This window comes from Nesoenas mayeri, assembly GCF_963082525.1.
Source record: "Nesoenas mayeri genome assembly, chromosome: 23".
Classification (NCBI taxonomy): Eukaryota; Metazoa; Chordata; class Aves; order Columbiformes; family Columbidae; genus Nesoenas; species Nesoenas mayeri.
The window spans coordinates 6,795,595-6,866,291 of NC_137574.1; the positions used below are offsets into that span (position 1 = coordinate 6,795,595).

Genomic DNA, 70,697 nt, shown 5'->3' on the forward strand with positions numbered 1-70,697 from the left:
GCAAACATGAAGTAGACATGGCCAAGGGCTCTGGTGAGGCTGAAAGGCCAGACAGGACCAAGGTCTTTGTCCCCCTGGCTATGGCAGTTGTATCTGTCTCTGAGAGCTACCAGGATAAACTCTGTTTTGAGGCCCTGGACTTTGATTCTCGTTGCCCCTTTTTGGGGAAGCCAGGAGGGGTTGTACAGTTTCCTACACTTGGCCTTGCTCAATCTCACACCCCACTGCTCCAGGAAGAGCCCTGAGCCACGCATGAGGGATCTGCCTTCCCAGGGCCTGGGGTCAGGGTTTGGCCTTTAGCTGGTAAAACAGACCAAGGATTTTCTCCATAGCAGACCAACCTGTACAGTGCCTTTTCCTACCTGCAATCACAACCTTCAATTATCTTCTCTAACGAGTCCATGGAGAGGCTTTGTCAATAATGACCCTCAGTGGGGTCAATCAATGTTTCAAGGTACTTTGAGTTGTGCTTCTGACTTCCACCTCCTGAGCGATTTGTTCGGTCTCCTCTCAGTATCTGTAGTTCATGGACTAAGGGCCAAATACACCATGGGGCTCATTAAAATACAGAAAGTATTAATGAACTCTTTTCCTTCCTGTAATTTTCTTCAAGTCTTCAAGACTAATTTGAGCTGTTTCATAATGTAGCAAAGAAGGAAGATTTCAAAATGCACCTAGCAGAAATTATTCTGTATTTTGAAGGGCATATTACGTTCCTTTTCAGTTCAGTGAACAGGTGATAGTAGCGTTCTCTGGTTGATAACGATCCAGAATGTCTCCTCAGTAGGTCTGGACAGGTAGGAAAAGCAGTCCCTTGACATCCAACATGGTATGGACAACGCTCCTTCTCACCTGCCCAACCTTACCCTTTCTGCCATTGCCCCCTGGGACTTGTTCTCACTTTTCTTTACATCAGATTTGTCCACATTTCTCTGCAGCTGGATGTTACAACTCCTTTGTACCATCTCCCAAATGCTCTTCTTAGAAAGCTGGCTGCACAGAGGCACCGAATGATTTTTCCTAATTACTAACAAAGAAAGGTGAAGCAGAAGTAAGCTTCAAAAATAATAAAACACACTCCTCCACCGTAAGTTAAGTACAAGCTGCCTTTCATGAGGTTGTCTTTCAACAAGGGATAATCTTATGAGAAATGTTTTAGGTAAGCAGATAAAAGAATAAAGATACAAACATAATTAAAGAGTTGACTAAGGAGACAATTAAACTGCTGCAAAACAGGCAAACATTTAGCTACCTGAAGTTCGAAACAGCATCTGGCAAGTTGAGAGCAATCTGAATGAATAAAGAATAAGAGAAAGAGAAAACTGGAGAATAATGAAAAGGGTCTTTGTCTCGAGAGTCTGCAACTGAAAATGGGACTTTAGAAACAGCCATTATATCAGGACAGGTGAAAACAGGTGAAAGATCACGGAAATTAAATACACCATATAACAGGTGCAATAGTGACAAGGATGTTGCAGGAGATCAACACATCTTCGGAATATCCCTTTTGAAAGGTCACAGGATTTGTAGAGGTCTCTTGTGAGTGAGAAAAACCCAATGTTGCAGCCAAAAGTGCCTGCCAGGGAAGCACAAGCTGTACAAGAACACTTTGGTGAGGAGTGACCTGTCCAATGAGTCCTCTTGGGTGACATTTCTGGGCACCTACTAGAGAAAAATGTGTCCGAAAGCCATCAGGACTTAGCAAGGGTAATTAATGTCTCACAAACTTGATTGGCTTCATGATGAAGTAACTGCATTTCTGCGTGAGGGGAGAACAGTGGCTGTCATTTACCTCAGCTTCATCAAGGCTCTTGGCATGGTGTCCCTCAATGTTCTTGTACCCGAGGTAGGCCGTTACAGTCGGATGAGTTGACAAACAGATGGTTGAAAACAGCTGGATACCAGCCTGACAGTCCAGTGTCTTCATTTGGATCCGAACTTTGCTTTGTTTCTCAGACTTTCTTTTTGTCTCTCCATCTGTACATCCCCCTCCCTGTCTTTCTCTACCTGCTTCCTGCTTCTCCTCCTCCCCCCTCCCCATCCCTCTGTCCTGCTCATCAGCCCAGCTGTTTCTTCCTCCCTGTTTCTTCACAGCTCCTTGTCCCTTTCTGCCTTGATCTCTCCATCTCTCCATCCTTTTCCCTGTGTGTTTCTTTCTCTCTCAGCTCCTCTGTCTTCTCTCTTGTCTCATTTGTCTCTCTCTAGTCCTCTGTCCTTCTCCCCAGCAGCTTCAACTGAATGACCAGGTGTCCGTGCACTCTGGTGTTTCCTCATCCCTGCCCTGGGGAAGATCTGTGTCTGTAGGGCTGGGCATCATTTAGGAGCTGGTCTCCTTCTGGGGACAGCAGAGCTGGGTGCAGCTGCAGCAGAGGTTGTTCTCAGCTGCTGCTTATGCAGCTTGTTGGAAGAGCGGCTGTGGGCCTTCTTTGGAAGGGAGGTTTCTTGTTCTGTGCTTCCTGCTCCTCAGGACCCTGCGCAGGAGCGGTGCTGGGGTCTGCAGGGACGGGTGGGACCTGCTGTGACTCCTGGTGAACGTGAACTCAACTTGTCCTGATGTCCTCGAATGAAACCTGACTGACCGTAGATAGTTTTCTTGCCTGTTTCAGTTCTAAACTACATGTTTGGCACTGAAGAACATGAGAGTTTGTGCTGTTTTCCAGATGTCAGTGGCTGTGAATCAGCTGAGAACATCACTGCCTTAGGTACCAGGGCAGGTGGTCTGTGATCAGGGGTGTGGACTTGCATGGCAGTGCTTTTATGAACATTTTAGGGTCTTGCCACTTGAAAGCCCTTCATTTTCCTAGAAATTTGAAGATGATATTTCTTATTTGGAGGTTCAGACTCTGGTTGGACTTGATGTTGAATGGTCCATATAATGGGGTCCATAAAATAAGAATCTCGCTTCCTTGTTGTTTTCTTACACTGTCTGAATTTGGTAAGCGAGAGCAAGAGTGGTTGACAGTGTCTGTTTGTTGAGAGTAACGTATTCCTGACTCTCCCTCTTTGTATGGTGAAGGTTTCTGCCTGCACTATGATTTTGCTGGGCTGTGAGGCTGTGTTGGAGCAGCAGAGGTAAGAAGTGGTGGCTTTAAAGGCATTGAAGCTGTGGTAAAACTAGCAGGTAAAGCTCGTTTCTTCCTAGAGAGCTGCCTGACACAAATAGTTACAAGGAAAGACCCTTGAAGTTGGCTTTTTTTTTTTTTTTTAAATTTACTCTTAATATGGAGCTTTTGGTATTGATTGATTGATTGATTGATTGATTTCTGGGAAGCAAGAAGTGAGAGCCTGTGCACTCCCATAGGCAGCGCTGCCTCCCCAAATAGGTTCACCCTTCTCCACTTCTGTTCCTTCCATGCTCGTGTAGAACAAGGCCATGCAGTCGTGTGCAGATGTGGTGATTCCAATGTGACTATGAGGTCACAGCCCCACGGTGACGTGCTGTGCTGTGTCTCGGCAGCAGCAGCATCACGGTGCGAGCGTGGGGGCCATGGTCCTCACCCTCCTCCTCCTGCTGGTGTCCCTGCCAGCCCGGGAGGCCCGGGCTGCTCCAGCCGAGCGCAGGGAGCAGGTGGGCGGGCAGGGGCAGCACCCAGCCCCGAGCAGCTCAGCAGGGCAGCAGTGGGGCCAGGGCTGGGGCTGGGGCCGGGAGAGCAGCCGGGCTGGGCCGGGCAGGGCGAGCCAGGCAGCACCAGGGTGTGGGCAGGGGGCAGACGCCCCGCAGGGAGGGGAGAGGGGCTGCGGCTGCTTCAGGGGCAAGTTGTGGGCAAGCGGGGGCTGGGAGTGGTGGCACAGGGGCAGAAACCAGCACTGAGTCCCTGTGGGGCCCTCCCTGCCCCCCAGCCTCGTGCCACACGGCCCCATCTCAGGGCACGCTTTGAGCCTTTGGGCCTGTTTCAAATCAAAGCTGGGATTGCTTTGGCCCTTTGGGCCAGTTTTGAGCTAAATCTGGGCACATTTGTGAACTTTGGGGTCGTTTCTGCCTAGATCTGGGAGCTCTTTGGCTTTGCAGTCCAGTTTATACCCAAATCTGGGGGTGTTTGGGCCACTTTTTTACCCAAATCTGGGCATACTTTGACTTTTTGGTCCAATTTCACCCCAAATCTGGAGATGTTATATCCCTTTTTAGCCCGTTTTGATCCAAATCTAGTGGTGCTTTGGTTTTTCTGGCTCTTTTTACCTGATATACTCAGGTGCTTTTGCCCATTTTTTCTCCTAATGGAGGTGCTGTGTTCCCAAATATGGGATATTTTCACCTTTGCCAGCAGTTTTGCTCCCAAATGTGAATGGTTTTGCCGCTTTTGGCCACTTTTTGCCGAAATACTCAGAATCTTTTGCCTGTATTGGCCAATTGAGCCCCCAAATATTTGGAATACTTAGTCACTTTTCCAGTTTTCTCCCTAAATAGGGCTAATTCTCTGCAATATATGGGCATTGTTGTCCTAAATATGTTGTGCTGTGTTTTGTTTTGTTTCTTCTCTCTTCTTTATATCCTCTTTTACCCGAAATGCAGGAGTATTGCTCTGTGAGCCTGGAAACCTCTCTGATCTGTGATGACTCCAGCGCATGGCATTGACAGAGTTGATTGAGCTCCTCAGCTGGATCCTGGTTATGAGCCTTTTGGTGTCCCAGAGGTAAGTTGTCACTGTCTGTCTGCTTGAAGGAATACACACTCACGTTTTAATAGGTTATTCGCATGTGATTGTACCCAAGATCATCTCAGAGGCTTTTCAAAAGCTTTTTGTGCCTTGGTGGTGTTACACAAACAAGAAAACCTGCTAGGTCTCAGCAAAAAGGTCACCCATGTTCCATTTCTAGCTGTGGGAACGTACACCTTTGTATGTGTCCTGTGTCATTACCTCACCCCCTCCCATCACTGCAGGTGACTGAGGAAGAAGGAGATCACAACATGCCATGGAAGCTCCTCCCCTGTGTTTGACTCCCTGTTTGGTTCCTGCAGTCCATGGTGATCAAGCCTCTTGGTGTAATCCTGTTCATGAGCCTGTGGGCAATCCCAGGGGTAAGTGTTCAGTCTTCATTGGTCACTGGCCTTTTGCATTTGTTAATATTTGGTTTATTATTTGTTAACATTTTCCTGCAATAGCTGAGCCTTGCAGTAGCCAGCAGGCTCTTTGCTAGAAGAAACATGGATGATCATTTTTTGCCCTGGTGCTCCATGCTCCCACCTTAGTGTGGGTTTTCTTTTGTGTGTGTGAGAGGTGTCCTGGTCAGAAGGCCCTGACAGCCCCCATGTTTGTCCATCTGGTCCTTGAGGGGTGTTGCATGTGGCCTGGACACAGTGGTTTGGAAGCTGCCAGGTCCCAGCCAAGGGCTCTGCAGCCCCTCTGCAGCTTTGGCAATTTCAGCATGCGTCTGGGTCCCGTGTTGTTGCCTGACCCCCGTCCAGGCACTGCAGGTCGCTAAGGACAAGGTAGATCACAACGTGAAATGGAAACGCTTTTCCTTTCTCCTTGATTCCAGCCGTCCCTGTAGGCAGCGGCTACTTGACTCCTTGACTTGAGTCTGTCCGTGAGCCTCGGGGCGATCCCACAGGTACGACCTTGGAACAAACGAGCGTTTCCATGTTAATTTTCTGTTCCTGTGAAATTTAGCTTGCTACTTTCTTGGCTGACGCTCGGTCACGCAGAGGGGAAGTGGGTCCGCCTCAGTGCTGTGCCCCAGAGGGCTCTGCCTTGCAAAGCTCTTTGCCAACCGCTCCATCTCTGCGCTGCTCGCAGTGCCGGCTGCCGAGCCAGCGGCAGGTTGGGTCTGAGTTTAGAGCTGGGTGAGCTCCAGGGAGTCCTTTCTCCTGACAGCTCCAGGCCTGGTCAGTGGCCACTGCAAGGGCTTGATAAATGTTGGCAAGATGCTCCTGACGGGAAGGGAGAGAGGAGCTGCCACTGGGATGGGTTTGGATCCTGAGGACACAGCGGTGGGTGACAGGGGTGGCCATTGCGGAGGAGCAGTGTGAGCTCTGGTGCTGCTGTCTCCAGGTTGGATCACCAGACCCAGGCCACCATGCTGGTTCACCAGATCTTTGGCGGATCCCTGTGGTTCCGTGGTGAGCGCTGGCTGCCAGGTCCTGGGCCTGTGACTCTCAGGGCAGCAGTTTCCCTGAGAGCCTTGCAGTAAAAATCTTTTGGGAAAACAGCTGAGTGTGTGTAACTTATCCAGAGGTGCAGCTGGTCAGTCTTGTGGTTCCTGTGGGTTGTGGCGTGTGTTGTAGTGATGAAAAAAGCTGTTGGCTGGGGGCCCCCAGCTCTTTGCCACCAGCTGAGGAACCCATGTTGGCAGTTATGTACCAGCACTTGCTGTCCCAGCGCACAGTGGAATTGCACGCTGTGAATCCTGGTGCCGACATCCCAGAGCCCAAAGCTGGAGAGGGGGCACACGGCAGCTGCCTGTGCTGTGCTGGGGTGGTGTTGGGTGCAGGTGTTGTGCCAGGGTGTGCTTCCTGCTCTTGCTTTTGCAGTGAAGTTCTGAGTGTGCAAGAGCATCTGGGAGAGCTCTGACCCTTTCCTGGAGCTGGTGCTGGAGATCAGGTAGTGGGGCAGGGTGTGGTTGGGGGAGCTCTGCTCTCACAGGGGATGTTCCTGCAGCTGCACCGTTACTGCTCTGGAGGCTGCTTAACTGCCAGTGTCAGGCAGGGTGCAGGCAAGAGGGAAGCAGCTTCTGTTGTTGTGCTGCCTCTGTCTGGCAGAGCAGAGCCTGTTGCCTGAGCATGAGCCACGACTCCTCCATTGAGGCTCCATGGGACTGGGGACAGTACAGCCGTCCCTCATGGCATGCTGGCCAGTGCCTGGCTGGGGGCAGGCTCAGGGGTTTGGTGCAGTCTGTGGCCCTGTGCTCATGCTCTGTTTTATCTCTTGGGGCCAGCATCTCTGATCAGGTGAAAAAAGCTGTGACCAACAGACCCAGGTCTTCACCAGCGACAGGCCAGGTGAGTCCTGAAGGCTGTTCTGGGCCAGAGCTGCAGGAGCTGCTGCCCCTCTGTCTGCTCTGCGAGGGCAGGTGGGCTGCAGCTTGGCAGGGAGGCAGGCACTGCACCCAATGGACAGGGGTGAGGGAGGATGACTTGCAGGAAGGATCCTCCTCAGTTTAGAGCTGCTGTGTGAGCTTGGAGGGGATGGGATTGTAGTATCCCCCTGTGTCCTTGGCACAGTGATTCAGCCTGGAGGCCCAAAAAGCTGCTCGCCCTCCTGCAGCTGCCTCCTGTGCCCAGAACAGTTCAGAGCTCCTGCAACACCAGCAGCACAAGTGGGGCCAAAGCAGAGCTGTCCTGGCAGAGCTCCTGGGAGAGCAAGCAGCCACCTACCTCAGCCAAGCTGCTGCTGGAGCCCATCCCCAGCCAGGAGCCCAGGGGCAGTGGGGAGAATGCTGAGACCCTGGAGAGGGACTCCTGCAGCAGCGGTGCTGCCAGCCCAGTGCACGGCACAGCGGGGATCTGCCCAAAGCGTCCCAGAAGGCCCAGGGTGGAACCAGCAGCTTCTGTACATCTCAGGAATCAGGCTGTGGCATGGACCTCTGTACTGGCTCCAGCACCAAGATGGCTGCACCCAAAGACTCCAAACTGGCAACATTGAAATCCTCCCTGTTGGCCAGTGCTGCTCTGGAGCTGAACATCACCATGTCACCACCACCAGCCATGAAGCTGGTGCATTCTGCCAAAAAGTGAGCCTGAGCTTCTGCCTGGACTCTTCAACAGGTGCCTTGTGTCTTCTGAGCTGGAGATTGTGTTGGGGAGAGTGTAGACCGGGTGCTGAGTGTATTGCTAAGCTGGAGGCAGACAGGGAGAGCCCCTCAGCCCCAGGGCTGCAGTAGTTGCTCTGGTTTGGGGTACAGGGCCAGGTCCCCACTGTTGTTCCCATCCCTGATTAAGGCTGGAGAAACGCCTCCTGTTTCTTGCTCAGGACAGAGGGGCGGCTGTGCCAGTCCCTGGAGCGGGGTGGCCTCACCAATCTTCTCTGAGTGTCTTGTCCCCTGGAGCCATGGGAGCAGGTGACTCCCCAGCTGGAGGCTGCAGAGTCTCCTCCTCCCCAGGCAGGGGCTGGGACCGGCCCTCTGGGCGCCGCTGTGCAACCAGGGCTCAGGACAGTGCGCTGAGGTTTCTGTTGTTTAAATTTCCTTCCTTCCTTTTTTCATTTCTGCTTCTAACAGAAAGCACTTCTAATTTGTTGACCACCCCCCTCTTTCCTCTCCCCTTCTGTGTCTTTACCCTTCCTTTTTCTCTGGGCTCACCTTCTTATTTTCTTCTCTTGGCTCATGGAAACCTCTTTTCTTTAGATCACCAAGTTTGTTGTTTTTTTTTTTCATGTCAATAACTGCAGCGCAGCATCCTGTGGAAGGCGAGCAGAAGTGACCATTGCACACCACCTCATTCACAATTTGCCAACCACACCTACCCCATGGACACCACCCACCCCAACTCCTTGGCCTTTTGGCAAGTCGAGGTAAGTGGTGCCAGTCGCTCCCAGGCTCCTGCACGGCAGCAAGGCCAGTAGTCCACGAGGCAACTGTCTGACATGGCAGGTGGCCCAGGGGAGTGATTTCAGCAGCCACCTCTCCTGTTCTCTTGGTCTGGCTAAGATGGGAGCAGTTGGGTGCTGTGCTTGTGCACTGTGGAGTGTGGAGGAAGAGGGGGTCTCCTGCTCCTGACCTGGCCTTCAGATCATGTCAGCCTCTTTTCCTGCTCTGCAGGCTGTCCTCGTCTGCTCTCCGTTGGCCAAATCCTGAAAAGCCGACCTTCAGCTTCATCCTCAGCTCAGCCATTTGGCTCCCAGCCTCCCCGTGACCACCTGTTCCACTGCCCACCCTTCGCACCACCTTCCTCCCTGCAGCAGCGAGAAGGAGCCCAGCCAGGTCACCCCTGGTTCCTCCAGAAAGTGTCAGTGTAAGCAGCACCGTGGAGCAGACAGCAGCCCCTGTGCTCTGGCTGTGAAGGACAAGGATCAAGTCTCCAGCCCCCAAGGAAGAAGAAGAAGAATCTCACAGGAGGGCTCAGTGTCCCCTGCGGGGAAGGAGGTGGCAGGCAAGGGTCCCAGTGGTGGCAGGGAGGCACCCAGCTGTCAGCACTGAAAGATCAGGCCCGTGGTGCAAGTGTCAGGCCCCAGGACCTGTCTGGACACAGAGCCCATCTGCCCCCTCAAGAGGAAGAAAAAGAGGAGAATGGAGGAGACAGAAGAGTGCTGCTCAGAGTTAGAAGTAGGTTTAGCATTAGGGTTACAGATTGTGGGTAAGGGTTAGAATGAAGGCTTGGGTTTAGGTTTACTGTTTAGGATTTGAGTTAGTGATAGGGTTAAAGTTAGGTTTAGGGGTTAGGATTGGGATTACAGTTTGCTGTTAGGTGCTAGGGTTAGACTTGGGGTTGATGAAGAGTATTATGGTAAGTAGTTAGGGTTAGGGGTAGGGACAGAGTTATGGTTGGGTTTTGGTTAGAGGTAGGTTTATGGTTCAGGTTTAGTTTTAGTGGTTAGGATTAGGGTAGGGTTAGGGATGAAGAATTGTCATTGTAGTTAGTGGTAAGGTTTGTGGGTAAGGGAAATGGTTAGATTTTGGGTTTAGGATTAGGATTAGGGGTCTGGTAGTGCTTGGAATAGTGGTTAGGGTTAAGAGTTAGTGTTAGAGCGATGGGTAGAGTAAGGGTTGTAATTTGGGGTAGAGGTGGGGTTAGCGGTTAGGACCAGGATCAGAGTTTTGCTTAGGGTTATCATTTGTTGGTTATGGTTTCTTGGCTAGTGTGTATTAGTTAGGTTTAGAGTTAGGATTAGTGTTTAGGGTTAGGTTTCAGTGTTAGGGTTAGGGGCTAGGGTTAGAGGATATGTTAGGTTGAGAATTAGTGCTACAGGTTAGAGTTAGGACTATGTTTGCATTAGTGTCAGAAGGGGCTAGTGTTTTGTCAGATTTAGGGATAAGGCTTTGGGTAAAGCACAGGGTCAGGATTAGAGTTACCAGTTAGGGATTAGGAGTAGTGTTAGGTCGAGATAAGGTGTATGGTGAGGCTTAGATATGGCTAAGGGGTTTGGGTGTAGAGTTAGAGTTAGCATTAGCTAAGGTTTCAGGTTAGGTTTAGATTACAGGTTGGTTTAGGGGTTAGGGTTATAGTTAGGATTAGGCTTTGTGATTATGGTTAGTGGTTAGTTTTTGAGTCCTAATTAGAGGCAGGGTTAGACTTAGCCTTAGGGAAAAGTATTAATTTTAGTTGTAGGGATAGGATTTGGGTTAGTGTTAAGGTGTAGGGGTTATTGTTAAAGTAAGTATGAGGTTTAGAATGAGGCTTGCAGGCTAGGGTTGGGGTTAAGGTTTAGGAGTTAGGTTTAGAATAAGTGTTAGGGGTTTGTTTTTGTGGTTAGAGTTAGAAGTAGAGTTAAGGACAGGGTTATAGTAAGCAGTTAGGACTTAGGGTTATGGTTATAGTTAGGCTTAGGGTTAGATTAGGGTTATTGTTAGGGTTTGATGTTAGGGCTTTGGTTAGGGCTAGAGTTAGCATTAGGTTTCAGGTTAAGACTTAGGGTTAGGATTTACAGTAAAGGTTAGAGTTAGGGTAAAAATTAGGGCTTAATTTAAGGGTTAAGTTAGGGTTAGATTGAGAGTTAGGGTTAGAATTTGGTTTAGGTTTAGCATTTAGATGAGGGTTAGGTTTTAGACAAGGTTGAGGGTTAGTGTTAGATAAGGTTTTGGGCTAGGGGATAGAGTTAGGGTTAGAGTTTGGGATAGGCTTATGGAGCATGGTTAGGGTTAGTGTTTGGGGTCAGGGTTTTGAGTGAGGGTTATGGGTCAGGTTTTGGGTTAGAGTTAGTCTTAGAGCTGGGATTAAACTTTGGGCAAGAGGTTAAAGTATAGCATTAAGGGTTAGGGTTAGGAGTTTGTGTTTGTGTTTTATGAGGTTTAGGTTAGGGTTACGTGGTAGGGTTAAGGTCTAGGTTTAGATTTAGGGTAAAGGTAAGTGTTAGGAGTTACAGGTAGGGTTAGGCTTAGGAATTAGGGGATTGGGTTAGATTTTGGGGTTAGGGGTTTGAGCTAGGGCTAGGGGGAAGAGTTACATTTAGGGTTAGAAATAGGATTAAAGGTAGGGCAAGGGGTCAAAGTTACGGTTAGAATTTCTGTGTTTGAGTTAGATGAGGTTTAGGATTAGGGTTATGTGTTAGAGTTAGGCTTTAGGGTTAGGAGTTATGGTTAGTGCTAGAGTTAGGAGCTAGGGATTAGTCTGAGAGGTAGGGTTTGAGGTTCGGGTATGTATTTGCATTGGGGTTTGGGTTAGGTGTTCAAGTATTAGGGGTAGGATTTGATTAGTGTTGGAGTTCGAGAGTAGTGTCAGTGGAAGTGGTTAGGGTTAGGGGTTAGTTTTAGGAGGTAGGGCTAGGGTTATGTTTAGAGTCAGGTTTAGGGTTAGAGTTAGGGGTAGGGTCAGGGTTTGATTAGGATTAGGGTTAGAATTAAGGTTAGGGCTTTTGGGTTTGGGTTAGGGGTAGAGTTTGGGTTTAGGTTTAGGCTTAGATTTGTGATTACAGTAAGAAGGCTAAGCATTAGGTTTAGAGTTGGAGTTTGAGTTAGGGGTTGCATTAGTGTTCCATTAGAGTGAAGAGAACTGGGTAGAATTTAGGATTAGGCTTAGGGTTGAGGGAGTAGCATTAGTGGACATAGTTAGGAGTAGCTCAGGTGTAGGAGTTGGGACTTGGGGTAAGATTTAGGGGTTGGGGTTAGAGTTAGGGATAGGAAATATAATTAGGATTAGAGTAAGGGTTAGATTAAAGTTTAGGGGTTAGGCAGTAGTGTTAGAAAAGGTGGTTAGGCTTAGGTTTTAGAATTCTGTTGGAGATAGGGGTTCGAGTTCATGGTTAGGGAGTAATGTTATTGTAAATGGTTAAGATTAGCATAGGAGCTTAGGTTTAGGGGTGAGGCTAGAGTTAGGGTTAGAGTTAGGGTTAGGATTCTGTTTAGAGGTCAGGTTAGGGTGAGATTCCATGTTAGGGTTAGTGTTGGGTTAGGTTGGTTTAAGGGTTGTGGTTAAAGTTAGGTTAGTGATAGGGTTATGGTCAGGTTAAGGTTAGAGTTTACGTTTAGTGTTAGGACTAGGTTTCAAGTTAGGGTTAGAGTTAGTATTAGGGTTTAGGCTTACCATGAAGGTTATAGTTAGTGTTAGGGGTCAGTATTAGGTTTATCATGTTTGTGTTAGGGAGTAGTGTTACGGTTAGTAGAACTGGTTAGGGTTAGGTAGGGTTAGTTTCAGGGTTTAGGGGTTATTGCTCGAGTAAGGGTGAGGTTTAGATTGATGGTTACTGGCTAGGGTTAGAGTTAAGGTTTAGGGCTGAGCTTTGGAGTCAGTTTTAGGGGGTTGGTGTTAGGCTTAGGTATTAGGGAGAAGAATTAGGGTTAGATTGAAGGATAAGATTATGGCTAGGATAAGTGATTAGGACTTAGGTTTGGGTTTATAGTTCCTTTTTGGGTTAGATTGGACTCAGTTATTGGGTAGCGTTACCAGTTAGGGAAAAAGGTTAGAGCTAGGGTTTGATGTTAGCGTTAGATTTTGGTTTGCGGGTATTGTTAGGTTAGGGTTTGGATTTCTATTTATGTGATGTTGGTCTTAGGGTTAGAGTTAAGGGTTTGTCTTAAATTTTAGGATTAGATTTAGGATTAGTATTTAGGTTTACATTTAGTCTTAAGTTTTAGGATTTGGTTTAGGGTAATGGTTGGATTAGGGTTAGTGTTAGGGGTTCCAGAGTTGTCTTAGGGACAGAGTTAAGTTTTGGGGTTAGATTTAGGGGTAGGGTTACATTAAGGTTTAGGGTTAGCATCAGGGTTAGGGCATTGAATTAGTTTTAGTGTTAGGGTTAGAGGTTGGTCTTAGATTTAGCCTTTGCTTTAGGATTACAGTAAGTGATTGGACTAACATTAGAGGTTTAGATTTAGGGATAGGTGTTAGGGGTAGTGTTAGGGTTATTATTAGGGTTTGATTAGGATTAGGTTTAGGGTTTATTGGTAGGCATGTGGTTAGTGGTAAAGGTTAGTATTAGGATTAGTGTTAGAGGTAAGGATTAAGGTTAGGGATTAGGGAATAGTGTTAGTATAAGCAGTTAGACTTCATGTTTAGGGGGAAAGGGTAGGAATATGGTTAGGGTTAGCACTATGTGTAAGTATTACAGTTATAGTTAGGTTTAGGTTAGGGGTGAGTGTTAGGGGTTAGAGTTAGAATTAGGGTTAGGGTTAAGGGTTAGAGGTCAGCTTAAAGGTCACCATTATAAATTTGATTAGAATTAGGGTTAGAATTAGGCCTAGACTTTAGACTTAGAGTTAAGATTTGAGTTAAAGATAGGGATTAAGATTAGGGTTGGGGTAAGGGGGTTGGATTAGAGTTAGATGTTGGGGTTAGGAGTTTTGTTATTTGGATGGTCAGTTTTAGGTTTTAGATTTATTTTGAAGGGTTAGGGCTAGGACACTGGGTTAGGGATAGAGGTAATGTTAATGTTATTTTTGTGATAGCGGTTTAGGGTTAAAGTTTATCTTAGAATGATGGGTTAGGATTTAGTGTTAGATTAGAGATAGGTTTAGGTTAGGCTTTAGTGTTAGGCTTAGAGGTTGAGTTAATGGTTAGGGTTAGATATTAGGGTTGGGTTAGTGTTAATTTTAGTCTAAGTGCTTACGGTTGGTGGCTGGGTTCATGGGCTAGGGATATGAATGGGACTAGGATTAGATTAGGGTTGTGTTTAGATTAAAGATTGGTTTAGAGGTGAATTTAGGTGTTAGGTGTAGATTTCAGTTTAGAATTAGGGTTAGTGTTGGATCTGGGTTAGGGTTAGGTTAGGTTGGTTACGGCTTACCATTAAATTTAGGTTAGTTATAGGGTTAGTGTTAGTTTAGGGTTAGAGTTTAGTATTGGGGTTAGGGTTTAGGGTTTCTGTTAGGGTTAGAGTCAATGTTAGGGCTCAGTTTTAGATTTATGGTTAGAGTTAGTGGCAGAGGTTAGGGGTAAGGTTAGGGTATGGGTTGGAATAGTGTCATGTTTCGTGGTTAGGATGTAGTTTGGATTTACATTTAGGGTTTGGTTAGTGTTCAGGTTAGAGTTAGGGTTAGTTGTTAGTTCTAGATTTACACTTAGGGTTAGTTACAGTTAGGATTAGATTAGTGTTAGGATATAGTTAGTGTTAGGGCTAAGGATTAGCTTTCAGAGTTAGGGAATAGTGTTAGTGTAAGCAGTTAGGGTTAGTTTTTAGTATTAAGGTTGAAGGGTAGGACTAGGCTTAGGGTTAGAGTTAGGATTATGGGTAAGTATTGAAGTTAAATTAGGTTTAAAAGAGGGTTAGAATGTAGGGTTGGAGTTAGCGTTAGGGGTTAGTTTGGTGTTTTGGGTTAGAATTAGGATTACGTTTTAGCTTCAGATTTAGGTTAGAGGGTTAGGGATGGGGTTAGCACTAGGGTTAGGGTTAGTGTTTGGCAGTAGTATTAGTGGAATGGTCAGAGTGAGGTTTTAGATTTATATTGGAGATGGAGGTTGGGGTTGGCATTAAGGGTTGCAATTCTGGTTAGTGGTTAGGGCGTAGTGTTAGTGTAAGTCGTTAGGATTAGTGTAAGGGGTTAGGTTTAGGGGTTAGTTGTCGAGATAGCTTTAGGGTTAGGATAATGGGTTAGGGTTTGAATTAGGGTTAGTTTAGGGTTAGAGTCAGTCGAAAGAGTTGCAGATTAGGATTTTGGGTTAGGGCTTGGTTTAGTGTAGTGTTTGGTTTAAGGCTGGTGTTAGTATGATGGGTTAGGGTTAGTTTTAGGGTTAGGCTAGGGTTATGGGTAAGGGTTAGAGGTCGCATTAGGGTAAGCTTTCAGTGATTTGAATTAGGGTAAGGGTAGAGTTAGGGTTAGTTTTAGTGTAAGTGGTTAAGGTTAGGGGTAGGGATAGGCTTAGGTTTAGAGTTATACTAGGGTTAGTTTTTGGGTTGAGGGGGTTTGGTTTAGGTTAGATTTTTTGCAAGAGGTAGGGTTAGGATGGTGTTTGGGTGAATGTTATGGTTAGGGGAATGATAGGTGTAGGGTAAGTTTTAGGTTTAGTGGTTAGGATTATGGTTAGGGTAAGGGATGGATAGGGATGGATAGTGTTAGGGTTACGGCTTAGGGAGTTTTGTTATTTGAATGGTCAGTTTTAGGTTTTTGATTTATATTGAAGGGTTAGGGCTAGGACACTGGGTTAGGTTTAGAGGTAGTGTTAGTGTTATTTTTGGGATAGCGGTTTAGGGTTATAGTTAGAATGATGGGTTAGGATTTAGCATTAGATTAGGGATAGGTTTAGTTTAGGGTTTAGGGTTAGGCTTAGAGGTTGAGTTAATGGTTAGGGTTAGATATTGGGGTTGGGTTAGTGTTAATTTTAGTCTAAGTGCTTACGGTTGGTGTCTGGGTTCATGGGCTAGGGATATGAATGGGGCTAGGATTAGATTAGGGTTATGTTTAGGTTTAAGGTTTGGTTTAGAGGTGAATTTAGGGGTTAAGTGGAGATTTCAGGTTAGAATTAGCATTAGGTTAGGTTAGTTACGGCTTACCATTAAGGTTACGTTAGTGATAGAGTTAATGTTAGGTTAGGGTTCAAGTTTAGTATTGGGGTTAGAGTTTAGGGTTACTGTTAGAGTCAAGGTTAGGACTCAGTTTTAGATTTATGGTTAGAATTAGTGGTAGGGGTTACGATTAAGGTTATGGTATGGGTTGGAATACTGTTCGCTGTCGGGGTTAGGGTGTAGTTTTAGGGTCACTTGAAGTGGTTAGGTTTAGAGGTTAGGTTTATGGGTTAGGGACAGGGATAGGGTTAGGGTGAAGTTGAGATTTAGATTTAGGTTTATGATTAAAGTTAGAGGTAGGGTTAGGGTTTGAGTTTAGGCTTAGACTCAGGCTTTGATTTAGGATTAGAGTGAAGGTATGGTGTAAGCATTGTGGTTAGATTTTTTTAGGGATAGGTGTTAGGGGGTAGGCTTACAGTTAGGATTAGGTTGTGAATAGGGTTAGGGTTTGGGGATGGGGTAGAGATTAGGTTACGGTTAGAGTTATGTTTTAGAGGTTAGGATCAGGGTTGAGGTTTAGCAATGAATGTTCATATATGTGGTTATGGTTAAGGGTTAGTTTTATGGATTAGGGGAAGGGTTAGTGATTAGGGAGATGAGTTAGTATTATAGTTAAGGATAGGGCTAGGGTTAGCAGTTATGACTTAGGGTTAGGGTTTCAGCTAGGGTTAGATGATGGTTAGGGTTAGAGTTGGCATTAGCAGTTGGGGAAGGGTTAGAGTTAAGGTCTGGTGTTACGTTTTTGGTTAGGGGTAGAGTTAGCGTTAGATGTTTAGGGTTAGACTTGGAGTTAGGGTTAGGAATTACAGTTAAGGTTAGTGTTAGGGTACAAGTTAGGGCTTAGTTTTAGGGTTAAGATAAGTTTAAGAGTTAGGATTGCATTTAGAGTTAGGGTTAGCACTAGGGTTATCATTTAGATAAGGGTTAGTGTTGGATAAGGTTTAGGGTTAGGTTTAGATTAGGGATAGGGAGTAGAGGTAGAGTCAGGGTCAGGGCTAGAGTACAGGTTAGGTTTAGGGGTAAGGGCCTATGGTGAGTGCTTGGGGTTAGGCATTTGAGATAGGGTTAGGGATAGTTTTCAGGATAGGGTTAGGCTTACTGTTAGGGTTAGGCTTAGGAGTTAGGGTTAGAATTGGGGTAAGGTCTTGGGGTGACAGATTAGTTTTAGGATAGTGTTAGGTTTGGTGGTAGGGGTTTATTAGTTTTAGGTTAGTGTTAGGGTTGGTGGTAGGGGTTTATTTAGGGTTAGGGAGTAGTGTTATTATAAGTGGTTAGGATTACTGTAAGGGGGTAGGGTTAGGGGTTGGGATAGGGTTAAGGTTAGAATGACGGGTTAGGGTTGCAATTAGGGTTTGGGATTAAGGGGTAGAGTTAGGTTTCAGGACAGGGGTTTGGGGTTCAGATTAGAGTCAGGGTTAGGGTTTAGGATAAGGATTAGGCTTTTGGTAAGTATTGGGTTAGTGTTATGGGTTGGGGTTACAGAGTAGCGGAAGTGGTTAGGAGTAGGTTTAGGTACTAGGATTAGATTTTGGGTAAGAGTTAGGGTTTGGATTTACATTTTGGATTTAGTTAGTGTTCAGGTTAGAGTTCAGGTTAGTGGTTAGTTTTAGATTTATAGTTAGGATTAGATTTAGGGGCCAGGGAGTTGTGTCAGTGGAAGTGGTTAAGGTTTGGGGTTAGTTTTAGGATTCAGTGTTTGAATTAGGGTTAAGTTTCAGATTAGATTTAGGGTTAGGGTTAGATTAGGGTTAGGGGATGGTGTTTACAGTTAGACTTATGGTTAGGGCTTTGGATGAGGTTTATAGTTAGGATTAGATTATTGTTAGGATATAGTTAGTCTTAGGGCTAAGCATAAGGTTTCAGAGTTAGGGAATAGTGTTAGTGTAAGCAGTTAGGGTTAGGTTTTAATATTAGGGTTGAAGGGTAGGACTAGGGTTAGGGTTAGAGTTAGGATTATGGGTAAGTATGAGAGTTAGGTTTAGAAGAGGGTTAGAATGTAGGGTCGGAGTTAGCATTAGGGGTTAGTTTGGTGTTTTGGGTTAGAGTTAGGATTATGTTTTAGCTTTAGATTTAGGTTAGAGTTAGGGATGGGGTTAGCACTAGGGTTAGGGTTAGTGTTAGGCAGTAGTGTTAGTGGAATGGTCAGAGTGAGGTTTTAGATTTATACTGGAGATGGAGGTTGGGGTTGGCATTAAGGGTTGCAATTCTGGTTAGTGGTTAGGGGGTAGTGTTAGTGTAAGTCATTAGGATTAGTGTTAAGGGGTTAGGTTTAAGGGTTAGGGATCGGGATAGCTTTAGGGTTAGGATAATGGATTAGGGTTTGAATTAGGGTTAGTTTAGGGTTAGAGTCAGTCGTAAGAGTTGCAGGTTAGGATTTGGGTTAGGGCTTGGTTTAGTGTAGTGTTTGGTTTAAGGCTGGTGTTAGTATGATGGGTTAGGGTTAGTTTTAGGGTTAGGCTAGGGTTATGGGTTAGAGTTAGAGGTCATATTAGGGTGATATTTCAGGTAAGAGTTAGGGTAAGGCTAGGGTTAGTGTTAGTTTTAGGGTTGGGGGGGGTTGGTTTAGGTTAGATTTTGTGCAAGAGGTAGGGTTAGGGTGGTTGGGTTAATATTATGGTTAGTTTATGTGAATGATAGGTTTAGGGTAAGTTTTAAGTGCAGGGGTTAGGATTAGGGTTAGGGTAAGGGATGGATAAGTGTTAGGGTTAGGTCTTAGGCAGTGGTGTCAGTGGAAGTGGTTAGGGTTGGGGTCTGGCTCAGGGTCCCAGGGGGATTTGTGAGGTACCAAGGCCTGGATGAAGAGCTCCCTTCTTGGTCGCACACGTCCAAAAGACAGGGACACGTCTGTGACTGATCTGCCTGGCGCTGTCCCACCAGCAGTGGCAGATGCATCCTGGAGAGGAGTGGAGCTGCCAGGCACTGTCAGAGGATCTCCCTGAGGTGCCACTCGCTGCCCACCCAGACTCACGCACTGTCCCTGGCTGGGACAGATACACCACCTACGAGCTCTGGACACAGGACACAACAGTCCAACCGCAAAGACCGTCTCTCCTATCCTGAAAGACTCTTATGACCCCTGGAGCCCAAAGCCATGGACCACATGAACTCATTGGACATTTTAGAGGCGTGGCCTATAGACTGAGAAATGAGATCTGTGTGTATATCCAGAGATAGGAAAAGTGCTGTTGATTAACTGGAATGTATTGGAGAGTGTGGGACCCGGGCACAACACAGATGGTACAGAATAAGGGGGGGGCACTGTCCTGGTTTCAGCTGGGAGAGAGTTAATTTTCTTCCTAGTAGCTGGTAGAGTGCTGTGTGTTGGATTTAATCTGAGAAGAATGTTGATAGCACAGGGATGTTTTGGTTGTTGCTAAGCCATGTTTATCCCAAACCAAGGACTTTTCATCAAGGAGGCTGGAGATGCACAAGAAGGTGGGAGGGGCACAGGCAGGACAGCTGGTCCAAGTGGCCAAAGGGATATTCCACACCATATGATGTCATGCTTGGTATGTAAACTAGAAAAAGTTATCTGGGGGACCACTGTTTTGGATCTGGCTGGGTGTCACTCAGTGGGTTGTGAGCAATTGCATTGTGCGTGACGTGGTTTATATCTCCTGTTATTATTATTACCATTTTTGCAATTACTACTATTACTACTGCCATCATTATTATTATAATTACTATTACTATTACTATAATTATTTTATTTATTATCATTATTATATTATATGTATTGTAGCTATTGTTGCTATTGTTGCTGTTGTTGCTATTGTTGCTGCTGTTATTGTTTTGCCTTTCTGTCTCATTAAACTGTCTTCATTTTAACCCAAGATGTTCATTTCTTTCCTGAGTCCCTCTCCTGTCCCACTGGGCTAGAGGGAGTAAGAGAAGGGCTGCTCTGTTGCTGGAGCAGGACTCTTGTTCTGGTCTGAGGAGAGGGGCTGGCGCTGATGGACACAGGTCATCTGTGGTGGGGACCTGCTGGAGTTGAATCTGCTTTTCCTGTCTGTCCACACCTCCTCAGGAGACACTCTGCATCGGTATCCATGGGGGAATTCTTCTATCACAGTTTCAAAGTGCTCACTGCCAAAACAGTGTCATCCTGACCAAGTTCTCTGTCATCCTCACTCACACAAGATAAATCAACCCGTTGCCCATGTCATTGAGGAGCTCCATATATCCGAGCTGATCCTTCACACAGGGGGATCCCTCTGTCCTCATCCTCCCTGAGACTCTCTCCAGCAGACCCTGTATCCTTCAGCTGAAACACCACAGCTCAGCAAGCTGTCCCACCTCACCTCATATAATCCAAAAATGTCACAGTGCTTTGACAAGACATGGGGCTCCTCCTGGTAGTGGATGTTCGGAAGTTTGTTCACTGCTACACCACCTGGGTTTCCACCATCTAGAGTGACACAGATTGCCTCTGTGATACCCCTCTTGTAGAGCCAGACCTAATGAACAGCATTTTAAACAGTACCTCAGAGTCTGAGTGCATTTCTTTCTGGGTTCATACCAGACCAGCATCAACTGGGAAATAACACTCTCCCAGCACTCTTGGATGCAAACCCTCTGGTCCCAAGGGCTGGTAAGGCTGCAGTTTGCTCATGAAACCCCTGGTTTGATCCCCATCCACCACAGCTGTTGCCCTCCAGAGTCCTGCCTGGAAGCACAAAGGCCTGGAAGACTTTGCTGCTGACAACTGAGGCAAAGACACGGAGACATCTTAGGTCTACCTACACCTTGTCTTACTAAATTCAGTAGTAGTCTCACAGTATTTAGGATTCTTCTTTAGCTGTTTCTGGAATAGCAACAGCTTATCTTGATGACCTTCAGTTCCTTTTGGAGTTTTAATTATGTTTTGATATGAACCATTGCTGTGCCTGGAGGACGCTGTTCTTGAAAACAAGATGTATCCAGGCATATTGTGAAAGTATTTGGTCTTTTCATTGATTGTATCATCAAGAGACTGAGTGAAGATCCCTGTGTGATGTGCTGCTTGTCCATGCAATGCCTGCAGCTGTTGGGTAGAGAAGAGACCAACCTTGCTTTTCTGATGACATCTGATGACTGATACCTTGGACTGATTGTATCAGTCAAAGATACACAGGCAATAAATCACATTCTGCAATGCTGTCTGGGGCAGCTGTGATGCACCTCCCTGAATGGGAATGGATTTTCTGTAGGTCCTGTGTGGTCCGTGTCAGCCTTGGCATCTTATGTGGGCCTGAATTGGAACATGAAATGGAACACCTACCCTGTGTTCTGTCAGGCAATGTGGGGATGACCATGGGACAACTGCCAATGTAGTCACTGGAGAGCTTGGAAATTCAGCTGATGGACATGAGAGAGAAGGAGCTGGCCCTATGGTACAGGACTGCAACCATTCCTATGCATAACAACATAAACTGCCATAACAATAGTGAGCAGGAAAAGGGCCTTTTGGCCTTTATTTGGACATGACCTGTCATTTGACTTGGCCAAAGGACTTTCCCACCAGGCTCATGTATGATCCCCAAGATGTGACCCTGTCTCTATGAACTTGTCCATAGGACCTTTTAGTTACCTGCAGTGTATCTGGTACCACCTCTGGAAACACAAATGTCACCAGTTACTTGCAGCTGAACATCTCACTCCTGCCTCTGTCTCCCTTAATTAGCACAGGAGTGGAGAAAAGAGGCTGACATGCTTCTTTGTGTGTCTCTTTTGTGAGCTCCTAAACAAAGGCAAGAGGAATCCCACCTCCTGTAGGTGTGTGGCAGGGATGGCAGAGCTGAGTGTCCTTCAAGTGCTGGGAATAGAAATGCAGGAGGAAAAGCCTCCACTGACTCAGCTGAATCCCTTCCTTCAGCATGGGTAACGAAGATCCCTCCCTGTCACTTTCTGGGTGTCCTGACTAATAATAAGTCAAAACAAAAGAAAAAAAAAAATAGACGATAATTAGAGGTAACTTTGAGAGGGAAAATACACTGCTGGAAATAAGTGTTTCTGCCCAGCATAAGGAGGGAACATCAGTGATGACTTGAGGCTGTTTCACAGCAGGTGCCCCAGAGACACCTGGAGGATCCCAGAGGGGACAGAGAAAGGGACATCGTGGGCTGCTTCTGTGCTGTGAGCTGGGCTGGGCTCCTGGGACACAGGGAGCTCATGGCAGCGGCAGCGCTGCAGAGAGACAGCTCTGCCCAGGAGCAGCTCCTCTGCACACGCAGCAGGGCTGAGGGCTCTGCCTGCAGCACCGAGGGCACAGAGACAGGCACAGAGAGGTTAAAGACAACATGGGGTGGAGGATGCTGAGACATCACTGGGAGAGAAATCTTCACAGCCCTGAAAAGAGTAAGTCTCTGGCTACAGCCCAGTTCAGCTGCAGTTCCTGGAGAGATGTTAAAGCTGGAACATTCCACAAGCTGTGGCATCTGTCAGGAGGGACGTTGCAGTTTCTCCAGTGTAGAGAAAACATATTATATAGAGAGGAGTTTCTCTGCTGCACCTTCAGAGGGACATTTCTAATGGGCTTTTTCAAGGAGAAGGTAAAGGAAGGAATTACAGTAAAGATAGGGAACTTTCTCAAGTCCTTATTTTCAATTTGTTTCTCTTGGGGAATTTGAGAGGAGAAACGGAAAAGGAGCTCTCATACTTGAACAAGTCATGGAGACCACTCAGCTGTAACTTCGTCAGTAGGTCTGATAGGAGCCTCCTGATGAGCCCTCATCCACTCCTCTGCCCATGGACAGATGCAGTATCGCCTTTGCTGGACCCAGCAGGATCACCCACCTGTCTTTGTTTTCAACAGGAAGATGCTCCCAGGCGGTGCCCTGCAAACAGGCAGGTGTCTGTAGGGCCAGGGTGAGCGCACAGAGTTTGGGATGGGGTCTGTGAGCACTGACAGGGAAAAGACATGGGACAGGGAATCACCTCCCAGGAGGAAAATCTCCTGGCAGCAGGGACATGATCTGGGAAGGAGGAGACAAACCAGAGCTCTTGTGGGAGGGAGGATGTAGAAATCTCTGACTGACCCCCTGCAGTGCAGATCCCTCCTCTGAGCAGCCCCCTCGCCTGCTCTCCCACCCAGCAAAGCCTCTGCCCTCAGGGCCGGGGGCTCCAAGGCATGAAGCAGCTCCTGTGCAGCCAGAGCTGCAGTTCCTCTGCAGAGCACAGGGGCTGAGAGCAGCTGCCCGGCACTGTTGGTGTCTGGGAGGTGGCTGCACAGCTGGGGAAGGGTGACGCTGTCTGAGGGCCCGGCTGCCCCTGCCCTGGCCTCTCTCACACCCACCCTCACCAGATTTTTCCTTCTTGCTCCCCTGCTCTGGGTCACTGCTGTTGGGATCTTGTTCTTGCTGCCAGGCTCTCTGGGGATGGCAGTTTCAGCTGCAGAGTCACAGCCCGATCTTGTGGGTCCTTTCCTGCAGCTGTGTCCATGGGCACACGTGTCCCAGCTTTGCTCTGACCTGTGGGGTGTGGGCAATGAGGTCTGTGGGGCTGGACAACAAACTGAGACTCCCTGAATCAAATGCTATCAGGACACTCTGCTATCTCCCTGAGGTTTCCTTCCAAGCTGTGAGTTTCCCTCCAGGATACAAAACTGTCCTACAACATCTTCGTATTATCTCAATACCCAGTGGAGAACCACAGAGATCCTAAAGAAAGAAAATATTGCTGGGTTTGTGAAATGAGCCATGTGTGTCCTGGGCTAATTTTGGGGTGCTGAGACCTTAGAAAACAGTGAGATGTGTAGTGGTCTGAGGTGGATCCCTCTGCTCTCAGCAGTGTCTGGTGGCTTTTCAGGGTAACATGGGAGTGTGATCACCCTCCATCTCAGAAAGGTGCCAGCCCAGGGCAGCTGGAGCAAGACAGAGGGACAGACCAGCTCCCCTCACTCTGCACTAAGCCACAGGCAGCCTCTTGCCTTGCAGGACTCGCTCTGTTCTCCCTGAGTGCAGCAGAAATGCTGATGGTTTCTGACATCCAAGAACATTCCCCAGGGTGAGAGGGGAGAAGGAGCTGTAAAAAACCCCAAACCTCTCAAAACGCCTTCTGCCACCTCATTTCCTTATCCCTGGGAGTGCAGATGCTGACAGGTATTTCTGCACCAGGAGCAGCTTCATGTGACAAAGCTGAACCCCAGGACTGTCCCCTGCCCCCGTTCCCATGACCCCACTGCTGCAGAGCAGGGCTGACTCCTCAGCAGCCAGCGGGCACAGGCCCTGCTCCTCACGGCACCTCCAGCCAGCACCACCCAGGGCTCAGACACGGAGCTGAGGGAAGGTCTGGAAAAGGACAAGGGGGTGTGGAGCAGGGGGGGTGTGTGAGAAATGGCTTAGACTTTGCTCAGAGAAATCTCCCCAAAACTCTCACTGTCTTTTTCTTCTGTGATAGCCCCTATAGCCAAAATCAGCAGATGTCCAACAGCAGCTCCATCACCCAGTTCCTCCTCCTGGCGTTCACAGACACACGGGAGCTGCAGCTCTTGCACTTCTGGCTCTTCCTGGGCATCTACCTGGCTGCCCTCCTGGGCAACGGCCTCATCATCATCACCATAGCCTGTGACCAGCACCTGCACACCCCCATGTACTTCTTCCTGCTCAACCTCTCCGTCATTGACCTGGGCTACATCTCAACCACTGTCCCCAAGTCCATGGCCAATTTCCTCTGGAACACCAGGGCCATCTCCTACACAGGATGTGCTGCCCAAGTGTTTCTCTTTGTCTTTTTAGCTTCAGCAGAGTATTGGCTCCTCACCATCATGGCCTATGACCGCTATGCTGCCATCTGCAAACCCCTGCACTACGGGACCCTCCTGGGCAGCAGAGCTTGTGTCCACATGGCAGCAGCTGCCTGGGCCACTGGGTTCCTCTATTCTCTGCTGCACACAGCAAATACGTTTTCACTACCACTCTGCAAGGGCAATGCCCTGGGCCAGTTCCTCTGTGAAATCCCCCAGATCCTCAAGCTCTTCTGCTCAGACACCTACCTCAGGGAAGTCTGGGTTCTCGTGATTTCTTTCTCAGTGGCATTCGGCTGTTTTGTGTTCATTGTGCTGTCCTATGTGCAGATCTTCAGGGCTGTGCTGAGGATCCCCTCTGAGCAGGGTCGGCACAAAGCCTTTTCCACCTGCCTCCCTCACCTTGCCGTGGTCTCCCTGTTTATCAGCACTGTCATATTTTCCTACCTGAAGCCCCCCTCCATCTCCTCCCCATCCCTGGATCTGGTGGTGTCTGTTCTGTACTCAGTGGTGCCTCCAGCAGTGAACCCCTTCATCTACAGTATGAGGAACAAGGAGATCAAGGATTCAGTGTGGCAACTAATGAATGGCTGTTTTATGAAGCAATAAACTGCCCATAATCTTCTGCATGGCATATATAATATAAATAATTTTCTCACTGAGTGGTTGTGCCCATGTCCACTGGACACTCTAGAGAACCTGCTGCAGGTCAGTCGTCACGGACCGGCCTCTCACAACCACCATTTCCAGCACTGGCTTCTCACTTCAGCTTGAAGAGTTTCTTTGTCCCTCCCTGGCAGCACAACTAATGAGTAGGTCAGATGTCCATGTTTGCATTGTATAGACAAGATGTAAACAAATGTACAAAGTGCTTCTGAGGTCATGAACCCAAGTGAGCAGAAACACCATCAGCTATTCCTTGGGGTTCCATGAAGGTCAGTGGGACAGACAGTGTCTTGATGCGATTTCATATTGAGAGTAACATCCTTTGGGGAACCACCTGAATGTAGCACTGGGATGTGCTTCCTGGAACAGAAGATCCCGTGTCCATTCTTTATGCCATGAAGCATCTCATGTAAGTGCAGAGAAGGGTGACAAATGGCAGGGCTGAGGTGCCTCCCAGCCCCCTGGAGTGGCAGCAGGAGGTCAGAGAGACACAGTGACTCCTGCATCTGTGTGTACAAGGGAAACACTCTGTCTCTCAACATCCATGGATGCATAAGGAGTCCATGGTAGGTTACTTCTCTCTGGTCAGGCTAAAGACCACAAGAAGTCTGTCGGTTTGGGTCCCTGCCTGCAGAGCAGTTTCTGAGATAGTTGAGCTTTCCATGGTAGTGGGAAGAGGCCAGAGAGGGGAAAAAAAATAATAACTGAAAAGGACAACTTGGGAGGTGCATTCTGGATATCAGGAGGAAGAAATGTCAGTGGAAGGGCAGTGCTGCGGTGCAGGAGGTCACCCAGAGGCAGTCGGGATCAGCCCATGGCTTTGTGTTTCAACAAACAGCCAGTGAGGGTGCAGTGAATGAGGCACGGACTCTCGGGAAGGTGCAATGAGAGACATTTATTACAAACTCAGGCTTCCATTTATACTTGCTGTGATTCTTGCTCAAGCATTTGCTGATTTGCTGAGCGAGTCATTACATAAACGATATATTTTGTGTTCCCACCAAAGTTACTGCCATAAACACAGGTTTTGTCTGTCATAAGCTATCCCTCTGTCCTTGATGTATCAATCCTGTATCAGTCCCTCTCTCCTTGATGTCTCACATAGCATACAGTACTTGCTTCTTGTATTTTTCCACTAGCGCTTGTTCTCACACTGTCGACTCTCGCAGTTTCTCACAGGTCTAATCTTATCACACTGCCACATCTCCCCTTCGTGTTTAATAAGTGCGTAGCCATAGCAGTATGTAATTGCATAGCTATTACCTGATTAAACCTTTTTTTGATCATTTGTTGTAACTAGATGTCTCTTTAAGACGGTTTAAAAACCCAGTTGGAGATTCCTTACAATCCTGTTTAATCTCAAAAAGTTTTGGCATATTTATAGCTGTAGGTATAGTGTGTCTAATCCTGTATAAAATCCGCTGTCAATAGCAATTCAGCCTGACACTAGATTTAAGAACGTTATGATCCCACCCTGGATCGAACAAGGGACAATTTTGATCTAATGTTCCCTGTAGATTCCCTGCCAATATCTGCCCTATACAACAGTGTTTCAACCTCTTTCCCTGATTATCCTGTTCAAGGGTCAAAACAAATGGATCTGAAGGGGATAAATATAATGCCTATGTATCCTTATTTATTGTGTAATATGCATTATGCAATAGGCAATATATGATTTAAAATACACTTCTTATGATGTATTACATATAAGGCATTACTATACTACACATCACAAAGTATACCCACCTAGATCTGTGCAGCATATTCATATTATTTACAGTGGCCTCCATTGATTACAATGTTCAAATAGATTCCCCTCGGTTGCTGTTCCCCAGGGAGTCAAACAATCTCTTTCCAACGTCACAAAATACAACCCGGGGCGGGGAGGGGATTCCTTCCGAATCCCTCCTGTCGATTATCCACTTACCTGTTTCACAATCACAATAACAGACAGTTGCTATACCGTAAGTATTGGACTCGAAAATCACCGAAGACACAACCAACAACAGCAACAAATCACTAAAGACGCAAACAACGATACAATTACTAATGCATGAACAACAAAGTCACTAAAGGTACCTTTATCAAATTACTATTTTCTTGTTTTTCTCTTTTATTTAGTGTTTCCTCATTTTTCTCTAATTTCCTTACTTTTCTTTTTTCTTTTTATTTTTTTTCTTTTCTTTTATTTTATTTTCCCCTTTTTTAAAGTTACCCAAGTTACCAAAGCTTCCAAAATGCAAAGGCCCAATGCGCTGGTATCCCCCCGAAAGGCAGACAAGTTCCACATGTGTCACTTGGGTCACCAAAGTATCAATAACCAAAATGCAAAGACTCAATGCGCTGGCAATAAAACCACGTTAGACACTCACTCACTCCCTTCCCTCGAAAGGGAAAGGAGAAACTTGGATTGAGATAAACAGCGTTTAATAAAATAACAAAATACTAATACACTGCTAGTAAGTATCTATATAATACAGAGATAAAAGCTACGCAATGCAGTTCCTCACAAACTCTGTCTGCACACAGCCAGTCCCAGGAAGCAGCACCCTGGTCCCAACAGCCGATCCCAAAGAGAGAAACAACGCAGAAAAGCGCAGAGGCCTCTCCAAAATGGCAAAAGGCCAAATCAAACGTCCCGAACTGAACTCCCCTGGCTCCCATAAAAAAAATAAGAAAGAACTCACAAGAGAAATAAAAGTGCCCAAAGGCCGAGAGAGAGAGGCCAGAAGATCCCAACTCTCCTAAAGATGAAGCGTGAGGCTAATGGGATGGAACACTCTCATTGGTCAGCCTGGATGTCAGTCAAGCTCTGCCCCGTCCCTCCCCCCTTCCTCGCTGCCTCACACCTGTGGGCAGAGCACTCAGAGTGTCCTTGGCTCTCAGACCAGAGCAATTGCCAACACCAACTGTGCTGGGCTGTTCTCTCTTGTTCTCAAACTAGATCCAAATAATGACCGTGCTAGCTATGAAAAAGTAAGGTTTCTAACTGCATGAGGAAAATTAACTCCTTTTCAGTCAAACCAGCACAGACCAGCTCTCCCATGCCAGACCAACAAAGCTAGAGAAGTAGTAAAGAAATTATTGAAGGGAAACAGTCTCAGCACAGCAGCTCTGCCACGGAGCACCAGCCTTGTCCTTTCCAGAGCTGTTCTCCTTCCACTTCCCCGCTCTCCTGTGAGCCCTTGTGTTGGTGTAAGATCTGAGCACTCCTGACCCTTGGTTACAGTCCCGCTGCGTGTCAGTCCTGTGACCACAGGCAGGGACAGGCAATGGGCACTTCTGTGACAGAGCTGCCTCCAGAACAGCATCTCCATCAGCAAGGGGATCTCCTTAGCACAGTGCTCGAAGGCTTAGGTCTTCTTCCAGAGTTGCTCTCCAGAATAGGTGTAAGGAATAGACCCTCGAAACGCTTTGTTTTCTGTGTTTTCTGTGGGCTCAGTGGGATGAGATCAGGGTCCCAGTTTGGCTTTTGAGGGACTTAGAGCTGGTGGCTCAGGTTTGGGTTGTTGGTGTCCAGCACCCAGGCAGGTGGTGGATAAGGCAGAGCAGCTCTGAGCACCCTCCATGGCCACCTCAGAGCTCGTGTGGGAGGTGGTCACAGTGACAGTGACCAACATCAGCTGGGTCTGTCTCTCAACCTGACCAGTATGTCCCTGCAGAGCCACCACAGCCTGGGCATCACAGCTCACTCACTGCACAGAGCAAAAGCCCCAGCTCGGGGGCTGTGGGGAGTGTGGGAACAGGGTGCAGGAACATCTGGCCAGGCCCGTGCAGATGTGCTCTCCTTGAGGAAAGGCTCTGTGGGGAGATGAGATGTCCCAGGAGAAGAGCAGGGCACCGTGTGTGTGCAGACACGGAAAGCGAAACCCTTTTCTGCCATGGGTGCCAGTTTGACTTATTAACAGCTGACAAAGCAGAGCTTCACTCCAGGAGAACCTTGAAAAACTCTGGGATTGGGCAATAAAAACCTCATGAAATTTTAGAAGGAGAAGTTGCTGGTTCTTTACTGGGGACAGAATAACCCCACACATGAGGGCAGGCTGGGACCTGAACAGCTCAGGAGTGATTCTGAGCAGAGGGGGCTGGGCATTGCGAGGGATGCCATACGAGCCAGTGGTGCATGCTCACCATGAGTAAGGCCATGGGCATGTGGGGCTGCATTAGGAGGAGTGTGGCCAAAAAACAACAGAATTATCGTTCCCTTTGAATCAGTGCTGTGGTGGCCACATCTGGGCTAGTGTGTGTTGGTGTGGGACTCCCTGTTCTGGAGGAATGGAGAGGAACTAGAGAAGCTCCAGAGATCTGCCAGGATGTGGTTTGGGGCCTTTGAGAGAGGCAGAGAAACATGGGTTTCTTGAGCCTGGTGAAGTGCAGGCTCAGGGCACTGTAGCAGTAGCCTGCAACTGCTTGAAGGGTGGTTTCAGAGATAATGGAGCTTTTCTTGGTAGTAGAAAGTGAAGGAAACCTCCACAAAGTGCAACTTGGAAGGTTCAAGATTGGAGGTTCAGAAAAAGACATCTCAGTCCAAGGGCAGCGCTGTGGTACAAGAGGTCACGCAAAGGGAGTCTGAATCAGCCCATGGCCTTGGGCTTCAAGGAAAGAGCAGTGAGGGTGGAGAGACATCCGTGAAAGTAGGAAATGCTGGGATGAGAGCTAGGTAGGAAAGCAAGGTGGATGTCAACAGCCTGAAGGCACAAAGGTGCCTGAAGGGGACAGTATCAGCAAACATGAAGTAGACATGGCCAAGGGCTCTGGTGAGGCTGAAAGGCCAGAAGGACCAAGGTCTTTGTCCCCCTGGCTATGGCAGTTGTATCTGTCTCTGAGAGCTACCAGAATAAACTCTGTTTTGAGGCCCTGGACTTTGATTCTCGTTGCCCCTTTTTGGGGAAGCCAGGAGGGGTTGTACAGTTTCCTACACTTGGCCTTGCTCAAACTCACACCCCACTGCTCCAGGAAGAGCCCTGAGCCACGCATGAGGGATCTGCCTTCCCAGGGCCTGGGGTCAGGGTTTGGCCTTTAGCTGGTAAAACAGACCAAGGATTTTCTCCATAGCAGACCAACCTGTACAGTGACTTTTCCTATCTGCAATCACAACCTTCAATTATCTTCTCTAACGAGTCCATGGAGAGGCTTTGTCAATAATGACCCTCAGTGGGGTCAATCAATGTTTCAAGGTACTTTGAGTTGCGCTTCTGACTTCCACCTCCTGAGCGATTTGTTCAGTCTCCTCTCAGTATCTGTAGTTCATGGACTAAGGGCCAAATACACCATGGGGCTCATTAAAATACAGAAAGTATTAATGAACTCTTTCCCTTCCTGTAATTTTCTTCAAGTCTTCAAGACTAATTTGAGCTGTTTCATAATGTAGCAAAGAAGGAAGATTTCAAAATGCACCTAGCAGAAATTATTCTGTATTTTGAAGGGCATATTATGTTCCTTTTCAGTTCAGTGAACAGGTGATAGTAGCGTTCTCTGGTTGATAACGATCCAGAATGTCTCCTCAGTAGGTCTGGACAGCTAGGAAAAGCAGTCCCTTGACATCCAACATGGTATGGACAACGCTCCTCCTCACCTGCCCAACCTTACCCTTTCTCTCGTTGCCCCCTGGGACTTGTTCTCACTTTTCTTTACATCAGATTTGTCCACATTTCTCTGTAGCTGGATGTTCCAGCTCCTTTGTACCATCTCCCAAATGCTCTTCCTAGAAAGCTGGCTACACAGAGGCACCGAATGATTTTTCCTAATTACAAACAAAGAAAGGTGAAGCACAATTAAGCTTCAAAAATAATAAATGCACTCCTCCACCATAAGTTAAGTACAAGCTGCCTTTAATGAGGTTGTCTTTCAACAAGGGATAATCTTATGAGAAATGTTTTAGGTAAGCAGATAAAAGAATAAGATACAAACATAATTAAAGAGTTGACTAAGGAGACAATTAAACTGCTGCAAAACAGGCAAACATTTAACTACCTGAAGTTCAAAACAGCATCTGGCAAGTTGAGAACAATCTGAATGAATAAAGAATAAGAGAAAGAGAAAACTGGAGAATAATGAAAAGGGTCTTTGTCTCGAGAGTCTGCAACTGAAAATGGGACTTTAGAAACAGTCATTATATCAGGACAGGTGAAAATAGGTGAAAGATCACAGAAATTAAATACACCATAAAACAGGCAGAACAGTGACAAGGATGTTGCAGGAGATCAACACATCTTTGGAATATCCCTTTTGAAAGGTCACAAGATTGGCAGAGGTCTCTTGTGAGTGAGAAAAACCCAATGTTGCAGCCAAAAGTGCCTGCCGGGGAACCACAAGCTGTACAAGAACACTTTGGTGAGGAGTGACCTGTCCAGTGAGTGCACTTGGGTGATATTTCTGGGCACCTACTAGAGAAAAATGTGTCCGAAAGCCATCAGGACTTACCAAGGGTAATTAATGTCTCACAAACTTGATTGGCTTCATGATGAAGTAACTACATTTCTGTATGAGGGGAGAACAGTGGCTGTCATTTACCTCAGCTTCAGCAAGGCTCTTGACATGGTGTCCCTCAATGATCTTGTACCCGAGGTAGGCCATTACAGTCGGATTATCTGACAAACAGATGAGTGAAACCAGTTGGATATCAGGCTGACAGAGCAGTGGTGAAGGGGTCTCATGCCCAACCTCGAGACCACTGGGACTTACTGGGCGCTTGTGGGGCAGCACAGGGGACTCTGCTGAGACCTGGGCAGTTTATTACTTTAATAATCTGTGACCTTGAGGAGACAACTCTCAGCACATTTGTTGATGATGCTAAGTTGAGAAACCTCATAGGCAGGAGGGCTGTCCTGTCAGGAACATCACGACAGAGAAGGACAAAGGGCAGGTCCTGCACCTGGCATAGACTAACCCCTGAAGATGTTGATAACTGGGAGAGAGGTCAGTGGAGGGCTGCTAAGATGCTCAGGGACTGGGACACTTGCTGGGAGGAGAAACTGAGGGAAAGGGCCTTTGTTCAGCCTGGAGAAGAGAAGGCTTTGGGCACCTCGTAACAGCCTCTCTGTCCCTGTGGGGAGGTTTCTCCAGAAGGTGGAGCCAGTCTTGTCATGGCCGTGCTTGGCAGGAGGATAATAGACAACAGTCTGATGTTGAAATAAGGAAGGTTCAGGATGCAGATAAGGAAAATATTCTTCTCCATGAAGGTATCAAAGCATTGGAGCAGCTTCCCCAGCTTTGTTGTGCTGTCTCTGTCCTTGGATGTTTTCCAGCCCCTACATGGTGAAGCCTTGAGCAACGTGGTCTCACTCCACAGCTGAACATGCTGTGAGGAGGAGGTCAGACCTGAGACCTCCTGAACTCCCATTCAGGAGAGTGGAAACCCGAATGATGCTGTGGTGTCTTCCCCTCTGAGTCTTCCCCTGATGACAGGAGGGAATGTTCCCGGGTTCCCCATGACCATGGAAGTCAGTCAGTATAGTCAGACCAGCTGGAGCTTGCTTGTCCTCTTGTGATGCTCAGCAATAAAAGCCATGAGAAGGGCCGAGGTGTGCAGGGGGGATTCATAATTAAGGCATTTGCTGTGTTCTGATGTATTTACTGTGTTGTGGTAGGTATTCTGTCTTGTGGAGAGGATAATGGAACGTATCTCCCTCTTCCCTTAGAATCACAGAATGGTTTGGGTTAGAAGAGACCTTAAAGATCATCTAGTTCCAACCCCCCTTACCAGGATCTTCCTCAAGAAAAGGTTGTTTGAATCTCATTGCATTGATTTGACTGAAACTGAGTTAATTTTCTTCATGCAGTTAGAAACTTTTTTGCAGGTAAGATTAGAAACGACGCATTGCAGGACACAGACAGAAATTCACGCAGAGGCAGAGATCTTGTTCAGGAAGGAGCGCAGAGCCTGGCCAAGCAGAGACCTGACCTAGGCCTATGCTGCCTTCTTTATTCATCATTCACAATTTATAGGATTTACAGGTACGGGCCTGGACTAAGATGTTTACAAAAAGGTGCTTTTCCACTAATTGTTATTAAGAACACACTAAACTCATGTGATGTTTGTCTCACTTGTTTTTCCACTCATTCACAGACCAGGCCCAAGGACATTCACACATCCCATGCACTTGAGGGCGGTTATCCAGCCCGAGATACCATTCTCACCAGTCTGGGCTATAACTTTTTACAATTACGAGAAACGTACTTCGAAGTAATCTGTCCAAGGCCCTTTATGTATTCTTATGTTAGTATTATGTCTTCAACCGTCCGGATGGTCATGTTACTATTGATCTTCCTTTATCATCCAGGTGGCTGGAACCACACATCTTGCTTTCCCACATTTTACTTTCAAATAGCTCCATCAGTACCACTGATGGCATTTGTTCCTGATCAGCCAGCCAACTTCCCACCCATCGCATCATCCAAATCTTCAGTTCAGACATCAGAAACCTGCTCTAAGACTTTGGGATACCACATTCAAGGACTGGCAAAAGTCCAGGTACACAACATGCCCTTCTTTCTCCTCTCATGCGGTTTCAGCCGTCCCTTTCTTGTCCTTCAAGGACCTGGAGATGGTTGCAAGAGCATTCGCCTCATCACCTCCCCAGGGACTGAGGCGAAGCTGATCTACATGTAATAGTTCCAGTCTGCTTTCTTGTCCTTCTGGAAGCTGGATTTGATATTTGCCTTTTCTGAGGATCTTGGACTCTCCCTGATCCCTCTTGATTTTCCAAGATGTTTGAGAGAGATCTCACAATGACTGCAGCCAGCTCTAATAGCACCTCTCTGGCCCTTCATACACCAAAAGTTTTCTCCGTATCTCACAGTTCCAGGGGAGTGCCAGGGGCACAGTAAACACCTGTCTAGCTCATCAGGCACTATTTGGAAGAGAATCAGAAGTGAATCCTTCCTGTGTGCCCATGACTCCAATGGGGCCTCTGTGCCACTCACAGCTTTCCTGAGCATTTTTTAAGTGTCTCCCTCTCTGCAAACTTTCTGGTCCTCAGGCTGTAGATGGGGGGATTGAAAAGGAGCATGAGGATGGGCTTTGTTAAACTATTCAAGAGTGTTGTTCTGGGCATCACAGAAACAAGGATGAGGGTGTTGTGGAAAACAGCAGCATTGATGAGGAGAAAGGAACATGTGGAGAATGTCTTCTGGCTACCCACAGAGATCTGATACTCACAGAGAATAACCATGTGAACAGGAAGAAGAGAATGGGAATGGAGAGAGCCTGAGTGTCACGGTGTCACTGCATGAGAGCTCCAGCAATGCGGTAAATCACAGAAGTGGTCAGCTCTGCTGGGGCCACAGAACTGTACCCAGGACACGACTGAAATGATTCCTGTAGATGACAGAGGAGCCCCTAGTGTGTCTGACACTGGAGACAGATGTCCCAGGTCATGAGTCTTGTACAGGGCAGGGGATGACACACAGCCCAGTACTGATCGCAGGATGTGGTCACCAGTAGTGAGTGCTCTGTACAAGGATAAGGTGCAGGAAACAGCACTAACGCAGTGATGAGCAGGGATGGTGCTGTCCCCAGCCACAAAGCTGCCCATCAGCTGGGATAGGGGAGTGGATATGCAGAAAGTCTCCAGGGAGAACAAATGTCCCAAGAACAAGTACATGGGGATGTGCAAATGCTGTTTTGCCACCACCTGCACAATAATGAGGGTTTTCCCAAACAAAAACACCATGCAGGTCATGAGGGAGAGAAGGATTTCCTAAGGGATGGGAACATTCCCCATTCCTGGTAGGAGGGCACCTCCACAACTGCCCCATTGCATTTTTGCCATGTAAGGTTTTAGGTCCCTCTTTCCCCTTGCACTTGGTAGGGATCTTGCGAGGAAGGAGATTTGGTTCTTTTGTAGATACTTGGATATCAGTCAGAAAGACAAGTCATTGCAGGTACTTTTTTTTTTTTTTTAACTAAAAATAGAGTAGAGCCTCATGTTCACATAGTCACAGGATCACGCTAGCAAAGTAGATAATGAAGTTGAAATGGGCTGTCCACATTCCTTTGTGGATAACATTATTAAAGTTAAAAAAAAAAAAAGGCAGAGCAAAAGACAACACAAACACAAAACTGACGACAACAACAACAAACTAATGAGAAAGGATGGACCTGTAATGAGTTACATTATGAGTCATATATTGAACAGATGGACAGTCTAGAGCTTCTGGAAGTCATCCAAGCATCAGTTTCCACACTGCATTCTGGAGTTCCTGGTTTCTCAGGCTGTAGATGAGGGGGTTCAATGTTGGAGGCACCAATGAGTACAGAACTGCCAGCACTAGATCCAGGGATGGGGATGAGATGGAAGGGGACTTCAGGAAAGCAAACAAGTCAGTGCTGACAAACAGGGAGACCACAGTCAGGAGAGGGAGGCACGTGGAAAAGGCTTTGTGCCGTCCCTGCTCAGAGGGGATCCTCAGCATGGCCCTGAAGATCTGCACATAGGACAGCACTATAAGACTATACTACTACTATACTACTACTATAAGACTTTCCATGCAGCCCCCACCGAAAAATTGCTGAGATATTGATGTGATGGTATCAAGGGTTTAGATTGTGGGGTGACAATAAAACCCTGGCAGATGTATTGTTAACCTCCTCTTCTCCCCACTTTCCCCTTTTGCCCCTCCCTCTCCCCCCTTCCCACTCAGCACAGGCGATCGGGAGGAAAAGAAGGACAGAGATAAGAGAGTTGGAAAAATTAAAGATGATTTACTAATGCTACTAATAAGAACAGAGAAAATAATACAAAATATACAAAACCAATCTTGAAAGTCTCAGCAACTGCAGAGCCGGCACCCGAAATCCTGGATTAGACTCTGCAGCCAACCAGAGCTGGATTCAGTCTGTCACTGGCCTCAGTTCGCAGGGACAACTAGCAAGGTCCTCTCCTAATGTCGGCCATAAGAAAAAAGCGAAAAGATCCTCGTGATCTCCCACTTTTATAAGAAGTATTCACGTGAATGGAATGTTATAGACAGTTGGTCAGTTTCTTGGTCAAACTGTTTCTCATTGCCCCTCTCGCGAGATGTCCATCTGTCCTTATCAATAAGTTAGCATTCCATTGCTGTTTTTATCAAAACATGTGTCTGGTTCTCCAGGAAAATGCAGCTAATATGAAGGCTTCAGCTGACAGGCAAAATTCACTGAAAGAGAAACTTGTTTTTTTAACAAAACCAGGACAGATGGATACATCGATAAGGAATTTACTGGACTGTATGAAAAGTGTAACAGTCAATAGCTCGTGTCCAAGTGAAAACCAGGAATGAGCAGTTTCCGTTAATTGTCCATTCTGGGATGAATACTGTTTAATATCTTAATAAATTATATACACAGTGAGACTAAGTACACCCTCAGCAAGTTTTCAGGCACAGTCATAGAACATCACCAGCTGAAATGGATCCATATGGATCATTAAGTCCAACTCCCTGCTCTTTGCAGGATGACCTAAATCACATGACTAAGAGCATCCTCCAGCTGGTCCCTGAACTCTGACAGATTTGGTGACATGGAGACAGTGAGATGAGTTGTTATGTGTCATATGTTGAAGAACACGGACACTTTGTAGCTTCTGGCAGGCATCCAGTCACCAGTCTCCACATTGCATCCTGGAGCTCCTTGTTCCTCATACTGTAGATGAGGGGGTTCACTGCTGGAGGCACCACTGAGTACAGAACAGACACCACGAGATCCAGGGATGGGGAGGAGGTGGAGGAGGGCTTCAGGTGGGAAAATATGAGGGATATCAAGAACAGGGAGACCACAGTCAGGTGAGGGAGGCACATGGAAAAGGCTTTGTGCCGACCCTGCTCAGAGGGGATCCTCAGCACGGCCCTGAAGATCTGCACATAGGACACCACAATGAACACAAAACACCCCAAACAGACAAAAGTACTAAACACGAGAAGTCTAAATTCCCTGAGGTAGGTGTCTGGGCAGGAAAGCTTAAGGATCTGGGCAAGTTCACAGAAGAACTGGTCCACAGAATTGCCCTTGCAGAGTGGCAGTGAAAATGTATTGGCCATGTGCAGCAGAGCATGGAGAAACCCAGTGGCCCAGGCAGCTGCTGCCATGTGGACACAAGCTCTGCTGCCCAGGAGGGTCCCGTAGTGCAGGGGTTTGCAGATGGCAACGTAGCGGTCATAGGCCATGATGGTGAGGAGCCAATACTCTGCTGAAATGAAAAACACAAACATAAAGAGCTGTGCAGTGCATCCTGTGTAGGAAATGGCCCTGGTGTTCCAGAGGGAACAGGCCATGGATTTGGGGAGAGTAGTGGAGATACACCCCAGGTCAAGGAGGGAGAGGTTGAGGAGGAAGAAGTACATGGGGGTGTGCAGGTGCTGGTCCCAGGCTATGGTGATGATGATGATGCCGTTGGCCAGGAGAACAGCCAAGTAGGTTCCCAGGAAGAGCCAGAAGTGCAAGAGCTGCAGCTCCTGTGTATCTCCAAACTCCATGAGGAGGAACTGGGTGATGGAGCTGCTGTTGGACATCTGCTGCCCCTGGTCATGATGATCTGTCCAAGTAGGAAAAGGCAGTGAGCAGTTAGGGCAGAGTTCTTTGATGGAAATCTATTCAATGTCTCATGGAGATCCCCTAGACTGCCTTGGCCCTTTCATGTCCCTTTTATGAGCTCTGCTCTGTGCTGACTGACTGTGCCTCTGGGAGCAGGGGGCTCTGCTGTGGACACACAAATATCCCAATGCTCCTGTCAAGGTAGGAACGACAAGGACAGACAGACAGGTACTCAGGAATTTCTCTTCTTTGGGGTCACGCTTCCAAGAGGACTCAGCCTGAAACCCCACGACCCTGGGGGCAGATGCTGTGCTGGGTGTGAGACCTGGGAGCTGCTCCAGGAAAGTGTCTGCACTGTGGGGGATGGCAGGGATGAGCATGAATTTCGTCCTCCAACAGCATTTCTGTCAGCAGCTCCTCCTCCGTCCCTACTCATGTCTCTGCTGTCTGGAGCTGTTCTTGCCAGGAGCTGCTTCTCTCTCCCCATGGTTCGTCCCTGTTTGTGCTCATAGTCCCCATCTCACTTACTGTCTGCTCAGCTCTGCCCTGCAGACCCCCCTGGCAGTGGGGCCCTGACCAGAGGCATCTCTTTATGGGCAGCGATTCAGCAGGATCCTGAATCCTAAAGAGAACTGCAATCAGAGTGCCTCCTCCAGAGGAGAAGAATAAACTATTAACTCCAACTGCACTCTGAGCCAACCAAGAGCAGAAAACTCAAAGCACAGACTCCTTCCCTTTTAGATAATCTCCATTTTGACCTTCTTCTTGAGAAGTCCCCTTGGAAATACCCTGGGGTGATTTGGAGCTGTCACCAGTGCTGCGCCATGCAGCACCCTCTCAACAGCAGGACCCCGCATGCCCTGCCAGGAGTTGCCCCTTCCACCCACAGCTTCTCCTCACAGCACCGTGGGGATCTCCCAGGCAGGCTGAGTGCTGACTCTGGCAGGCGGCAGAGTCCCTGCCCGGCACACAGTCCTGGGGTGCAGGGACCCTGCTCTGCAGGACAGCCCTGGGCACCCATCCTGCACACCCAGCTTCACACTGCTGCAGCCATCTCTCAGAGAAGGCAGTTGTTATGCCTTTCTCCTCTCATGGTGCAGCAGGGAAGCCCTGCTCCAGAGCGTGTCCTCCTTCTCCACACCAGACCAGTCAAGACAGTCATCTTGACAGGTCCTATCATCCATGGGATGTACCAGCTCTAGAAGATTCCTCCAGAATGCTCATCACGATTTCCTCACTCCTACAGACTTACTTTGTCCAAAGAGTTGAAGGATTCTCCACGAACAAGAGATCACCTTTAAGCTCTTCCTTTCTCACTCCTCTGCCCTCGGTGCTGCAGGCAGTGCCCTCAGCCCTGCTGCGCTTTGCAGAGGAGCTGCTCCTGGGCAGAGCTGTCTCTTTACAGTGCTACCGGGTTGCCATGAGCTCCCTCCATCCCAGAGCCCAGCCCAGCTCAGCAGCAGAGGAGCGGCCCAAGGTGGCGCTTTTTCTTGGCCCTCTGGGCTCCCTCCAGGTGTCCCTGGGGCTCCAGGAGAACCTGCTGTGAAACAGACTGAAGTCACCACTGATGCTCCCTCCCTCAGCTGGGGAGAAACTCTTATTCCGAGCAGTGTCAGTTCTTCTCTCGGAGATAGAGTTACTTCTAAAAATTCCCTTTTTTGTGTTATTATCAGACCGGACACTCAGACAATGACAGGCAGGGATCTGCTTTACCACTTCTGAGGGGAGTCAGCTCAGTCAGTTAAAGTATCTCATCCTGTGTTTCTATTGTTAGCACTGGAAGTGGACTCAACTCCCTGCCACAGCTGCCACAAAGCCCTGAGAGCTGGGATTCCTCTGGCTGCTGTTCAGGTGTGCATTAAACAGGCACCTGTATGTGAGCTCCTTGTCTCAGCTTCCATGGTAAGTAATGAAGATGTAGGTCAGGAGTGAGCTGTTCAGATGAAATGCCTGGTGACTTTGGAGGTTCCAGAGGTTGTCCAAGCTTGTTCATCCCACTGGCACTGTCCTTATTTACGATTTGTCAGCTGATGCTGCCATCTGACCGAAAGGTGTCCTGTATCATAAGGACAGCCAAGTTTCTCTCTGTCTTTTCCACCAGCTGTGTTGACTAGGTCGCCATTGACTATAATGATTGTTTTCATCTACACATCGCCTAATCAAATTCCAGGCAGTTACGCTATTTAATGCCCAACTAGAGGCCTGTAGTGCTAGGTGAGATGCCAAGGCTCTCACACGTATCTACATGGAGCTGGCAGGTACAATTCAGTAAAGCCATTCCCACTCAGAGCGAGTGTGTGACAGACACCCAGACAGCATTGCACAGAGATCCGTTGCCTTTGTTCGAGCCACTGATTGCCACCACTGCAGTGTGTCACGTCTGTCCATTCCCTATGCAGTAGATGTGGGGCTGTCCAGGAACACGAGGGCCATCACGCTGGAGTCTCCACTTGTTTACCTAAATTCTCAAACTGCTGCTTTTTCTCTCTATCACGTCATACTCACCCCCTTGAGAATACAGTCAAGCAACAGATAAACCACTTTCACAGTGGGCCATTCAGCAGCATCTTGTCATTCCTGCAGATAAGTGACACCTCTGCCAAAGTCCCTCAGATGCAGCAGAGCCACCTCTGAAGTAAACCAGGTTCTTTCCAGGGTTGCACTTGCCAGCCCTGTTTGTCTGTGGCCATGGCTACAGCAGGGGTTGCTCACTCTCTTGGCGTCCACTTTCAGCTTTAGATTTCCATCTGCTGACCACTCCAGCATGTCTCAGGTCTGAAGCAAAGTCTTTGAACAAACGGGGTCTTAGACACTTGGTACGAGTTTTCTTTGTAAGTCTGAGCTTTGCCTGGAGGCACAGCTGATGTGCTACAGCCAAAGTGTGCACCAATTCCCTCAGCCCAGGGCACAGACAAGCTCAGTGAGCCCTTGTAGGTGAGGATCAGAGGAGTCCAGCAAATGTGAAAGTGTGGTAGGAGACAAGGAAACCGCATCAGCGTGGGAAAACAGACATAGACCTCTCTAAGTCATCTGGGAAATCTCTGAATGTAGAAGCCTGGGCCTTGCTGGGGACTTCAATAACCCTGGCATTTGTTGGATGGAGAACACAGCAGGAGGGCGATGAAGCTGGTGAGGCACCTGGAGCACAAGTCTTATGAGGAGCAGCTGAAGGACCTGGGGCTGTTTAGCCTGCAGAAAAAGAGGCTGAGGGGAGACCCTATTGCTCTCTGTAACTGCCTGAAAAGAGGTTGTAGCATGGAGGATGTTGGTCTCTTCTCTCAAGTAGCAACTGATAGGACAAGAGGAAATGGCTGCAAATTGAGCCAGGGATGGTCCAGATTGGATATTAGGAAACATTTCTGGAGTCACCACCCCTGAAGGGGTTTAATGGACATGGAGATGAGGTTCTTAGGGACATGGTTTAGTGCCAGTTTTGGGTTAATGAATGGACCTGATGATCTGAAGTGTCTCTTCCAACTGAAACAATTCTATGATTCAATGATTGTGTAATATAGAGAAGTTGTCAGAAATACTGCTAGGTATTGCAGAATCACAGCATGGTTGAAGTCGGAAGGCACCTCTGAAGATGATCTAGTTCACCTCCTCTGGTCAAGTGGGGTCAGCTACAGCAGGTTGTCCAGAGACACACTGGGCCTTGAATATGGGAACTCCACAACTTCTCTGGGCAGCTTGTCCAGTGATCAACATCCACACCTTAATTGAGTGCTTTCTGCAGTTTAGGTACAATTTCGTCTGTTTTAGATTGTGCTCTTGCTTCTTGTCCTGTCACTGGGCACCACTGACTATGGTCTCATACCTCCCTCAGCCTTTTCCATGTCCTACGAAACCAGGACTCTGGGCCTATTTGTCACTGGCCTCACGTTTTCCCTTGTCTTACTCTTGCTGTTGATGTTCTTCTAGAATCCTCTTTTGTTGCTGTTCACATCACTTCCCAGGTTCTGGCTTCAGTGGGTTCTGGCTTTCCTCGCTTTATATCTCAATGCTTGGGAAGTTGCCATTGCTACCGTCCAGAAGCCTTCTAGATAGCTTGTGCCCGGCTGTGTTTCATGATGTCACCCCTGTTGCTCTGTCCACTAACTCATTTGTTCTCACCTCTTCCCAGGCAGAGATCCATGCATTTTTGTGGCTGTCTCTCATGAAGAGCAACTCCTTCTCATCTTCACCACTTGTCCTTCTAAAGAGCCTCTATCTATCCATCACAGCACTCCAGCTATGTGAGCGGTGTACCACAGCTCTGTTATCCAGATGAGATTGTGTCACTGTAATTACACGCAGACTTCTAATGCCTCTTGTTCATTCTCCACACTGCACACATTACTGTGCAAGCACTCAAGAGACGTGACCAGTCATGTTGATTTCTCAGAAAGGGCAGGAGAGCATTTCTATCCTGCTGTCCTATAGGCACCTCCTTATTTATGTTCATACGTTTGATGTGATTCCTCTCAGCTCTGTTCTGTTGCTTGCTATGTCCCTTCTGTTTTCATCATGCAAAACCCTTTCCTTGTCAACAGCATCCTTCACATTATCACACAATTATTGGTCATTGTGTCCTTCCCCCAGTCATTCCCTGTTTAATGACAGCCTGTTGACAAAGACACTTCAGCTTCATTTTTCAGGTGAATCCCATCTTTTCCAAGCAGTTGTTGATCCTCAGAGAGGGTCTCATGGTCATAGAAACCCCGTTGCTGACACAGGTCACGCAACCAATTACCTACGTGCAGGATCTGTCTGCTGCTCAGAACTTCTCCCCTAACCAGCAGGACTGAGACAACCACCTGTGCCACCAAGGCTTTGAACATTCTGTCTAGAATCATGTAGTCATGCTTGATAATTTCCAGGTCTCCTGAGGCAGTGTCAGTGGTGCTCATGTGAATGAGCAGCAGGGGGGAATAATCAAAGGACTGTAAAATCTTCAGCAGCCTCTCAGCAATGCACCCTCTGTTCAGGGACAGCTAACAGAGCTCCTTGGCACATGATAGAGGTTCATCTCTCAGGAGGTCTCTGCTGACAATACTTAAAGAAGATGGAGCCAAACCCTTCCCTGTTGTGTCACATGGGAGAATGACATCCAATGGACAAAAGCTGAAATAAGTAAGGAAAAACTGTTTACTCATGAAGGCAGTCAAACCTTGGAGCAGGTAGTCCAGAAAGTTTCTGCAATGTCGATGTTTGGAAGTTTTCAAACCCAGAATGAATAAATTCCTGAGCAAGTTTGAGTGATGGGATGATGTGATGGGATGACGTGATGGGATGATGTGATGGGATGATGTGATGGGATGATGATGATATGATGATGATGATGTGATGTGATAGATAGATGCTGTGGGTACGAGGTTGGCCTAGAGACCTCCTGAGGTCCCACCCAGCATGAGTGAATGCACATTTCCTTCCATCACAGATCATCCCTTCCCCACAGTAGGTAAAAAACTCAGCTTTTCCACAAGTGTGAAAGTAGGTCAGATTTAAGTTACCTTGGCTCATCTGTTGCTTTCCTGTCCCACACCAGCCACTGCTACTCCAATGAAGAGCTGCTTGGTAGGTACTGGCAAACAGCCTCAATCACCCCTGTTGCTTATGTTCCATTTTCTTTTCCTCTCTTTTCACTCATCCAAGTTCTTCGCTGTCCTGGTTTTGTTAAAAACAAGTTTCTCTTTTAGTGAATTTTCCTTTCAGCTGAAGTCTTCTTACTAACTGCACTTCTCTGAAAGCTAGATACATGTTTTAGTAGACATAGCAATGGAGTGCAAGGTCACAGTATCATGCTGATAAGGATACACATCCTGCGAGAGGGGCAAGGAGGAGCGAACTGAACAGGTGACTAAAACTGGCCAAATATTCCATCCCATTCACGTGATACATCATATAAAAGTGGGAATCCCGAGGATCCTGGCCCTCTTGGACTCTGGCCGGCATCTGGGAAGGACCCTGCCAGTTGTCCCTGTAAACTGACGCCTAGTGATCAACTGAATCCAGTTGCAGGATCCAGCCCAGGACTTCCAGGTGTCTCCTGCTGCTGCCGGAGCAGTTCTTTGCTGGGATTTTCAAGATTGGTTTTGTATATTTTGTATTATTTTCTCTATTTTATTAGTAGCATTAGTAAAACATTTCTAATTTTTTTCTGACTCTTCTCTCTGTCCTTCTTTGCCTTCCAATCACCTGTACTTTGTGAGGAGGGGGGGCTAAGGCGACTAGGGGGGGTGAGGGGGTTAAAGCATCTGCCATGGTTTATTGTCGCCCTGCAATCAAACCTTGACATTCTCTTTGATGGTTTTTATTCCAGCCCATACAAACAGTCCACTTCTGTTTGCTCTTTCCTCACTGGCCCTGCCTTTACTTGCTCTGCAGCTGTGTCTGAGATAGTCAGCATGATTAATCCTGTGATGGAAGGAAATTCCTTTGAAGTAGAACAACCTTTCAGCATTTGTAGTGCCTCACAACTCCTCCTGCTGTTGTCTTGTGAGAGACACCACCATCAGGGTAAGACATCTGCACACAGGCATTAACTGCTGACTAAATGGATCTTCAGTTCCGGGAGACCCTGAGAAGCAGAAACCTTTTAAAGTTTACAAGGAGAAGTGGCTGGTGCTCCTGGTGGGAAGAATAGGCCTGTACATCAGGGCCAGCTGGGCCCTGATTCGCTGAGCAGTGAAGATGAGGAGAAGGGCCTGGGCACTGTGAGGGATGCCATATGGCCAGTGCTGCATGCGCACCATGAACAAGGCCAGCTGCATACGGGGCTGAATGAGGAAGAACATGGCCAGACAGACATGGCAAGTTATCATCCCACTAACTGAGCACTGCTGTTACAGCCTCTGGACTAGTGTGTCCCTCTCTGGGGCTGCTTCTTCTAGACAACTGAGGATGAACAGAAGAGTGTCCAGAAGAGGTCTGCAAAGATGGGGCCCATGGCCGCTGTGGGAAAGATGAGAGATCTGGGAATATTATACATAGCAAACTGGAATTATGGAATCATAACATCATAGAATCGTTTACATTTGAAAAGACCTTACAGATCATAGAGTCCAACCTTTAAGCTAACACAGCCAGGTCCACCACTAAACCGTGTCCACATCTCCACATCTTTTAAAAACCTCTCCAGGGATGGTGACTCCATCACTTTCCTGAGCAGCCTGTTCCAATGCCTGGCAACACTTTTCAGAATTTTTTTTTCCTAATATCCAGTCTAAACCTCCCCTGGCAAACTTGAGGCCATTTCCTTTCATCCTATTGCTTGTTACTTGGGAGAAGAGACCATCACCCTCCATACTACAACCTCCTTTTGATACAGGGAATTGACAATTAACTAATTAACAGTTAAAGAACTAACAATTAACACTCACACTTAAAGAACTGACCCTTTAACCCATATCACTATTGCCTAGCCTTGCTTAACTGTGTAACTTATTGTGTGAGAAACAGGACTTCACTGATGCCTTGCAAAGATAATAATCCTTGGGTGCATCCTTGGTGCATCCTTGGGTGAACTAGATAATACAAACTGGGGCACAGGACAGGAGACACGCCAGTTCAAACCAACTCAGCAGGCTGAGACTTGACCAACTCATCACACTGGACCAAAATGACCGTGTACACAGAAAGAGGACCCGGGTTTATGATCACTGCGCAGCTGCAACCAGGAGGAGCCGGAGGTGGAGACTAAGGAAATGGTCTCCCAGAACTCATTGTAATAAGAACCGTCTTCTTGGGGACAGGTTATGAATATGTATAGGTGTTCCTAAAACTTTCATGAATATGTAACACTTTACTGCATTTAACCAAGCTCACAACTACTGCAATTTTACACACGTATTAGGTGAAATGATTCCCCGTGTGTCCGGCGTTGTAAATAAATACATACCTTCCTTATAACCTCATGGGTTGTAAGGTCATTTCCACACCTCACTTTCAGATAGTCACAGATAGCAGAAAGGTCTCCCCTCTCCAGGCTGAACCCCCCAGGTCCCTCAGCCGCTCCCATCACACTTGTGCTTTAGTCCCTCTCCCAGCTCTGTTCCCTTCTCTGAACTCGCTCCAGCACCTCAAGGCCTTTATTGGTGTGAGGGGCCCAAAACTGAACCCAGGATTCAAGGTTTGGACTCCCCAGTGCCCAGTACAGGGGGACAGTCACTGCCCTCATCCTGATGGCTACACTGGTGCTCATACAAGCCAGGATGCTGTTGGCCTTTTTGGCCACCTGGGCACATGCTGGTTCACATTCAGCTGGCTGTCAATCAACACCCTGTCACCGTTTAATTGCAGGGTAACAATAAACCACGGCAGATGTCTTGTTACCCCCCTCCCTTCCTTAACCCCCCATCCCTCTCCACCAAGGAAAGGCAATAGGAGGGCAAAGAGAGGCAAAGAGAGGCAAAGAGAGAGAGGACTGGCAAGCTGAAAAAAGTTGAAAATGTTTTACTAATGCTGCAAATAAAATAGAGAAAATAATACAAATTATACAAAACCAATCCGCTGCTCCAGCAACTGCAGGGCAGTCACCTGGAAGTCCTGGGTCACACTCTGCAGCAAATCAGAACTGGATTCATGGATGCAGGGTCTGTCACTAGGCCTCAGATGGCAGGAATAGCAGACAGGGTCCTCTCCCGATGCCAGCCATAGTCAAAGAGGAGCGAGACCCTTGTGATGTCCCACTGTTATATGATATATGACGTGGATGGGATAAAATACTTAGTTGGTCAATTTTAGTCACCTGTTCAGTTCGCTCCTCCTTGCAAATACACCCCTCTCACTTATGGGATGTGCATTCTTATCAGCGACCTTGCATTCCATTGCTACATCTGTTTACAAAAACAGGTAGCCAACTTCAGAAAAATGCAGTTACTTAGAAGAACTTAGCTGAAAGGAAAATTCACTAAAAGAGAAACTGGTCTTGGTTTTAACAAAACCAGGCCAGGCTCCTAGAAAGCTTTTTTGAGTCTCTTCTCAGTAGCTTTGCTGAACTCTTCTCAGGTTCATGGACTTGGCCTCAAACACACCTTGGAGTCACTAAAATGCCAAAAACCCTAAGAAGGCATTTCTCTTCCATCATTTTCTTCAGCTATTGAAGACTCTTATAACTAATTAGAGAGGTTTCAGGAGGGTAGGTAAAGAGGACGTTCTCCATGAGCTCTTGGAAGAAGTGTCAGAAGAATTCTCCCATGGATGCTGATGCACAGTGTCTCTTAAGGAGTTGTGACCAGATGGGAAAAGCAGCATGGACACCCTTGCTCCTCACCACTCCATTTTGCTATTTTGCTCCTTAGTCCCCTGGGAGTTACATCACTTTACATCAGGCTTTTCCACTGAATTTTGCACCTCATTTTTAAAGCTCCTTTTCAGGAATTTCTACCTGCTTTCCTGAGAGAACTGGATGTCAAAAGGCACAGAGGGTTTTTTGAATTGGAGGAAAAAAATAATCAGACACCAAAAGCAAGCAAAAAGAAAACACAATAGAACTTAATGAACATTATAATACACCTCTCAGTTGCAGAGGTATTAAAAGCAACTTGGAGTGATATCCCCCAACACAGTTGAAGAGTTGCTTGCAGGGAGTATGAGAGATACTGCTGAAAGACAATTCAGCTTTACCTCCCTGAAGCTCAAAGCAGGGTGGGAGGTGAGAGGGATCTGAGTGATCAAAGAGTAAGAGAAGGAAGAACCTCTGGAGAGCAATGGAAAGTGCAAATGTCTAGACAGGCTTCTGAAGAGTTGACTTCAGACATGGTGAGCTGAATAAGGACAGGTAGAAACACCTGGAAGGTCAGGGAGATAAATAGAAAGTATAATAGACAGAATTCTGGCAATGCAAGCACAGGTTAACAACAATATCTCTTCTCCCACAATCAATTCACATCCTGAAACTGAGAATATTTTGGTAGTATAGAAATTCCACGAACATTTTATTGAAGGTATTGAATCCCTTCATCTCTTAAAATTTTGTTTTGGTTTGGTTTGAAGTATTGAGAGCATTCCCCAGATTTTCAGGCAGTTCCATGGTGTGACCATAAGTACCAGTCCATACCACTAGAGGCCCCAGTGTACCTGAGATATTTGCCTGGAACTGGCAGTTATCAGAGAACACAGGCAGAGCCGTGTCACTTCCATCATTTACATCCGATCTTCAAGACTTGTCCGCTTCTTTATGTAAGTTTCAATAGTGCAGCTAAAGAGGAAGGCACTTGGAAGAAATCAAGCGTACAAGCCCTGACCCCCAGACCCTGGAAAGAGAGACCCTGTTCCTAACCCTTTGCTCAAGTCTCTTCTTGGGACAGTGTGATGTGGGGCTGTTCAAGGCCAAGGGCAGGACTATGGTCTGACACCTCCCAGGTTCCTGGGTGGGAACAAGGAAGCTGTAAGGACAAGGTATCTCCTTACAGACATCAGTGGTGGAGACAACAGCCATAGCTAAGGGGAGAAGAAGCCCATGTCTGTTGGGGGCTTTCAGCCTCTATGCATCCCTTGATTATCTCCACAATAGCCTGTCCTATGATGAGGCATCACCTGCATCTCTTTCCCTGCAAGCTGGAGACAGCTGGAGAGCTGAGAAGTCAGCATGAGAGGGCAGAACAAGAAGGGCAATGCTGTGGTGGATGGACAACTTGTATGGACTCCTAATGAGGAAGAGGAAGGAGATGAGGCCTTCTTCAGAGAATGAAAGAAGCCTCACGTTTGCAGATCCTTGTCCTCATGGCAGACCTAAACAATCCCAATATTTGCTGAAGGGCAACATAGCAAGGGGCAAGCCATCCAGGAGGGTTTTGGAGCTCATTGACAATGTCTTCCTGACACTGGTGACTGAGGAGTCTCTGAGGTGAAGTGCCCTGTGGGACTTCACACTTAGGAACAAGAGCTCGTCAGGGATGTAACAGTCAGGGTTGACAAAGTTGAGCTGAGGCTCCTGAAAGAAGGGAACAAGACAAAGAGCAGGATTTCAGGAGAGCAGGCTATGGCCTGCTGAGTGACCTACTTTGAAGAGTCCTATGGGAGATGATCCTGTGGAGAAGAGGGGTGCAGGGAGCTGTTGGATGGTCAAAGATCTCCTCTTCAGGCTCCAGAATGGCTCATCCTGACACGCAGGAAGTAAAGCAAAGTTGGCAGGAGGCTTGCATGGATGAGAAAGGAGCTCCTGACTAAAACCAAGCATGAAGAGGAAGCACAGAGAAGGTGGAACCTGGCTGCCTTCCAGTCTCAATGGATCTGTGCTGCTTCGCTGGAGAGAGATATCTGCACGTGTGTATGTTTGTCTGTATGGGGAGGAACTGGGGATATGAGGGGATCCTGAGGACAGTTCCTGGATAGACTGAGAACCTAAGACCAGCTCCTGGAGGGAACCATGTGTCTATATAGCATTATAGAAATTCACCTCCCTAACTATTATGCCAATCAGTCTTTACAGTAAGAAAGCATATTAAATTTCTTAACACTTATGTAGATTTTCCTGGTTTTGTTAAAAACAAAATTCTCTTTCAGTGAATTTGCCTGTCAGCTAAAGCCTTCATATTAGCTGCATTTTCCTGGAAAACCAGATACATGTTTTGGTAAACATAACAATGGAATGTGAAGTTATTGATAAGCATGTATGCACCTGTCGTGAGAGGGGCAACGAGAAGCAGGTGACCAAGAAACTGAGCAACGGAGTATAACATTCCATTCACATGAATACTTCATATAAAAGTGGGATATCATTAGGATCTCGTCCCTTTTCCTTATGGCCAACATTAAGAGAGGACCTTGCTAGTCGTCCCTGCAAACTGAGGCCTAGAGAGAGACTGAATCCAGCTCCGGTTGGCTGCAGAGTCCAGTCCAGGACTTCGAGTGCCAGCTCTGCAGTTGCTGGGACTTTCAAGATTGGTTTTGTATATTTTGTATTATTTTCTTTATTCTTATTAGTAGCATTAGTAAAACATTGTTAATTTTTCCAACTCTCTTCTCTCTGTCCTTCTTTTCCTCCCCATCACCTGTCCTTAGTGGGAAGTGGGAGAGAGGAAGGAGCTGAAGGGGGAAGCGGGGGGCAAGAGGAGTGTTAACAATACATCTGCCACAGTTTTATTGTCACCCCGCAATAAAACCCTCGACAAGGTTACACTGCATACTGGTTAGTCACGCTACAGTGATCAGTCTAAAGGATACCAGATAATCACAAGGTGCAGAAGGACAGCCTGGTTCCCATCATAAGACTTTGCTTCTCAGTATCTTAGGGCTGTCCATGAAGATGAAAGGTACCCCTGGACAACCAAGGTAATGCCAGCACCCCACCCCCTCTAACACAGGGACAGGCTGCACAGGGTTGAGTCGCCACCCCTGGGGGTATTTAAAAGATGCACAGATGAGGTTCTTAGGTGCATGGGTTAGTGATGGACTTGGCAGTGTTTGGTTAACTGTTGGACTGGATGATCTTAAAGGTCATTTTCAACCAAAATTATTCTATGGTCTTTGAAACCCTATAAACTTACCTGCTGTGATAAATAAGTGACATAGCAAAACAACCTTCAGGGACATCAGGATCAATAGGCAAGCTGCCAGATGGCTAATGGATGACCATGGTGCAGATATATAGTTGCTTTTTGAAGTTTTACCATGAGTAGGATCTGTAACAGAGGGACAGAGAGAAGAGAAAAAGGATTGGAAGAAGGACACAGAACAGAGGGAGAAAGAGAAGGAAAGGGAGCAGGATGAAGATTGTCAGAGAAACACAAAGATGGATAAAGACAGGGTGACAGAGAGAGAGAAAAGGGGCAGGGAAGCAGGACAAATGGAAAGACGGGCAAAAGTAAGAGACAGCGAGCAAGACACAGATGGAGATTAAAAAAGCCTGGGCTGGGCAGCAGGACAAAGATGAAGACCAAAATCATCTTTGGGCTGCAGAACAAAGATGGAGTGAGAAATAAAAGAACCAGGGAGTAGGACAGAGTGACAGAGAGAGGGGAAAAACTGAAGAGGGAGCAGGACAGGAAGACAGGCTGAGGGACAGACAGGAAGAAGGACAGAGAAACAGAAAGGGAATGAAAGGGGCAGGGAGCAGGACAGAGAGTTGGAGCAAGAAGGAAAAAAGAGATGGGCAGCAGAACAAACAGAAGGAGAGACAAAGACGGGCAGGGAGCAGGAAAAGGGAGGGAAGAACAAAAACATAGTGACAGGGTACAAGACTGAGTGGAAGGAATTTCAAAAAATACACAGGGAGCAGGACAGAGTGACAGACAAGATGGTATGGAGGGCAGTACAGAGGGATGGAGAAAGAGAGAGAGGTGTCAGTAGCCTTGCAGAGAGGTGGCCCATGGCTGCTGTGTGGTGGCACAGCCCAGGGACACTGACTCTGGGAGGCGGTGGCTCCCACAGAGATGGGGGGTCCAGGACATGGGCAAGGGGGGTAGAGCTGGGGGAGGGCTGAAGAGAGGAGGCGGGGCCAGGGCCGGGGGCTGCTCAGCCCTGGGGCAGACCCACAGGCGCCATGTCCAAGCTCAGCCCGGCCACCGGCAGAGCTGCCGCCTTCTCACATCCACCTTTGCCAGCACAGGGCGGCAGGGCAGCCAGTCTCCTCCCTGAGGTGACGCTGCCCTGCATTGGTCCCCTGGGCTGTCACTCTGCCCTGCTTTGGACTCATGACAGTGAACAGAACATGGCAAGAGAGAAAGAAAGAAAAGCAGAAGGAATGAAGGAGAGGGGAAGACAAGGGCAGAGAGCAGGACATAGAGGCAGAAAGAGACAAAAGACAGAGAACAGGTCAGAAAGATTATGAGTTGGAAAAAGACAGAGATGCAGATCGGGACAAAGAGATGGGAAGAAGAAAGAGACAATGGCCTGCAGGGTAGAGAGGGACAGAAAAAAAAATGCACAGGGAGCAGGAAAGAGCAGCAATGAGGAGAGGAACAGTTGGATGACAAAGACTTGTAGAAAAGAGAAAGGGGTGACAGGGAGAAGAGCATAATAACAGAGGGGAAGAGAGGTACATGGAAGCCAAAAAAACCCAACAAAGAAGGAAACAGGAGAGGGCAGGGAAGGACTGGGACAAAAAAGAGGGTGACATGACCCCAAGGGCCCAGGACTCACCACAGTTCTTGCTCTCTACACTGCCAGGCAAGCTGTGGAGTTCAGGCAACTCTGTCTCTGTTTCTGTCCTCCCTTTCTCTTCTGTAGCCCCAGCCGCTTGCCCATCCTCCACCTAGGAGAAGACATTGGTGTTTGACAGCTCTTAGACCACGAGGCTTCCCAGACACACACCACGCAAACACACACTATATGGCCGTACAGTAATTCTCCTCACTGACACAGACCCTGCGGTGCAGGTGTGTGATCTGCTCTGCTGAGGCTGCTCACAGGGACTCTTCCTCACCCAGAGGGGCAGCTGTCTCTTGTGCAGCTGGAGCAGCAGCTGTGGGGATCCCCTTTACTTCATCCTCCAGCTGCTTTACCTTTTCCTGCTCTCTTCAGCTTCAGCCCCAGCAGCTCCTCTCCAAAGCCAGCAAGTGCCCACCTGCCCCTTTACACACCCCACCAGGAGAACAAGGCCAGAGCAGCCCACGCACACCTGAGCCAGATGCAGCAACAACATCCCCAGGGTCCCAGTGCAGCCTCTGGCAGAGAACAAACCAGCAGCCACAATTCCTGCAGCTGCCCCGGCTGGAGACCCCCTGCTGCAGGAGCTCCTGCAGACCCCACTCCTTCTCCACACCCATGCTGCTGGCACCTGCGTTAATGGAGGATGGAGCAGCCCCAGGCCCAGCTGCTGCTGCCAGGAGAGGCCATGGGGTGGCCTGGGGCTGTGGGACAGGTCAGGGAGGTTTTGGGCTGGGACAGCTGCAGGGGGAGTGGGCTGGGGCAGCTCTGGGGGCTCTGGGATTCGGGGTGCAGGTGCCTGTGCTCCTCATGGGTGGATTTCTCCCTCCAGGGACTGCAGCTTGCTGGTGGAGTTGTCAATGGCTGCCTGAGGGTGACAGTGTTAGTGGCTGGATCCTCTTCTAGGCATCCATTTCACAGATCACAGGCTACTTGAGACTGGCCAGGAGGTCACCTGAAGGGTGAGGTCACTTGGAGGGTGAGGTCACCTGGTCCCACCCCCTGCTCAAGCAGGGCCACCTGCAGCCAGTTGTCCACGATTTCAGTTCCAGGGACTTAAGCTGCATATTTTAAAAAAAGAGACTGCAACATGGGCACATGCCATCACACAGCTCTCAAAATCCCATCACATGAACTGCTCAGACTGGGTATACTCACCAATTGCCCCAAAATCCACAGAGAAGAAAACACCCTGTAAACGACACATTTTTAATTATGGGTTTGGCTTTTCTGCCTGCTGGTACAAAATGAGTGTTGTTTTGGGGAAGTGATCCCAAACGTTGGACCCAGATTCAAGTTCTTCCTCAAGGGGCCTGTGGGCAGGCAGGCAGAGCTGTCCGTGTGTCTGGAGGGGCTCTCTGAGCTCTTCCTGGTCAGAGGCAGCACTGGGAGGAGGGATGAGGGGGCTGCTGGTGCCCTTGGTGCAGCTTGGTCCCTGCTAGAGGAAGTTTTGGTTCTTCCTGGATTCTTCCTCCTCCTCGTCTCTGACATTGCTGGGGTCAGATGCTGTGTTCCTTCCTCTCTCAGGTCACAATCTGCCCCCATCACTACTGCAGTGCCATGACTGTTTTCCTGATGTGTATCTCTTGGGCACTGAAGCCTTCCTCCTCCTTCTCCTCCTCCTTGCTGAGGGATCATAGTCTGTGGTGTTCACAAACCAGCTGTGGAGATCATGACCCTGCTGTGGGGATCTGCTCCGGTCTCTGTGCCTCAGCTGAGTTTTCTTCTGAGCAGCTGAGGGTACCGAAGCACACTGGGAGCTGGCATTGGAGGGAACTGGAGCTGCAACATCCCTTGGGGCTCGGTCCCAACATGGAGAACTTGTTCTTCACCTCCTCGTGCTCCTTGCCAGGCGATGCTGATCCATGATCTCCATAAGCTGGCTGCGCAGATCATGGCCCTGCTGTGGGGACCTGCTCCGCTTTCTCTGCCTTGGCTGGGTTTGCTCCCGAGCAGCACTGGGGACGGGAGCACACTGAGAGCTGTGGTTGGAGGGCACTGCAGCTCTGTCATCCCTGTGAGTGCGGTCACAGCTCAGGGGACTGGTTCTCCCCCTTCTGCCATCTGAGTGTTCATAGTCTGTGGTGTCCACAACCCAGCTGCGGAGATCATTGCGCCAGTGCGGGGATCTGCTCCTGGGCCTCTCCCTGGCACCGTTCTCCAGGCATGGGGCAGAAGGGCTGAATCTCTGCTGCTCTTTGCTGCTGTCCTCTTGTGCAGAGTGGAGCACACGGTCATGGGGGTGACAGCGCAGCGGGCACACGGCTGCAGTTTACAGCAGGGCAGCAGTCTAAAGCCCAACAAGGAAAGACAAATAGGGATGTGGAGTAGTCCAGGTTTGACAGCGCTGAACAATGCAGGTGTTACTTGGCTGCTGTGACAGAAAGAGAAACACTCAGGAGGATGAGAAGAAAAATAGCATAACCATGAAAAGGAAACATATTCCAAAAACATCTTAATACTTGTAATTACCTAACATAAAACAGTAAATAGGCTTGCTGCCTGAGAACTGTGTCGATGTCATGAAGAACCACAGACTCATCGTCCATCTTGTACCACAGTCCATCACTGGCCTGTGAAGAAAAACGTCAACATCTCCAGATGAACTGCATGGCTTCTGCACAAAAACACAGGCCAAAAACTGCGGAACCAAGAGTGCATTGAAACAAATCCAATCCAGCCCCTAGGGAGACCTTCTTCCCCAAAACCTTGGCTGCCAGTAACACTGCCATGAAAGTTTTTTGCCCCAGGATGCATTTTGCCCTTATTAGTAAGGAAGTTGCTCTTTACCTTTGTGTAGCAGAAATAGTGTCCTTCATGGCAGCTGACACCGCTGTGCACCGGGACAGCATATAAGGAGTAGAGCACAGGTTCTCCGGCTCTCTGAGACATGTATGGGTGAAGATCCAGGTACTCAAGATATTCCACAACCTACGGAGAGACCAAGAGGGCTCAGAATGGATCCTGAAATATTTCATGAAACAGCCTTCCAAATTGAGGGGGCAGAAGTGTATAGTTACATCTTTGGGTCTCATGAACACTTGGTTTTCCCTAAAGCAACATGTCGTGGTTTGGGTGGCAGGAAACTGCTACCAGTCAAAGACACTCTGCTGGAGCAGAGGACATGCTCGTCTTCCTACGGGAACTCTTCCCAGAAGGGAACATGAAAAACTCAACATGTACAGCTTGCACAAAAGCATACTGCTTTGGGAAATCTGCTGCAGGAAGAGAAATATGCACTCCAGTTGCACACACACCTGGCTGATCTTGTCGCCGGTGAAGTCTCCAAACCTCTTCAGACATACCGTGAGAACCTTCGGTGCGTGATGGACTGTGAACCTCTTGGAGGCAGCAACCATCTTGTCACACCTTGAAACCAAGCACAAAAACAAGTGCTGAAATGCACCATTTTTTCCTCCCATAAGGCCAGACGAATGTGCACGTCTCACACATCATTACACTGGTTTAAGGTTCTTCAGTACCAAAAGGCCATATTAAATATGTTGTGTCTCATTGTGCACTAAACTGATGTGAAAAGATGACTTCTGCTCCATGACATGCAGCACCTTCATGCAGGATCTGGTATTAATATGTCATTAGTAATTGTCTCACTTGCTACATTTAAAGCAGTTGTTGCAGTCCAGGTGCTCAGGTTTCACAAAGTACTCCAGAGCTGCCTGGAGGAGTTAGAAAGGAGAGAAATGAACTTGGAGAAAGATCTTTGCCCAAACACTTAGTAGTAGTTTACACAAAAACCCAGGTAGCTGATGCTGAGGAGACCCATTGTGAACCCACAAGCAGCGTCCATGCAGAGGGTATTAAGCTGAACATTTCCCTCATTGCCAAGGAATTCCTGGGGCTCTCAACAGCTCCTTCTCTGTGGCACCACGCAGTTCAGCTCCCGATGGTGTGCAGGGTTGTCAACAATGGAAACAATACACCTCATCAGCCTGGGAGCCAGATGGATGTTGTGGGAGGGCAAGGGAAGAAGGAGGAAAACACGTCATGGAGGCAAGAGAGGGTCATGTGTGTCCATCCAGCTTAAAGTCGGGACCCACAGGGAGAGCACTGGCATGGCCTCCCCAGAAGGACACAGTCCATTCGACTTCTCACCCACCACCAAGATCTCTTATGTTCGCAGTGTCAGTTTGTAAGCCAACTGCATGGATTCTGGAAAGCTACAGGGGCCTTGGGATGTCTTGAAGCACAATTACAAACCCTCTTACTTTTGTATCCAAAGGAACATCCAGGAAGGCCTCACAGGAATCAGAAACAGCTTGGCAGCTCTTGCACGAGACTGGAAGGCAAATGGAAATGTTCAGTGATAAGAGAAGTTGATTATGCTGGTTTACACTTCTCATATATACTATGCTAAATAGCTGATCAGCTGATTATCACAGGCAGACAGAAGGGCACAAAAAATTCCAAGGAGAGCAATAGTTGTGGAAAAGTACCTCTGGATCCCAGAAAGCCCCCGAATATTTGATGGATGATGGTAGTTGACTGAGAATGGATGCTGAACTGACCAAAGTTTTCTGTACAATAAGCAAAGAGAATTTAACTTACAAGAAGAGGGACTGAGACCTGGGGATAGAAAGAGGTACAACAAGCAGCTTCTAGGCTTGCATGTTCAAAGAACAGCCCTGCATGGACTGACAAAGAAGGGCTGTTTTTCTCCTAAATCAATTCCAGATACTGGGAGCCCTTGGGAACTGCCCAACAGATTTACAAGGAAATGTTCACAGAAGTACTGACAGGCCCGGCTGTGCTCCTCAGAGAGCAGGTGGTTGGCCAGAGAGGGGTGTAGGTCAGGCACTGCAGGACGGAGTTGAACCAGCACGTGTTGCCCAGGTTGTGCAGTCTCGCTCCAGCTCTCTGGCTGTGCTGCCAGGCCATGCAAATCTTCTCTGGGGGAAAGAGGATCCTCTGTGGTGGAGCCATTCCCTCAGCAACGACTGCCAAGAAACCACATTTGAAAAGAAATAATGTTGTTGCATGAAAGCACATTTTAAAAGTCAAGTTTAAAAGTCAGGAGTACCCAGGACAACCAGCCCTAACCTCCAACAGAGATACATTGGGGCAAGCCTAACACTGCCATTGCAATTTGCTGGTCAAGAAACAGTTTTGAAAAAGTGTGTTCCCCTGCTTACTTCGCCTCAAGTCCAACAAACGCACACTCATTTCTGTGCCCCAGGCAACCTTCCTTTCCCTCTAGAGTCTTGAATTGCATTAGCAGGTCAAGTCTTCCCTTTTCTTGATTTTAAGTTGATGAAAACAACCAAGTCCCTGGCACAGAAGGTAACCCTACTGATGTCAGACCTTTCTGCGAGCAATGACGTCTTTAAAACTCCTGTACAGAGTGGCAGGGAGTGACAAAACACATCTTCTCGTGTCTAACTGAGAACACCTTGGTAAGTCTGGCTGCTCTCAGGAAGTGCCCCAGAATTCACTCCAGGTTGCCAGCACATCAGTATTCAGGAACTGAGCACCAGCTACGTCCGTTGACTTTGGTGATTCACAAAGTCCGAGGCTGCTGCTGCAGCTGCTACTCACAGAAGTCATTCTCCATTGTGGCCATCGCTCCTCTCAGGAACACAGGGCTCTGGATGACAAAGGATGTCAGGATGTGCTCCCGAAAGAGATGATGAGCGTCAATCCCGTCACCTGATTCCAAATAAGGAATTGTACCTCAACAAAATGATTAAAAAATACCCAAATTGAAACCAACAGAACAGCATCTGCCACCAAGAGTGTTTCAGTGGCAGTTTTAACTGCTGCAGAGCTGTAAGGCTGATGACCTTCCCATGACTGTCACAGGGCCCCAGTTCACAGCAGTTTCAAAGGCCTTTTGAAAGTCTCCAATGCACGTTACCTCCTCTGAAGAGGACCTGCTGCTGACCTGTTGCTGCTCCTGCCCCATCAGCACGTAGATATGGGTGGGCTCCTCACAGGGGTCTGCTGTCACCTGTGGGGAGGAGGGGACGGTCACCCAGCGTGACGGTGGCATGGGCAAAAGGGGTGGGGGTGAGGGGTCGGCGTACGTCATCGATGCCACGGGAGAGGGCCTGGCAGTGGCAGGTGTGGCAGCCAGAGTCATGGAGGAAGAAGAGGGTCCTGCCATAACCCAGCAGGAAGAGGTGCTGCTGGGCAGGCAGCAGCTTGCAGTGGCCGTGAGCAAAGGGGGATGGGATGGAGGCCACCAGCGCTGGCTGCTGACAGGGGCCCAGGCCCTGGAGGCTCAGCCCGTTGGTGTCTGCAGGGGGAAGCAGAGACGTTGTCATGGGCTGGGGACAAAGTGCCACCACCCTCCCCTCCCTTGGCGGTGCCGGGGGCTCACAGCTGAGACTGCGGCATCTTGCCGGGCCGGGTGCTGGTGGGGGCAGAGGGGGCAGAAGCGGCCCCAGGCGGCCTCGCTGTTCACAGCTCATGGCGGCAGCAGCAGGTCTGGCCCCGGCTCAGCAGGCCGGGCAGCATCAGGAGATGATGAGCAGGAGCTGTGGGGAGGTGGGGAGAGCGTCAGCCCTGGGACCCCCTGCTCTGAGGGGAGACCCCAGCCCCGCCATCCCCCCTGCTCAACTCACCATCTCAGGGCAGACGTGTGATGGCGGCCACGTCCTCCCCTCCTCACCGTCCTCCAGCTGCTGTGGGGTCGCTTGTGCTGCGGGAGGGGATGTGGAGGAGGTGATGGCGGGCACCCCCACGGCAAACACGGCCTCTGCCATGGTTGCCCACCCACCCCGTCCTCCCCCTCAGCGTCACATCCTCGTCACTGTCGGTCACGTGCCGGCGGCTTTGGCGGCGAGAAGCCCGGTGGCCCATGGCTGCTGTGTGGTGGCACAGCCCAGGGACACTGACTCTGGGAGGCGGTGGCTCCCACAGAGACGGGGGGTCCAGGACATGGGCAAGGGGGGTAGAGCTGGGGGAGGGCTGAAGAGAGCAGGTGGGGCCAGGGCCGGGGGCTGCTCAGCCCTGGGGCAGCCCCACAGGCGCCATGTCCAAGCTCAGCCCGGCCACCGGCAGAGCCACCGCCTTCTCACATCCACCTTTGCCAGCACAGGGCGGCAGGGCGGCCAGTCTCCTCCCTGCGGTGACGCTGCCCCGCATTGGTCCCCTGGGCTGTCACTCTGCCCTGCTTTGGGCCGCCCTTCCCTGAGCTGATCCTGGCTCTGATTGGCCTCCAGCTGGTCAGGCTCCTGCACTGCAGTGCCCGCCCTTCATCTGAGGTGCTGACCTCTGATTGGCTGCTTGAGCTGTCACTCTGCCCGACACCTTGCCCCTCATGTCATGGCCTCAGCAGAGGAGGATGCGATGGCGGGAAGTGCCAAATTCATCTTCAGTGTCCAAGGGTTTTCTCCTGGTCTTATGCTGACGGCTCATATTGGGACGTGCATAATCAGCCTGTGTTCTGTCACCTTCAGCAGCTGCTTCTTTGGCAGAAACGGCTTCAGAAGCTGATGGAGTAAAAAGATTCTCCACCTCTTGGCTCAGGTTGGAAGGAACCTTCCTGGATTCTCCACAGGCAAACAGAGCTTCCATCACTGCGGGTCCCATCACAAGATTTCTGAGGTCCAGGGGCACTGCACAAGATAAAACCACATTTTTCACTTGAAACAGTCCATCTAGAAGATGAACGTCAGGAGTAAATGCCCTGGAGGAAAAAATGGGTGGCTACTGGAAAACTCTGAGTCATGTTCCCTTTAGAAACTCAGTTCCCAGAGAAAGTGTTTGTTTGGGTTTTTTCCTCTTGATTCTGCAAGTCCTGCATTAAAAAGCTGCTCGCAGCGCATCTGTCTGATCTGCTGCTCTGAATCACATCAATAGTCAAAACCGCTGTATTTGCTTCCCTCCCAATTAGAGCAAAGTAAATACCTGGATTTCACGCTCTTTCCCAAAGAGCTGATCGTAGGAAGTTACATTCACATCCCAGGATGGAAATAAAGGGAAAGAGGAATAGGAAAAGCATTCCAGACAATGGGAAAAAAAATGGAAAAACATTCTATAAAGGAACAAATATTTTCCGAGAGGCATCCACCTGTATTTCATATCAGAAATACGCTCAGTGCCGACGTTTGCAACACGAGGTGTACAATGTGGCATTCTCTGTACTGCTTTAAATCTGTTAAATAGTATTAATAGACAAGTAAAACAGTGATAAACTTTTATGTAACCTTGTTTCCATCAGAGTGCACTCACTTCACCTTATTTCCTCTGACGAGCTGTTCAGCTGGCCATATGTGAGAGATTGTAACATAATGTCTTGAGGACCCGTGTTGGAACGTAAAATGTGGGAAAGCAAGATGTGTGGTTCCAGCCACCTGGATGATAAAGGAAGATCAATACTGACATGACCATCTGGATGGTCAAAGACATAATACTAACATAATAATATATAAAGGGCCTTGGACAGATTACTTTGAAGTATGTTTCTCATAATTGTAAAAAGTTATAGCCCAGACTGGTGAGAATGGTATCTCGGGCTGGATAACCGCCCCCAAGTGCATGGGATATGTGAATGTCCTCGGGCCTGGTCTGTGAATGAGTGGAAAAACAAGTGAAACAAATATCACATGAGTTTAGTGTGTTCTTAATAACAATTAGTGGAAAAGCACCTTTTTGTAAACATCTTAGTCCAGGCTCGTACCTGTAAATCCTAGAAATTGTGAATGGTGAATAAAGAAGGCAGCCTAGGCCTAGGTCAGGTCTCTGCTTGGCCAGGCTCTGCGCTCCTTCCTGAACAAGATCTCTGCCTCTGCGTGAATTTCTGTCCGAGTCCTGGTATGCGTCATTCCTAATCGCTGCAAAAAATCCTGCAGGTGATCTGGAACTGTGAGCAGCACAGACCACACGGCACCGTCTCAACAGCAGAAGCAACTTTCCTGCCCAATAGGGTTTGCTCCTTCCCTCCACAGCTTCTCCCCTCAGTGTTGTCGGGATCTCCCTGGGCAGGCTGAGCGCTGACCCTGGCAGGCGGCAGAGTCCCTGCCCTGGCACAGCCCTGGGGTGCAGGGACCCTGCTCTGCAGGACAGCCCTGGGCACCCCTGCCTGCACATTTACATTTACACCCCACAGCCATCCTGGGGAGAACGCAGCATTCACGTCTTGTCACTCTGACAGCACAGAAGGCAACTCCTGCTCTGCAGCTCATCCTCTCCTCTGCATCAGGGAATCTCTAAGAGCTGTACATACGTCTCTTGTAGGCTCTGTAGTGTGACAGCTATCAGAGTCTGCCATGATTTGCAGATGCAATGTCCTGCAGCCACAGGCTTAATATTTGTGAAGATTTCTCTCCCAGTGATGTCTCAGCATCCTCCACCCCATGTTGTCTTTAACCTCTCTCTGCCTGTCTCTGTGCCCTCGGTGCTGCAGGCAGAGCCCTCAGCCCTGCTGCGTGTGCAGAGGAGCTGCTCCTGGGCAGAGCTGTCTCTCTGCAGCGCTGCCACTGCCATGAGCTCCCTGTGTCCCAGGAGCCCAGCCCAGCTCACAGCACAGGAGCAGCCCATGATGTCCCTTTCTCTGTCCCCTCTCGGCTCCCCCCTGGAGCCCCAGGGACACATTCTTTCAAACAGCTTCAAGTAATCAGTGATGTTGATTCTCTCTCCTCTGCACAGACACTTCTTACCAGCATTATATTCTTCCTCTTAGAAAATAAACTGGTATGAAAATCATCTCTTCTTGTCTCATCATTAGACAGGACGCCAGGAAGGTTACAGCAAAGGATCTAATTTCTCCAGGCTGAAGGAAGAATATCTTCAGTTGAATGGATTTAGTAATTTTATTCTGGATTATATTCCCAGGTCCAGAGAGACATTCAGCAATATTTGGCCATGTCATGTCTGTGCTCTGCAGCAAAGCCTTTGCACACATGGGCTCTTGGACACTTGGTACCAGGTTTCCTTGTGGCAGGTCAGAGCTGGGCTGGTGCCACAGCTGGGGTGGTTCAGCCCAGATGTGAGGCCATGTCCTCAGCCAGGGACCTGACTGGGGGAGCTGGAGCTGTCAGTGCTGCAGACAGAGCCGTGACACGGATGGAACAAACTGTCAGGCAGGGTGGCAGGAGTTAGTTCATCTGGTCTGCAAGGACAGCAGCCGCCAAGCACAGAAACAGTCCAGATCAAAACTCAGCCCAGACCTGTAAGGCAATTCAGGGGCCCCATAATGAGCTGTTACTACTGCAGGAACAGTTAAATGAGAAAGAAAGACACTGTGTGGGCACTGATGAATTTAATAAGGGAAAGCAGCAATATTCTCTGTGTCTCTTGTCCTCCTGCAGGTAAATAATGGAAAGTGGCTCAGTGATCTCCTCTGTCAGTTCCCTCAGAACCTTTGGGTGTATCCCATCTGGCCCCACAGACTTGTGGTGTAGCAGGTTGCCAACGATTTCCCCTTGGATCATTGGGGCTTCACTCTGCTCCCCATGTCTGTCTTCTGCTTCAAGGGGCTGGGTACCTGGAGCACAACTGTTCTGACTGTTAAAGACTGAGGCGAAGAAGGCATTTAGTACCTCAGCCTTTCCACCTTTTTCACCCCCCACCACCTGGATTCCTCCTTTTGTGCTCTGCCCGCTCCAATAGTCTGTCACTTGGTTATATGGTCAGTTTATCCTCAAGCCACAGAGAGCTTCTGTAAGCGGTGAGACAGTACACAAAACCCATCCCCTCTGCTGCCCACCCTTGGAATTCCCTAGAAATCTCTACAAACCCACTCAAGGAGCAGCTTCACTGCTGTTCAGATCAACCAGCAGGTGAACACGGGGCTCTGGAACATACCACAGGGCAACAGGGCAGTCCCGAGGGGACATGAGGGCAAAGGGGGACCTGGAGACACGTGAGAGCACCCAGGTGCCCAGGGCTGAACAGGCCTGTGCCTCCCAATGGGACATGCTGCCCCTTGCTCCCCAGGCGCAGGGTCACAGTGGGGCCCTTTGTGACCTCACATTGTGACACCCACTGCCCTGCATGTGCTCAGCGCAGCTGCAGCCCCAGCCCACACTGTCCGGCAGGACGGTGACGAGACAGGGTGTGAGCACGGAGCTGGCGAGAGCCCCCGAGCGTAGCCCACGTCTTTGATTGAGTTTGTGATTTAGAGAATCTTTTTGGTTGGAAGCGAACCTTTAAGATCATCGAGTCCAACCATACCCTCACCTGAGCTGCCCCTGGCAGACTCCCCTCTGCCCCCGGCAGACTTGTGCCGAGCACTCCCCAAGTGCAGCCCACGTCTTTCCCGGCTGCCCTTGGCAGACTCGTGGTGTTTCACCAAATCTTCCCCATTCCTCACCTATACCTCCTTCCCAAACCCACGAGATGGCAGACAAACACCCCACCTGCCGCATGGTGGCCCTGGAGGAGGACAGGGCTCCCCAGGAGAGCAGCTCTCCAGCAGAGCCCCAGGAGCTGTGCATGGCCCAGCACCTGGAGATGGGTGAGTGAGGGGCCCTGAGTGTCTGGGCAGGGTGGGGGCCAGCGAGCGCTCCCTGCTCAACACCAGGATCACGTTTCCCTGCACGCTGGCAGGGGGGTTCCACAGGTGTTGGCCATGATGCTGCCTCAAGTCCAGGGCTGCTCCGAGCTGGGAGCCGGCCCCAGCACAGCCTCTGCGGGCAGAGGGGATCCAGCTCCTGCTCCAGGGCACGGGCAGCGAGAGGCAGCTGGGCGGGCAGGAGGCAGCCGTGCTGTGGGACGGGGACCTTTCCTGCTCGTCTCAAGCGAGTTCCTCACCCGCTGCACTGGGGGCTTTCCCCGTCCTGCCTGGCTCCAGCACCGCAGCCCGTCTGCTGGGCACCCTCCAGCACTGACACGCACGGGGAGACTGTGCCGGGGGTTGATCCAGGTCAAGACTCCAGAGGGAAAGGAAGGTTGCTCAGGGCACAGAAGTCAGAGTGCGGATTTGTTGCGCTTTTGGCAGAGTGAGCAGAGGGACACGCTCTTTTCCAAAACTGTTCCTTGACCAGGAACTTTCAAGAGCAGTGTTAGGCTTCCCCCAGTGTTTCTGCGTGGGAGGTTAGAGCTTGTTTTCCTGGGTGCTCTGTCCAGAACTCAACTTTTCAATCTGCTTTTGTGCAAGAACATGGACTCATCTCTCTTCCAATGTGGTTTCTTGGCAGTCGTTGCTGAGGGAATGGCTCCGCCGCAGAGGATCCTCTTTCCCCCAGAGAAGATTTGCATGGCCTGGCAGCACAGCCAGAGAGCTGGAGCGGGACTGCACAACCTGGGCAACACGTGCTGGCTCAACTCCGTCCTGCAGCGCCTGACCTACACCCCCCCTCTGGCCAACCACCTGCTCTCTGGGGAGCACAGCCGGGCCTGTCAGTACTTTTGGGAACATTCCAGTACATCTGTTGAGCAGGGCCCAAGGGCTGCCAGAATCTGGAAGCTGATCTAGGAGAAAAGTGGCCCTTCTTTGTCAGCTCCCTGAGTTGGTGTTGTCTGAACACTCAAGCCTAGAAGCAGCTTGTTGTATCTGGATGTGTTCATCTTCAGAAAGGCACCTCTTTCTATCCCAGGCTCTTGGTCCCTGTTCCTGCAAGTTAAACTCCTTTGCTTACTGCACAGAAAGCTTCCGTCGGTTCAGCATCCCTCTGAAGAAAGCTTTCTGTGCATTAAAATGTCCTGGGCTTGTTGGGACTTGGGCACCTTGGGAGGAATGGAGAATTCTTAGAACTGCAAGACCCCCATTAGGTTTCCCATCCCTGTGGATATTTTGCAAACCAGAGGAGCTTCCCTCTCCTGTTCCTCCTTCCCTCTCCAGGTCGCCAGAAAGGCTTCTGCATGATGTGCAGGATGGAAGTGCACGTTCAACAGGTCCTGCATTCCTCAGCCAGTGCCATCGAGCCTTGGGCTGTCGTCGATTTCCTCACAGGTGAGTCAGTGCAGGTGCTGTGACATGATTGATGCCGTTCTTGTAGGAGAGAACTAGTAATTTCTTCTTTCTTAGAAATAGGAGAAAATTTCCAGCATGGCAGGCAGGAGGACGCCCACGAGTTCTTACGCTGCACCGTGGATGCCATGCAGAGAGCTTGTCTGAGTGGAAACAGCGAGTAAGTGCAAGCAAATTGTGTTTCCAGCGTTGCCAAACCCCTTGGAGTCCTTGATGTCCTCCCCTCAAGGAGAACTATGCCCAGGGCTTTCAGACAAAGCCAGACTCTGGGAGGAGATAACTCCACCTTCCCATTGCTTTGCAGCTTGGACATGTCCTCTCAAGCAACTACCATCGTCCACCAGATCTTTGGGGGCTTTCTGAGATCCAGAGGTACTTTTCCACTGCTATTGCTCTCCTTGGAATCGTCTGTGCCCTCCTGTTCTCGCATGCCTGCGATAACAGCCGATGGTGTGACTGGCGCAGTGGGTGTGAAGAGCGTAACCCGGCACAATCAGTCGACTTCCCCCGTCACCGAGCATTTCCATTTGCCTTCCAGTCACATGCTGGAGCTGCCAAGCGGTTTCTGATTCCTACGAGGCCTTCCTAGATGTTCCTCTGGATATCAAAGTAAGAGAGTTTGTAATTGTGCTTCAAGACGTCCCAAGGCCCCTGTAGTATTCCAGATCCCAAACAGTTGGCTTAAAAACGTATCTGACAAGAGAGGTTGGTGGTGGGCGGGAGGTGGAATGGCCTGTGTTCTGCAGAGGCCATGGCAGTGGTCTCCCTGTCGGTGCTGGTTTCAGCTGGACAGGCACACGTGCCCCTCTCTGCACTGTGACGTACCCACCTCCTTCTTCCCTTGCCGTCCCTCAACACCCGTCTGGCTCCCAGGCTCGTGGGGGTGTTGTTTCCATCACTGGTGACACCCATACCATCGTAGCTGAACTGTGCGGTGCCACAAAGAGGTGGCTCTGGAGAACCCTGGGAATCCCTGGGAAATGAGGGAGATGTTCAGCATCACACTCTCTTTCTGCCTCCTGGGCACTGCTTGCGGGTTCACAGTGGGTCTCCTCAGCATCATCAAGCTGGTTTTTTTGTGTAAACTCCTCATAAGTGTTTGGGTGTGGGAATTTCCCAGAGCTCAGGGCTCTCCCTTCTCACTCCTCCAGGCAGCCGCATCTGTCACCGCAGCTCTGGAAGACTTTGTGAAACCTGAGCACCTGGATGGTGAAAACTGCTTTAAATGTAGCAAGTAAGGCTATTATTGATGATGTATTCATACTAGATCCTGTGCCAAGGAGTCATTGAGCAGAAGTCAGCTTTTCACATTGGATTAAGGCACAGTAATGAGACGCAGGTTTTTTAACGGGGTGTTATGGTACTGAATAGCCTTAAAAGAGCGAAAGGATGTGTGAGACAGGAAAGGCTGTCTGGCCTTTGGGGGAAAAAATGGTGTGTTTCAGCCCTTGGCTCTGTCCTGGCTTTCAAGGTGTGACAAGATGACTGCCGTCTCCAAGAGGTTCACAGTCCATCGCGCGCCCAAGGTTCTCACGGTGTGTCTGAAGAGATTTGAAGCTTTCACTGGCGACAAGATCAGCAAGGTGTGTGCACAACTGGAGTGCAACATTCTCTTCCTGGAGCGGGTTTCCCAAAGCTGGACGCTCTGTCGCAAGCTGCTCATGTTGAGATTTTCACGTTCCCTTCTGGGGACAGTTCCCGTGGGAAGACAAGTGTGTCCTCTGCTCCCACAGAGCTGCTTTGGTCCAGATGACTTTCCTGCCACCCAACTCAGGACATATTGCTGTGTCCTGAAGTGTTCCTGGGTCATTGCTGAGCCCTCCTGGTCTCTCCGTAGGTTGTGGAGTATCCCCAGTACCTGGATCTTCGCCCATACATGTTTCAGGCAGCCGGGGAACCGCTCCTCTACTCCTTATACGCCGTCCTGGTGCATGGAGGTGGCAGCTGCCGTGCAGGACACTACTTCTGCTACATTAAGGTGAAAAGCGACTTCCTTCTGAACAAAGGAAAAATGTATCCTGGGGAAAACTGACTTTCCTGGCCATGTTACTGACAGCCAAGGATTTGAGGGGAGAAGGTTTCCTCAGGGGCTGGAATGCATATGTTTTGAACACTGCTGGTTCAGCAGTTTCTGGCCTGTGTTTTGTGGAGAAGCCATGCCATTCATCTCCAGATATCGACGCTTTTCTTTGCAGGCCAGTGATGGACTGTGGTACCACATGAACGACAAGTCTGTGGATCTTTGTGACAGTGACACAGTCCTCAGGCAGCAAGCCTATTTACTGTTTTACATCAGGTAATCACAAGTTTTAAACTGTGTTCAGAACACGTTTCCTTTTCCTGGCTTTGCTATTTTTCTTCTCATCCTGTGGAGTGTTTCTGTCATAGCAGACAATTACCACCTGCATCCTTCAGCCCAACCACATTTCCCATTTGTGGTCCTAGTTGCATCTTCTCTCTGTCATATAAACTGTTTCAAGAAAATGCCGGAACCCGGAGGAGGCTGCAGGAACAGCCCTCAACAGAGATCCCTCTTTTTTTCCCCAGGTGCTCTGAATTGGAAGTTGGACAAAGGGCTTCTCCCTCACCAGCACCATCAGAAGCCCGTTCCCTCCTCAGTCAGTGGGCGGCCGGCAGCAAGCAGGTGGGTTCTGTGGGACAGCAGCATCTGCCCTGTAGGACTAAGGTGGCTGTGGGGAGGTGGTCGGGGCACAAGATGGACAGCGGGTTTCTTTTGGCGATCTTGGCAGCGCTCTCTTTTCCCTCCCACACGACAGCTTTCTGCACAGTTGCAGCACGGCTCCCACTCCCAGCATCCACCTGGATCCATCCCATTTGTCCTCCTTGGCCCCTCTGCAGCCTCCAGGAGCCTTTGGGAGGCCATTAGCTGTTCCCTCCCAGCTTCTGGGGGTTCCCCACTGGTGGGCCCTGTCAGGAGGAAAGGGCAGGAGCTTCTCACAGCTCTCTTTGCAGGACATGGCGGGGGGCATGGAGGACTCTCCAGAGGACAGCAGCTCATCTGCACCAGCCATCACCAGCCAGCAAAGCCGGGCAGGAGCCCAGGAGGCAGCTGCGGGCTGGCCGTGCCCCATCTGGCCAGGCAGGATCAACAGCAGCTCCTCCGTGGGCTCCTGCTTGTCTTGCTTCTTCCACGGCTTTCTCAGGCTCGTGTCCACAAGGAAAGCTGCGTGCCCGCTGCGCTGTCACCCCCGTGACCGTGTGCTCCACTCTGCACGAGAGGACAGCAGCAAAGAGGAGCGGGGATTCAGCCCTTCTGCCCCCTGCCAGGAGAACGGCACCAGGGAGAGGCCCAGGAGCAGATCCCCGCACTGGGGCAATGATCTCCGCAGCTGGGTTGTGGAGACCGCGGACTATGAACATTCAGACGGGAGGAGGGGGAGAACCAGTCCCCTGAGCTGTGACCGCACTCACAGGGACAAGGCAGCTCCAAGACCCTCCAATGGCAGCTCCCAGTCTGCTCCTGCCCCCAGAGCTGCTCAGGGGCAAACCTGGCCAAGGCGGAGAGATCGGAACAGATCCCTGCGGCGCGACTATGATCTCCACAGCCAGTTTCTGGAGATCACAGACCAGCATCACTCAGCAAGGAAGACAAGGAGCTGGAGAACAAGTCCTCCACGGTCTGACCGAGCCCTAAGGGGTGATGCGGCTCCAGGGCCCTCCAGCGGCAGCTCCCGGTGTCGTTCCTCACGCAAAGCTGCTCGGGAGCAGACCCAGCTGAGGCAGAGGGAGCGGAGCAGATCCCCGCGGCGCCGCTATGATCTCCACAGGCAGTTTGTGGAGATCACGGACTGTGACCCCTCAGCACAGAGGAGGAGGACGAGCAGGAAGGCTTCAGTGCCCTGAAGAGGCAGATGAGGAAAACGGTCGGTGGTGACGGGGGCAGATTGCAGCCTGGATGAGGGAGGACACAGCTGGGATCGCTGCTCAGAAACACTCACTGGGCACCAGCGGGCAGAACAGCCAAAACCACGATTAAAAACAAACTCCTGTTGGCCTCGTGTGTGTCATTCATGGGGCGTTTGCTTCTCTGTGGGTTTTGAGGCAATTGGAGAAATCCCCATTCTGAGAAGTCTCTGTGGTGGGTTTTGGGAGCTGTGTGTTGTGTGTGCCCATCTTGCCATCCCTTCTGTTTCAATGTGGAGTTGTAAGGAGCCACTGGAAGGGGGAATGTTGTTTTTGGAACTGCTCTGGCACCTGACCCCAGCAGGGGAAGGACTCTGAGACATCAGCCTACGAATCCTTAACGTAAAACAAAGTCCATTGGAAATAATCCCGACATCCAAACTGATTACTGTATTTAAAAAGATAATCTAGGGGGAAGGGTAACCAAAGAGCCAGGAATCCATATTTTGAACAAATCCATAAGGTTAGAGGGTTGTTAGAATTAGATGGATGAGACAGGTAAACTGAGGCAGGCAGTGGGTAGTCTGTAAACCCTGCAGCACCAGCCGATGGGAGCAGGGGGGGGATGTGCAGCTGGGATCGGCGGATCTGTAAGCGGGGGCTTTTTGTCCTGTTCCCGGTGCCTGTCTTTGGGCAGAACACCTGGTCTTGCAAAACCGTTTATAAAATATGCTTTGCTGAGAGATGCTGCCCGGGCCTGTTCCATTGGCGAGGTGATTGTTTCCTACAGCAGGATCTGCAGTAGCAGTTTGGCAGGACCAGAGGGCCCATGCGGTCAGAAAGCGCAGCAGACAGCTGGGACGTGGGGTCACGGCACCAAACCCAGCTCGGGTGGAACCAAGAGGGTCCCCTCGTGTTCAGGGCCCAAAGCGCCATCCGTAGCATCTGCCCGTCCTTCTGAGTGCCCAGAGCCTCCTTCTTGGGGCCAAATCCTCATGTTTAGGGTCCCCACGTGTCTTTCATCACCCGTGGCCTTTGCTCAGGGCCCACAGCTTCATTTTCAGGTGCAGCTCGCTGCCTGGCAACAGCCGCCCGGAAGTCTGGGGCCAGTCAGGGGATGAAATGCAGCCAATCACATTGGAGGAGGCGGGGCAAGTCATGTGATTGAAATGTAAGCAGCCAATCAAGCTTTGAGACCTGCAGGACAGTTGGCGACAGTGGAACAAACTGGGCAGCCATCAAGGGCGGGCTGTGCTGGCTGAACCAATCACACCTGGTGGGAGTGCGGCACATGGATGATTGACAAAGGGTCTGACCAATCATTTGGTGGGGACAGCAAGTGGGAAATCCCAGACAGCCAATCAGAGGAAACAGTGCCTCAGGGAAGGCGGACACTGTGGAGGGAGTGACCCCTCAGGCAGCCAATCAGAGAGAGCATTGCCTCAGGGCAGGGTGAGCCCCAAACCAGGGCGGAGTCACAGCCCAGGCAGCCAATCAGCTGCAGGATCAGCTCAGGGGAGGAGACTGACAGCCCTCCCGACCAACGGTGGCGCAGCGCAGGCGGTTGCTCTGCAGGCGGCCAGGGTGAGTTTTGCCATGGGCCTGTGGAGCTGCCCCAAGGCTGAGCAGCCCCCGGCCCAGCCCTGGGGCCCTGGGGATGTTGTTGCTGCCTCTGGCTCAGGTGTGCGTGGGCTGCTCTGGCCTTGTTCTCCTGGGCGGGGGAGGGGGCAGGGGGCACTTGCTGGAGAGGAGCTGCTGGGGCTGGAGCTGGAGAGAGCAGGAGAAGGGGAAGCAGCTGGAGGGTGAAGTGCAGGGGATCCCCACAGCTGCTGCTGCAGCTGCACAAGAGACAGCTGCCCCTCTGGGTGAGGAAGAGTCCCTGTGAGCAGCCTCAGCAGAGCAGATCACACACCTGCACCGCAGGGTCTGTGTCAGTGAGGAGAATTACTGTACGGCCGTATAGTGTGTGTGTGTGGTGTGTATCCGGGAAGCCACGTGCTGTAAGAGCTGTCAAACACCGATGTGTTCTCTTGGGTGCAGGATGGGCGAGCGACTGGAGCTACAGAATAGGAGGGGAGGAAAAGACAGACAGACAGAAGTGCCTGAACTCCACAGCTTGCCTGGCAGTGCAGAGAGCAGGCTGCTGTTAGAGGATGTAGGAAGGCAGCTAGGATAGCCAAGGCCTCCTTAGAATTACAGCTGGCGAGAGGGGTCAAAGACAGCAAAAAGAACTTGTTCAAATACATAGCGGATAAAACTAATACCAGAGGCAATGTAGGCCCACTGAGGAATGGGGTGGGTGCCCTGGTGGCAGAAGATACAGAAAAGGCAGAATTACTGAATGCCTTCTTTGTCTCTGTCTACTCTGCCGGAGGCTGTCCTGGGGAGCCCTGTACCCCTGAGACCCCGGATGAAGCCAGGTCCATGGAGGAGTTTGCTTTAGTTGAGGAGGACTGGGTTAAG

At 49.1% G+C, this 70,697-nt stretch overlaps 2 protein-coding genes across 2 annotated transcripts; one reads left to right on the forward strand and one right to left on the reverse strand.

Annotated features, from left to right (window-relative positions):
- Positions 1-23,925: 23,925 nt before the first annotated feature.
- Positions 23,926-24,858, forward strand: LOC308048919 (olfactory receptor 14C36-like; the record flags this gene model as incomplete). Its single annotated transcript, XM_080358247.1, has 1 exon — positions 23,926-24,858. The coding sequence occupies one exon, from the start codon at positions 23,926-23,928 to the stop codon at positions 24,856-24,858; it is 933 nt and encodes a 310-aa protein (XP_080214373.1).
- An 11,580-nt stretch (positions 24,859-36,438) lies between these two features.
- Positions 36,439-37,404, reverse strand: LOC308048920 (olfactory receptor 14I1-like; the record flags this gene model as incomplete). Its single annotated transcript, XM_080358248.1, has 1 exon — positions 36,439-37,404. One exon carries the CDS (start codon positions 37,402-37,404, stop codon positions 36,439-36,441), a length of 966 nt encoding a protein of 321 aa, XP_080214374.1.
- Between the last annotated feature and the right edge of the window lie 33,293 nt (positions 37,405-70,697).